The 72089-nt window shown below is 40.1% G+C and overlaps 1 protein-coding gene across 2 annotated transcripts; it reads left to right on the top strand.

Moving 5' to 3' along the window:
• Positions 1-16444: 16444 nt before the first annotated feature.
• Positions 16445-69117, top strand: LOC125462982 (uncharacterized). Of its 2 annotated transcripts, XM_048553552.2 has the most exons (6): positions 16818-16911; positions 52192-52354; positions 53371-53483; positions 56487-56580; positions 63393-65697; positions 67562-69117. In XM_048553552.2, exons 3-6 carry the CDS (start codon positions 53430-53432, stop codon positions 67662-67664), a joined length of 2556 nt encoding a protein of 851 aa, XP_048409509.1. In that variant the 5' UTR covers positions 16818-16911; positions 52192-52354; positions 53371-53429; the 3' UTR covers positions 67665-69117. The 2 variants fall into 2 exon arrangements, with proteins under 2 accessions (XP_048409508.1, XP_048409509.1); XM_048553551.2 differs by lacking the exon at positions 52192-52354 and having other exon boundaries at positions 16445-16911.
• Positions 69118-72089: the final 2972 nt, after the last annotated feature.

The following is a 72089-nucleotide window of genomic DNA, read 5'->3' as shown; positions in this document are numbered from 1 at the left end:
TAGATTTCAATAAGGCCCAGACTTACGGTGCAGCAGCATCTTCATCACTGCGGTAGGTACTTTGCTGACTTGCTCAGCTTGTTGCTGACCAACCAACCTCTGCATTGCTCAAAACATATCTAATGTGAAAAAGAATTTTAGCCAGCTCACGAGCTCACAGGAAAGGGTTAGGTTTAGTTAAGGGTGTTTTTATTTATGGCGAAGGGGAGATTTGACTGGTTCTAGTGTAGAACTGACAGGCTTGTAATCAATACAAGAAAGCATTTTTCTTTCCCATTTAGGTCAAGCAAAATAAATAGGCAAACTATGAAAATGGTATTTACTGCAGAAGAAATCAGACAGTGATAAATTCTGAAGATGGCAGTGAGTTCACAATTTCAACAGGATAGTAGTCCAAAGTACAGAGTTGAAATTCTGTCATTTATAAACAATCAGCAGTTTCAGGTGCTTCAATAACAGAGCAAATACTATGTGACCTTTGGAAGTACTTTCCTGTATGTTTTCTTTTTGTTCTGTTTTGCTTTAAATATCAAAGATCTCAATAATGCCTATATCATATCAGAGATCAAAATTCTAATGATTTAGAAAAACAAAAACAATAAAAGTCACAAAATGATTTTGAATTGCTAATGATTTAATGAAGATACACCAGTTACTAAAAGTACGCTTCAAAAAGGAAATGAGACTTAAAAATATACACAATAGTGAGGGAAGGGTAACATTTTGGTGTTAATAGATACTAAACTACGATATTTATCTGCAAATCAGAAATAACTTGCATCCTTTTACAATTTCTAATACATTGCAGGTAATGATTCAGAAAAATTAGGTAGTAAATATCCAACAGATACTTCTGTAACTGGTGCTTATTGCCACAAAGTTCAACAAGTCCAAAGTCCAGTCTGTGGTTTGAATTAATTAGTTGATCGTAGGACATTGTAAAGGTTCTCTCTAATTAGCTTTGTCTCTTTGAGTTAAGATAAAAATGTTATTATCCAAAATCCACACAATCCACACTTAATTAAGATTCGGAGATTTTTGTGGAGAGTGAGTGCAGCAGGAACCTAATATTGCCTCACATCAAGCAGGTTGGTGAAACCAACTCTCAGTAGTGTGTGAATAAATAACTCCAAGGCACATGTGCAGGAAAGAAGATAACAGGAGGACAAAACATGTGAAAAAGTGAAATTGCTTTGGGATGCTATAAAAATGTTGTTGTGGTATGTGAGATGCAATTGTAACATTGTAAAGTACTATCGTTTTCATTACAAATCTGGTGTGACAGAAGTGCTTAAACAGTCTTTCCTTTATTGGTTCATTAAGACAACATGGAGATTTGCACCTGAATGGATATTTTTAATGGAAGGCCTCAAACACTCCTACCAAGTGCATTTTCTGAGTTGTTCTTTCTATCTTCTTGTATTCGGCCACTAACGATGTGTTCTCCTCTACATTTCCACCTCAGCCACAAGAATGACCCTAAGCTTCCAATGGTCTGCCTTTCTAATTTTCTACATTGCAATCACACCAAGATCTCACTCTTTGACTTTTTGCAGTGTTCCCATGAAAATCAATGCAAACTAATTAAACTTCTTTTGATTAGTTACTTTACACCATCCTGGACTTAAACATTGAGTTCAACAATTTATAATCACATTTTCTGTCTCTCTCCCAATTTTTCTCATTTTCTTTGAGAGGGTTCAGTCTTTTTTCATTTTTACTTTCAGAGTGCAGCTGTTCATTATTCTTCAATGTACCCATTCTCTGGGGCCATCTTTATTTCTTTACGTGTCCCATTCCCACACTCTATGGTTGCTGCCACCAACATTTTTGTCACTTATTGTCTGCCATTGTCTGCCCTGTCACAAATTTTCCCTTTTATTATTAATACAGCCTCACCCATTTCACAACCTTACTGCATTTTACATCTCTAAATTTGCACACTTCTGACAAAATGTAAATTCTCCACATACTTGCTGTGTTTCTTGCATCACAACAACTTGGCCCTATTTTAGAAGCTACAGTCTCAAAAATGATGTGGGCACATCCTGATTTTGTGAAATGTGTGATAGAAATAACTACCTTTCCTTCCCTTCCTTATTTCTTCATTCTTTCTTCTCTAAAGTACATTCCTGTAAAATGCTTGCTTTCATGCTGAAATAATAGACACCTGAGTGAGTCTGCAGGCATGATGCTGAAATCATCATTGTTATGTTATACCTGTTAGGGTACATACCATTCTCTGTTTAAAGTTATGTCACAATGACCATTTCAATCGTACTGTCACCTTGCTCTGACATTGACTAAAAAACTTTCATAACAGCAGTGAGAAAACAAGATTGCATTCCAAAGTATCACTGAAACAGTGAATTGATTATAGAAGAAACTAGAGTCCTTTGTTAGTTTAGGGCTTCAGTTTGCCAGAATATGTAACAATTTGTGGCATTATGACATTTGCCAATAATATTATTCGCTCTTCTGCATCAGAAGTCTGGATGCACAACATCCAATCCAAAAGCCTAAACACATAATCCAGGTTAATACCTCAATGCATACCAAAGAACAGTTGCACTGCAGGGTGTCCAGTCTTTTCAATGATATGCCAAACCAAGGCACTGTCTATCTCACAGGTAGGTATAGAAAGTTATGTTGCAACAGCTGAAGAAAAGCAGCTGCCCCTTCCCTGGCCACTGTTTGACCATCAACCAACATTGGTAAAATAGATTATCTCGGTCTTTCTTTCAGTATCCTGAATCTCCCAAAGAGGCAATTTCTTCATTGTGGTTTCTGGATGTGAGCTTGGTCGCTGAGCTGAGCAGCTCAGCGAGCAAACTCACATCCAGAAACTCAACCTCAGCTACAAATCTTCTCAAAACTCGCTCTTCATTGTGGTATCATAAATGTTGAATATTAGTGGCTTCCATTGAGCTTAATGCGCCACCTCATCAGTCTCAGTGCTTTTTGGAATTAAAAACCTGAATGTCAAAACAAATAGCCACTGATTTCTCATTGACAGTACGGCACGATTTTTTCTTTGCCAACCTTCTTCAGTGTTCTATCGGACCTGCTGAGATTTTCCAGGAATTTATAATTTTGTTTCAGATTTCCAGCATCTGAATTCTTTCTTTTTTTAAAATCTATGGACTTTGTTTCTGTTTTGGCCCTACCAGGAGTCCAGGTATCCATATGAAATCTTCAACAAACTGCCCTTCGATTAATTGTCCTTTGCCATGCTGTTCCTTGACTGGCTCTTTGTTAACTTTATACAGTTTATCTTCTTCTGCTATTTTAAGATGATGAAGTCATGATATGCCTTCCTACTCAAGAGTGAGAATTCTGAATCATGAAGTATGAAACAGCTTTCTACTATTAAAAACCATTTTAGAAACTCTCTTGCCTTTAATCTTAGTGGTTTGTTTCTTGGACCATGCAATTACACTGCTGTTAGCTGTAGATAGTGTTATCTGAACCATGTCATGCTTTCAGGTAATATAATAATTGCCCAGCGTTTAATCTGAAATTCATAAAATGATCATTGACATAAGTTTTAGTTTGACAAAATCTTAAGGTCTGGATTATCCATTACCCCAGGAAAAACCTACAGTGTTTCCTAGGAAGATTAGATGATCCAGGCATTACTTAAGGTATTTCTTCTCTTGTAACCTATTGTAATTCAAATTAACCTCTTTGTGTGGGTTGCTATTTGATCACTTGATTTTCTAAAATTGTACGCCAGATCTGAAAATTTGCTTAAAGTGACCTATTGTATGACAGATAAAGCACCAACTTTTACAAGCCAGCTGCTGTCCATGCCTGTGACGTTTCTTGCTGCATAGTGCTGACAAGGACCATTACTGTCTGTTGCCCATCCTACTCACTGCATTGGTTTCTCTCAATTGTGAATTAAATGGACTCTTCTGATTTGCTGTGCCAAGATTGATCTTCTCCCCTTAGGACCGATCAGTTTTTATTCCATGCTCTGACTTGGCTCACCTTTTCCCTTACTTTCTCTATGGTTAGGTTTTCTTTGGATTACAATAAATCTGACAAAAGTTTGTCAATTCCTACAATAATCCAGTCTATTGTCAATTCTGACTTGGCATCACATGGTTCCATTTCTCCAGAAGTTTGCACAGACCATTAACGGAATTGGCAGTGGATTCCCTGAATTGTTCTATTAGAACTTGCTCTTTAAGAATCTTATTAGTTCTGAGATTGAAAAAAATTGAAAAGGCTTTCAGCACTTCCTTGAAAGAACTTTTTGCTTTGTTTACTTTATGGAAAGTTATAACCTCATTAACTAAATTCCCAATTCCGTATAGAAGTGAATTTACTTGTCCAGCTTCTGTTTTAGTATCTAATTCAGGAGCCATGCTGTATCTCAGAAATTGTTTTCTCCAAGTTGTCCAATTCTGTTTGACCCAACTCTGAAATTAAGGCTTCTTTGCAAAATTATTTATGATGACATGTCCTCTTATTGAGGTTATATATTTTGCTTTCATTGAAGAATTTTATTTCCCAGAAATGGTTGTTCTGCTGTTCATTCCTGCTGTACTGGAGGGTTCCCCACAATTTGGATCTAAAATATAGGTTTTCTATTTTCTTATATTGTTATAAAGTGGAGGTTGACCCTCCTCCCCAAAATACCCAAGGAGGAGCACCTCGCCTCATAATCTGTAAAAGGAGTGTGAAAAGTGTTATAAGATGCTTTTCAGCAACTTCTAGTCGTTAAATAAAGTAAATCCCTGTCACTCACATTAAAATCAACAAGTAACAATTTATTTAGCTAACTCTAACAGTGAACAAATCAAATAAACCATCAACATACCAAATAAATCCCTTGTAACAACTAACTATTCCAAAATAACACAAGTTTCTGATAGTGTGCTGTTCCAATGAATACAAGTCCGGCATATATATAATATAAACAGAATGTAGTTTCATTAAATTGCAGCCAGGTTACATCTTCCAGAACGTTCTGTGTCTTCCCCATTGATTCTTCCGTCAGGAATATTAACTAGCTATGTCATTAGTCCTGTTGTTATTTAGATGGTGCATTCTCTAAGGCATAGAGGAAAATATGAGAGCCAACGATTCTCTCTTGAGAATTGAGGACTATTAGCTCTGATGAATAGCAGTTATCTCTGTCACTTCGTCCAAATGCCCCTTTCTTTTATATCCTTGATGACATATCATTATTTCTTACAATAGGACTGGTTCTATGTTGTCAAAACCATCAGATTTAAATTTAATTGGTTTTTGGTATCTAAGTGCCTGGTCCAAATTGCTTACTAAATTCAAAAGCCTGTTGTCTTGTTAAAAACTGATGCTGGCCTGCTAACTGTATCACCTTTCAATACAAATGTTTCGATTCAGGTGCTCTCTGTGTACTTGCAAACTTTCAAGCTTCTGCTCACAGACATCTATTTTAAATCTCTAACCACAGAAAAAGCACATCATCTTTTAAAGGACCATGCAATGCTTTCTCCGCTAGCATTTTACAAACACCAAATTTTAATTTCCTGCTTCCTAATCCACAAGTACTCTACGCGACTTTACAACAATATCTTTGGTGAAATGGGGTACTTCTGTCTTTTTGTATACTGTATACTATCTTCAGTATATAAATCTAGCTGTTTCTGGCCTGTACAAGTGATTCCTGCTTCTTTAACAGCTTTACTGAATGATTTCCGCTCTCATAGTTTGAATATGTTATTTGCACCTTTATTTTGCAACTTAAGGAGGATCTCCCAAACTTTATTTCCCTATTAGACCTCATTTGTTTAGGCTTTTAATTTGTTCAATGTTATTATTTAATTACTGGCTTCACAATATTCCTGGGTCTGTAACCACAGGCTGATATTTCTTGTACGTGACTTTACTTCTATTTCTGCAGCTGCATGTGATGCTTTATCACTATGGCAGCAATGGTTAATCTGAGCTGTAAGTAATCTTTAACTTTTTGCTGGTTTACTGCAGTTTTTATGAAAATTACCCTGGCACTTGGAGCTTTACTCATGGAGCCTCTGATGTCTGTTCATTCACTATTGCAAACTGATTTTGGATTGCTCACGCATAACACCGTCTTGCAAAGCAGCATATATCAGCTTTGGAAATACTAAGATCCCTTCTCTAGGGAGTTGCTAACTCTCCAATTGCAGATCATTCCCTACCTGGTCCGAAAAGCTTTTTGCCATTAACTGCAGTATTTTTTTCTTGTTGAAGATTGCCACAGGAGTTACTTCTGTCAGGTGCCTACATTTTCAGCTCTTCCCTCCTGTCTGTGCTATATGAGCAGGTGACTCAATGGTAAGTCTGAGGATTCCAAATGATTGATCAAAGTGCTGGCTGAACAGGCAAATTAAATTTGTAAGGGAATGCCAGGCACTACGCCGTATGAGATGCTGCTCATGTTGAAGAATGTTATCATCATCACCTTTAAGTCTAGGAATCTACAGGGCCTGCTTGGTATAGCATGGAACAGGAAAACCACATATTGGTCTAACTAGAACAGTCTCTTGTAATCACCGACATATAATTTGCTGCATGTTAGCAACTAGTTACTGGTTACATTGAGATGATAAACATCATTACGTGAGGAGAGGTAGATGTCAGGTCTCATTTCTTTGAGAACCTAAGCTGTCCTGCCCACAAACCCATGTGATATATCATAGTGAGTATTTTTAACAGTAGTCCTCAATATTAACCCTTTCAAAGCCATATATAATAATGGTGATTGGTAAAGATGCACTGCTTACTTGTCTCAGAAACTACATAAATTTGGTATTGCCACCTCACGACAATGAGTCAGGTGTACAGCTAATGCTGGCTACACTATTCATTGGCTGCTGCCATTTACAGATGGTGCAAAATTCAGCTTCGCTGGTGCAACTTAATTGCAACCAGCACTTTTTAAAGGGAAGTGTACTCCAAAAGATAGAAATTTCTGCAAGACCTGCAGATCAGGCCCATGGGTTCTCTGATATCTCCCTGGAGATGCTGTCTAGGGGATAGGCAGAAGTAAAAAATTCTTGGTCTCGACAATGGGGTGGAGGCCTTCTGCCCTATGCATACTAGAGGTTCAGTTGAAATCCTGACTCCTCCTCAGGGAGTAGGCTGAGAAGTGGGGAGCTCCAGATCATTAGGTGACATTGCATGGGGCAGAATGCCCATTATCCTCAACATTGAAGACAAGGAAGGTCAATATTAGCCTTCCCACCCCAAGGCCAATTGCAGCTCTTGAATGCTGTCATGGGCCATATAACAACCACATCCCATTGCCAGGGGTGTTGGACTGGGGTCAATTGCACAGCACGTTTAGGGGCAACCAGGTCTCCCCTCTAGACTCACAGCAGGACCCCTCCAAGTCAGGCATTCTGTGCCCCTCTGACACCCCCTCCAAAAGCAAGGGCTGACCCCACTGAAAGTGATCCCCATGAACTCCACAGTGAGAACCCAGCCTCCCTTCCCTGGTCAAGAATCTGCTTGATTGTCCCAGGTCGCCAAACCTAATTTCCTTCTTTAATAACTTCCAATGCTATCTGCTGCCCCAGGTCTGCCTGCACTCTCAGAACTAGCCACTGCCCCAGTGGTACTGTTGAGACTGAAGAGCTGCCAGCCCTTTGATTAGTTGGCAGCTGCTAGTGAAGTGGATCCATTGTGGGGATCTTATATTCACCTCTATATAACAAACTGCAGCTCTTTATAACTGTCATTCTTCACACCCTGCTCCCCTTTCATAGAAAATCTCAATACTTGTATCTTTCTTCAGGTGCTGGAAAAAATGTATATTCCCAAACTCTTTTAAAGTAGCCAGCTTTTCAGAAGACATAGCACCTCTCAGTCTGGACTGAGCAAGCAGCAGCTCAGACACTGGCACTTACATACTTGAAAAAGTTGAATAGGGGAGTGGAAAACACAGAGAAATGCATAAGCTACAATCATATAGGAATGAGGGCAGGATACTAGGATGCCACTCAGCTTGGCAGAGGAAGAGATCACATCATAGTTTTGTGGCAAAGGGCCTGGTATTTGACTTTGAGAGCCCTTGATACCTAAAAGAGATTGATGAACAAACATCAGGAAATTCTGATGAAGGGTCTAGGCCCAAAACATCAGCTTTTGTGCTCCTGAGATGCTGCTTGGCCTGCTGTGTTCATCCAGCTTCACACTTTATTATCAGAAAATGCTAGCTGTTTTGGGCAATGTGTTAGTGTTCTAGGACACTGAAATTCAACTCCAACTAATGCAGCGCTTGGAGAACGTTCTGAACATTCTGAAGAAGAGCCATCCTGGACTTGAAACATTAACAATATTTCTCTCTCAACAGATGCTGCCAGGCTACTGAATTTTTCAAGCACTTCCTGTCTTATTATGGAGGATGTTCTATCTAACATGCAGCAAGTGGTCAGCTAAATGTAAATCACAATGACAACCATTATGATGGAGCCTCTATTGACATTGGGCCAACTTCCATAACAGCTTACACTGCTGCTGCAGAAGCTCAGCTGGCGATCACCTTCATTCTGATAGATATTTGCAGCTTCCAGAATGTCAGAACTCTCCAGCACCCTGTTCCCACGCTGATGATTACTGAGGCACCAGCCCCTGAGGGAAACTGTCTCTTTGTAGTAAAAAAACATGTTGTCTTGTCTCAGGATGACATTGTGCAAGGTACCTCCCTACACACTGTCCGTGTGGTTTTTAGTGCTACACCTGACCATACTGGAACGCCTCATTCTGAGCTGTTGAAATGTACAGTAAAACCTAATGCAAGAACAACTTGAGAGTTTCTGAGCAGCCTTAGGGATGCACTAAGTAAGAGCATTATGACAGGTTAGCAAACATAAAAGATAGGCATTAAGGGTACAGGGTAATTCTGAATTATTTAATTGAATTGAGTTAATTTAATTGAAGATTAAATTGAGTTCTTGCTTTAATTTTTGTTTTGAATTTGCTGCGAGTATTGCAAATGATGTGCCAGCAAGTTCAAAAAAGCTAGATTGAAGGAAGACAATGTAAAAGATAGTAAGATGAATGTTTATGTATTAAGATTAGAAATAATGGCGCACTGAAACTCTTATACGTGAGCTGCTCTAAGAATTTTGGCAGATTTGGTGGTTGATGCAGTTCTTGCCCTGCAACTTATTGTATACTCAATAAATGAGCTTTACCCAAATGAATTCCAATGCCTAGGTATTTCACCATGAGGCCAGAGTAATTTGTACTACTCAAAAATGATTTTTAGTGCAGTATCAATAAGGTATGAAAGTCATCAAGCAGACAGCCAAGGGTCTTCTCAATCCCTCCCACAATGCGGTATTAAGAATAACACTTCAAATTTTTTCAGCTATATGTCAAAAAATCATAGCATCTAATTCTTTAAAAAGTATTGTATTGTACTTTTTTGTACTAAAAGTATAAAATGCTAGTAATGATTCAAAGAGCAATAAACTCTAGGGATTGAACAGAATGACAGTGATGAATTACAATTATTAAAAAATCTGCAATTTGTAACAAGGAGTTTTCACTTTCGTTACTCATTAAACAATTATAAAGACATGGTTAGTTTTATATTGAAATAGTTGTTTCCACTTGAACAACCATCCCCAGAAGGTTTGAAAGTTTTCTTGGCAATCCAATGGAAATTTATGATTAGTCAGTGATTAGGCGATGGTAAATAAAAAAAAACAGCAATTGTCAAGATTGAACAAGGTGATAAAATGGTTCACATGGATATGAAATGCTGAGCACCTGAATCAGAGCACTTAATCAGAGCAAATTAAGTTATTAATTGCATTATATGGCATTTCAGAAATTAGGCATAAACATTTTCAATTCCACATGCAGTAGAAATGCAGGGACAACTGTACACATTGCACAATTTTCCTTTGCAGGTTTACATTTTTATCTGTCGTTGTTCATACCAGTATTTGTGTAATCATATGTCTTTCTCCACCCTGCTTTTACACAAGGAACTTCTGCATTTGTCAATGTAAGGAATGTTCTTAGGGAGGAATAGAATGCTTATTCACTTCTGGCATCAAGCTCTTGCAGTTTAGGCATTTTTTACAAGTTATGTGATGAATAGAAGTAGTTTCAAAGTCTACCCAAAAAAATCACATTGCCAACCTAATATATTTCTGCCATTGACCAAATTTGAATTGAATTCAATGCTACAATAACCATTGTTTTGCATTTCACGTTTTGCTTATATCAAATGTTAACAACTTATTGATACAGCTCCAAAATTTAGGGCATTGCTATATTTCAATTGAAATTAAGTATAACTCCAATTTTGTATCAGAGCTTGGGAATGATATTGAAATTGAAATTTATCTTGGGTCTTAAGCATGCATGTAAAGAGAACATTGATAGTCTTGAGATTTGGCAGAAATTGAGCTGGCGTATGTGTGGCATTACAAACTGCACACAGATAATACTTTCTAATAAAAGTAAAATAATAATATTATTATTTAACTCTGGCAGAGTTGATGTGAGGATTTTGAGTATGATACATTGTGAGTTCTTCCTAATATGTAATTTTGGGCTAAGTACTAATACTTTGTTCAGTTGCTCTGCTTGCATAACATTAATTAACCATAAGCTTATTTTACTACGGAAATTTCTCATATAAATCATGTAATTGTTGCCTTGTTTGTCCTGTCCAAGTGGATCACCCACATTTATCTGGACTGAACTCCATTTGCCACCATTCTATACCCTCATTTATTTACTCCTGTAATCTAGGGACATCCTCCTCACTATTTACCACCCCACCAATTTTGTACCATCCATGAACTTATTGATTGACTTGCCCACATTCAAGTCTATATCATTTATATATGCCATAAATAGCAAGGCCCACTATTAATTTCTGCAGAGCCCCACTGGACACTCCAGTCACAAAAACATCCCTCAGTCATCACCCCTTGCTTTCTGTGACTCAGTTAAGTGTGTATCCAAGTTGCCAAATTTCCGTAGACCACACAAGTGTTTGGTATCTGATCCCAAGTAAACTACATTGAATGCATTGCCTTCATCTTTATATCTGGTTACCTCTTTGAAAAATTTAATCAAGTTAGTCAGATATGATGTCTCCTTAACAAAACCATTTTGACTTTTCTTGATTAATCCCTGCCGCTTCAAGTGTAGTTTAATTTGTCCCTCAGAATAGTTAACCCACCACTAAGGTTAGAGAGACTGGCCTTTTTTTTACCTGGTTTATCTCTTGCTCCCTTCTTTTATACCACACTGGCTGTTCTATAGTCCTCTAGCGGCGCCCCTGTGGGCATGTAGAAATTGAAAATTATTGCCAACTCCACTTCTTTTTCCTCCCTTGTCTCGCTTTACGGCCTGAAATACATTTGACCCTGCAGATTTATCTACTTTTAAGCCTGCCAGACCACTCAGAACCTCCTCTCTGTCTTTGCTAACTTTAAGTATGTCACAGTCCTGCTCCTTGAATTCTGTACCTACATTATCCCTCTCACTAGTGAACATTGACACAGAGTATTGATTTAGAACCCTACCTACATTGTCTGCCTCCATGCATAAATTACCACTGTCGCCCTTAATGGGCCCCAATCTTTCCCTAGTCATCCTTTTATCCTAATGTATTTTCCTTTAACTTATTTTACGAGGGGAAGCAATAGCCTAGTGGTATCAGTCCAGAGACCCAGGTAATTTTTTAGGGACTTGGGTTTGAATCCTGCCCTGGCAGATGGTGGAATTTGAATTCAATAAAGAGTCTAATGATGACCATGAATCCAGTTGTTGAAAAAACCCATTTTGTTCACTAGTGTCCTTTAGGGAAGGAAACTATGCCATCCTTACCTGGCCCGGCCTACACATGATGCCAGAGCAATGTGGTTGCCTCATAACTGCCCTCTGGACAAGAAATGCTTGCTAGGTCAGTGACACCCTCATCCTGTGAATGAATAAAATAAAAACTTGCCTTTATTCTTTCACGCCCTTGCTTTGTTCTCCCAATTTCTTTTTTGGTTTCCTCTTGCACATTCTATACTCCTCTAGGGATTCTGCTGTTTTGACACCTCAGTATCTGCCATCAGCTGTCCTTTTTCTCTTTATCCAATCCCGTAAATCCCTAGTATCTTGGGCTAGCTGGATTCAGTGGTCCCACCCTTTGTTTTTGTTCAAACGTGTCAGCCCTATACTCTCTCTATTTCTTTCTTGAATGTATCCAACTACTCTGACACTGAATCACCTAGAAGTATCAGTTCCCAGCCCACTCTTGCCAAATCATATCCGATCTTATTAAAATCAGCCTTCCCCCAGTTTCAAACTTTGATTTCTGACTTATTCTTGTCTTTTTCCATAAAAATATTGATTCCAATGATGTCTGATAACTGTCTCCAAAATACACCCCCACTGATATTTCATCTACTTGCTTGGTTTCATTACCTAAAATTAAGTCCAGGACTGCACCCTCTCTTGTGGACCCTTCTATGTACTGGCTTTAAAAGCTCTCCTGAATTCATTTTAAGAATTTTGCTTTCATCAATTCTTTCACACTAGGACTACCTGAGTAAATGTTGGGGAAGTTGAAATCCCCATTTTCACCATGCAACACTTTTACATGCCCACTAGGAACTTTGTCTAAACACATATTATCGAGTCCAAAACGGGAAAGTATGAAAAGATTTCTGAAGAAGAGTCCTGACTCAAAATGTTAACTTTCTTGCTCCTCTGATGCTGCCTGGCCTGCTGTGTTTCTCCACCTCCATATGGTGTTCCTCTGACTGCAGCATCTACAGTTCTTGCTATCTCTCAGTACAAAAAAGATGTGCCTGCTTTTTAATTAAATGATTTAGTGGGAGCTAGCAGCTAAATAGTGGCCAAATCACTGAACTAAAATGTTGCCTGAATTCTGCTGTGTACTTAGGTCTAGAGATAAAGAACTGCATCAAAACTGCTTAGAGCTTTCAGAGGCATAGCAGGAACAATACAAATCACCCTTAAAATATACTTATAGTTATGTTGACTCCAGCATCTGCAGTTCTTGCTATCTCTGAGTGAGTTATAACCCACTGTGAAGAGTCCTCCAAGGATGCCTTCCTTGAAGAAGTTGTCCTTCTCCCTCTGGAAAGATCTCAGTGGATCTCTGTCCCACTGCAACCTCTGGTAATCTCTTCAGTCCTAAGAATCTTCAACCACGTACTCAAGCAAATCCGTTACTACAGCACATCTCCTTTCTCAGTACCTGTCTACAGAACTGGATTATCCACAATGGACTCCAAACTAAATTCAGGCCATCCCAATTTGGCCCTAACCATGACAACCTCTACCTACAAAACATCCAGAGCCTCCAAAAACGGTTTTCTCTATGGATCCTCAAGTACACACTCTCAGCAATGCGCTGGCATTTTTTGGCACTACATTCAACTTTACCCCAGCTCAGAAACTCCCTCTCCCAGACCTGCAAAGGACCTCGTCTGTTTTTTATTCTGTGCAGGATCCACAATCTCAACCAATGCCCATTTCTGAAGAAGAGTCCCGACCTGAAAATTCAACTTTCCTGCTTCTCTGATGCTGCTTGGCCTGGTGTGCTTCTCCAGCTCTACACTGTGTTATCTCTGACTGCAGCATCTACAGTTCTTGCTACCTCTCAGTACAAAAAAGATGTGCCTGCTTTTTAATTCAGTGTTTTAGTGGGAGCTAGTGGCTAAATAGTGGCCAAATCACTGAACTAAAATGTTGCCTGAATACTGCTGTGTACTTAGGTCAAGAGATAAAGAACTGCATCAAAGCTGCTAAGAGCTTTCAGAGGTATAGCAGGAACAATGTAAATCACCCTAAAATATAGTTATCCAAGGAAATATACTAAAATGTGTTAATGCCTCAATTATATAATTGCAACTTTAGAGATATCTTTTTCAATTACGCAACTAAGGTCGTAAGATATTGGAGCAGCAGTAGGTCACTTGGCCCATCAAGTTTGCTACACCTAGCCAAAGCATGAAGGGGCTCCCTCAGTTCTACTTTCAAATGCAAATGTTCAAACTATTCTGGAGTGCAACCAATTACAAAATAATATAGAAATATCAGAACAAAATAATCACTCCTTATCTGTTGAACACATCAATATAGAATTTGCATGTAAAATGTATGTCAATATGGCTGTCATACAATGAAACAATATTGCTCATCCATTACTGGCCTAAGATGATGCTTGCAATGGGGCTTCTTGAAATGCAGCAACTCTTGTGGTGATGGTGTTCTCACAATGGTATTAGAGAAGAATTCCAAGACACTAAAATTTAAGCCCAAGTCATGATGTAATATGATTTTTGGGGGTGGTCCCATCACATTTTTATTGTAATGATGGAGGTTTCAGGGTGAATAAATGCTATTATTAATAATTCTGTTGGATTGCTATACTTCTTCCTATAGACTATACAAACTGCAACCACAAATGCAAAGAATTAATATTGAATCTGATGATAATGGTGCCAATCAAACAAGCAGCTCTGAATTTTGATTTTGAATTTCATGATTTTGTTATCATCTGTCAAACTTCTGACATTTTTTCTCTCAAAGGCTTGTGAGTCGTTGGAATTCACTTCCTCAAAAGGCAGTGGATCTTTAAATATTTTAAGGCAGAGGTAAATAGATTTTTGATTATCAAGGGAATGAACTATTATCAAGGATACTCAAGAATGCAGTGTGAGCTTAAAATCAGATCAGCTCTGATCTGATTGAATGGTGGAGCAGGCTTGAAGGGCTGTGTAACTTACTCTTGTTTCTTGTTCACATAGCCTGTTAAGTATTGAATAACTTTGAGAGATCAGGTGTTGAACCATACACCACTGAACACGCAGCCTCTACCTTGCCTTCATAGACATGGTAAGAATGTGGCTGACCCAGTTAAGTTTCTGATCAGTTGTGATCTGCAAGACGTTTGTTAACAGTAGGGAACTGCCCAATTGTGATATAATCAAAGTTCAAGGAGAAATGTCTTTTTTTTCTTGTTCAAGTGCTATACTGAACAGGTTGCTCTGGGGCAAATGAGCTCTCAAGCACACTAGCCAGGCTGCATATCATGCTGTAAACAAATTAAATTGGTTAAACATCCAGAGCAGGTAGGACTTGAATCTGAGCCTCCTGGATCAGATGGCAGGACGTTACCACTATGCCACAAGAGCAAGGTCTATGGCCTTTATTCTCTACAGTACAGTTAATGTAACATAAAATTAATCAATTTCCCTGAACACTGATATTTACAAGTTTGGAAACTTCAGGAAAAGGCAGACTAAGATCATGACTTTTAGATAGAAACATTTTTGAATAATTCAACCTCTGTTTGGGGTTGATCATATTTTAATAGTCCTATTCTATATGTCTGTTTTGTAACAATTATTTACAACCATGGCATTCAGAGTCAACACTTTGTATGGAATTGGTATCACTTGTAAGACAGTCTTGGTCAATAAATTACCAGTTAATGATGCCAATCACCAGCTACAGCAGGACAAGGGTAGGTTAGTAGAATGGCCAGACAATTGGCATGTGGAATTTAATGCAGAGAATTGTGATGTATATTGTGCAAGGGATAGGAAAAGGCAACACAGACAACTGACATAGTTCCAAAATGTGTGCAGAAATTGAGCGAGGGGGGGAATGCATGTGCATTGATCTTTAAAGTTGGCTGGACACATTGAGAGAGGAGAGCAAAGTATATAGTATTTTGGGTTTTGAAAATAGAGGCATTGAATAAGAAAAGCAGCGAAGCTATGTTGAACTTTTATAATGCTCTACTATGCCCCAAATGGAGTATTGCATCCAGTTGGATCACTGCACATTAGGAAGGCTGTGGAGCTCTTTCAGAAGATGTGGAGGGAATTATCCAGAATTATTACAGGGATGGGTGTGAGGGGTCTGTTATTTATAAGGTTGGGTTGTAAAAGTTAGGATTGTTCTCCCTGGAGCAAGAACTTGAGGGAAGGTTTGACGGAAGTGCATAAGATTATGACAAGTTTGGATAAAGAAAGATTGATCTCAGTACAAGGAGGGACACGGGTTTCGGCCAAGAAATGCACGGGGAGATCTGAAGAGGAACTTATTTTCCACAGTGAGAGGTAGTAACCTACAAGTCACTGCTTCTGAGGGTAGTAGAAGCAGAAACAGTGCAACACTTCAAAGAGAAATTGGTAGACACAAGAAGGCAACAAATGCTATGGGGGGGGGTCGACTGGGGGTTACTGTGTTGCCTGCGGTGTGGGGAACTGGCATGGTCTCAATGGACCGAATGGCCTCTCCCTGTGTTGTAAATGACTCCATAACTGGGTGATATTCACATCCGACCACACAATCTCCACGGTGGGATTTTAAACCGCTGTCTCAGGGTTTGATCGACCAACACCGGAGACAATGAGCCATTGCCAGATGTAATTAAAAATCAGAGACAAAAATAGAATCGCTCGGAGACCGCAGTTGTGGGTGTTCGGAGATCCCCGTGCAATTTATCCACTCCCCCTCAACGCTGCGTTCCTGTATGGCGGGGGGAATCGTGAATAACGCAGAAAGAAAAGATGTTATGCGGACCTGAAACAGTTGTCGTAGCAGAGAGATGTGAGGCGGACTGAGGGGAAAATTCCTGTCGGAGGTGATGGCACCTGTTGGAGCTGCGCTGTGGAATGCGGATGGTGTGTGCGCTGTTGCCGTGGTGACTGCGGATTCGGTGGGGTTGGGCTGGAGAGCAAGAGACAGCGAAGCGTGCCCCATTCCGCACTGAGCGCGATGAGGAGCGAGGCAGCGCTTTGGCAATGAGGAAGTCGGGGCCCGGAGAGACCATCAGCAAACTTCTGAGAAGGAAAAGTTCTCCCTCGCTTTATGCGGTGACCCCGCCGCCAGGCCGGGCGATCGCTGGCGCCGGGGGACCGGGGCCACCGGGTGAGTGTTTGCGGGAGGCGAGAGGGAGGCAGAGAGAGAGCAGCCGCACAGTCCCGGCAGGTGAAGCAGGATTCTGCAAAGCCTCGGGATTTCCCTGCTCGGTGCTTTAAGGGTAAACTTAGCCCCGGGATCATCGGATCTGTGGGAAGGGGGAATTGGGTTTGTTCGATATCTGGTTGCTGTGAAAGTCTGAAGAAATGGGAAAGGTGGGGGAGGGAGGGAAGTTGGTGCTGGTGTGAATGCGTGATGCCTTTAAAAATAAATGGTGAAGATTGCAGTGTGTGCAGTACCGTACTTTTGTCACTGGGTTTTGAGCTCCCCCGCAGGATGAAGTGCTCCCTCACTGCAAATCCTACAGGCTGCTAAGTGCAATGCGTTGGGCCAGTCTCAAATGCCCAATCGATGTAGTCCTGTAACATGGGATTAACCAAATGTTTTGCAACTGATTAGCCGCGTGGAGCACACCAATTCTTGGTACAAGATGGATGACATCTTTGATCTTAATTTGACGTTAGGTTCACGGTATATACTGTTACACTGTAGTAGGGACCAGAGGTCCTCCAGTTTCCTTGGTTTGCAAACCACAGCCCTGTTTCGAAAAGGGAGTGGGTGCTGATGATCGTTAGTGACCTGACCAACACCTATCCTTCAAATCAACGTGACAAAAACAAACTGCTTATTAACACATTATTAATAGTGGGAGCTTGCTGTGTGCTTGCTGTTGTGTTTCCCACATGACAACAATTCAAAAATAATTCGTTGGATGTAAAACATTTTGAGGGGTCCACAGGTCATGAAAAGTACTATATGATTGCAGGTCTTATTTTCTTTTAAATGAATAATTTAACAAAAAAAGTTCTGCTTTATTTAATTCTATGTTTTTCACCAATGCAGACATGGTAGAAAATCTGTTGTTGGTGACTATTTCCTTGGCATTGTCCTGTTGAGCTGAATGGCCTGCTTATACAATGCAAATCCCACGGATATGGTTGTAATATGATAATAAAATGTGAGGCTGGATGAACACAGCAGGCCAAGCAGCATCTCAGGAGCACAAAAGCTGACGTTTCGGGCCTAGACCCTTCATCAGAGAGGGGGATGGGGGGAGGGAACTGGAATAAATAGGGAGAGAGGGGGAGGCGGACCGAAGATGGAGAGTAAAGAAGATAGGTGGAGAGGGTGTAGGTGGGGAGGTAGGGAGGGGATAGGTCAGTCCAGGGAAGACGGACAGGTCAAGGAGGTGGGATGAGGTTAGTAGGTAGCTGGGGGTGCGGCTTGGGGTGGGAGGAAGGGATGGGTGAGAGGAAGAACCGGTTAGGGAGGCAGAGACAGGTTGGACTGGTTTTGGGATGCAGTGGGTAGAGGGGAAGAGCTGGGCTGGTTGTGTGGTGCAGTGGGGGGAGGGGATGAACTGGGCTGGTTGAGGGATGCAGTGGGGGAAGGGGAGATTTTGAAACTGGTGAAGTCCACATTGATACCATATGGCTGCAGGGTTCCCAGGCGGAATATGAGTTGCTGTTCCTGCAACCTTCGGGTGGCATCATTGTGGCAGTGCAGGAGGCCCATGATGGACATGTCATCAAGAGAATGGGAGGGGGAGTGGAAATGGTTTGCGACTGGGAGGTGCAGTTGTTTGTTGCGAACTGAGCGGAGGTGTTCTGCAAAGCGGTCCCCAAGCCTCCGCTTGGTTTCCCCAATGTAGAGAAAGCCGCACCGGGTACAGTGGATGCAGTATACCACATTGGCAGATGTGCAGGTGAACCTCTGCTTAATGTGGAATGACATTCCACATTAAGCAGAGGTTCACCTGCACATCTGCCAATGTGGTATACTGCATCCACTGTACCCGGTGCGGCTTTCTCTACATTGGGGAAACCAAGCGGAGGCTTGGGGACCGCTTTGCAGAACACCTCCGCTCAGTTCGCAACAAACAACTGCACCTCCCAGTCGCAAACCATTTCCACTCCCCCTCCCATTCTCTTGATGACATGTCCATCATGGGCCTCCTGCACTGCCACAATGATGCCACCCGAAGGTTGCAGGAACAGCAACTCATATTCCGCCTGGGAACCCTGCAGCCATATGGTATCAATGTGGACTTCACCAGTTTCAAAATCTCCCCTTCCCCCACTGCATCCCTCAACCAGCCCAGTTCATCCCCTCCCCCCACTGCACCACACAACCAGCCCAGCTCTTCCCCTCTACCCACTGCATCCCAAAACCAGTCCAACCTGTCTCTGCCTCCCTAACCGGTTCTTCCTCTCACCCATCCCTTCCTCCCACCCCAAGCCGCACCCCCAGCTACCTACTAACCTCATCCCACCTCCTTGACCTGTCCGTCTTCCCTGGACTGACCTATCCCCTCCCTACCTCCCCACCTACACCCTCTCCACCTATCTTCTTTACTCTCCATCTTCGGTCCGCCTCCCCCTCTCTCCCTATTTATTCCAGTTCCCTCCCCCCATCCCCCTCTCTGATGAAGGGTCTAGGCCCGAAACGTCAGCTTTTGTGCTCCTGAGATGCTGCTTGGCCTGCTGTGTTCATCCAGCCTCACATTTTATTATCTTGGAATCTCCAGCACCTGCAGTTCCCATTATCTATGGTTGTAATATGATCGGGTATGGTTAGAAGCCATCAGTAACTATTTTAAGTGTGTGAAATTTAGCAACACCTTGCCCATTTACATGTCTTGGTGGATTTACATGGGTGGTCAGATTCAGAACATTGTTGAGTTTGATCATCTCAGTTTTCATAATTCAGCAGATTTAATGTGAAAATAGAATTTGAATGAAATTGAACTTACTTGTCAATGCAGACAAAACAAATCAGAGAGCCACTTAGTTAATGTGAATATATATAAATTTCATATTACACAATTTTTAAAAAAACATGTTTTGGGGCTAGGTAGTGAGCACAGTACACTCTGCCTGGCCTCCAGTATCAGGAGAAATTTAAAATCTCAACCACAAATGGTCTCGGATCACCTCTGTGATTGGACTTATGGAAAGGATATTCTGAATTATTTCATCAGCTCCAACTTGTAGACTCCTTGCCGACTTCCTGAAATTTGACAAGGGAATTCTGTAATTAAAATCAAAGACGGTTTAATAAAAACAAATCACTGGAGGCCAGTGAAATTACTTCATGGTTGTAGATATTCAGAGAGCCCCTCCAAGTTAATTTAGTGTGCAGTGATGTCTTGGGTTCCTGTAAACAACATTCATGTAAGCTTTATTAGAAATTGCAACAGGCCTATTCCAAAGAATGAAGGGTACAACATTTAACATAATTACCAAATTATACATGATAGGCTGTCAGTGAAAAAAATGTAGACCATGAACAAATAAAATTCTGGACTTCACAGACCAGATGGTGAATGTGTAAATGCAAAGAAAAAATGATGTTTAGATGGGTTCCCATTCTTCAAATGTACCAAATCACAACTCAAAAGTTGACAGACATGACTTTGTTCACATTTCAGCAAAGGGTAATCAACTATTGAAGCAGCAATGTACTTAAAACATGTGAAATTTAAATATATCCTCACAAGCCAAAAAGTAAATGTTGAAGTATTCAGGTGGTCATATATTTCACTAGGTCACATTGAGCATTAAAATATTTCGGGGCCAAAGACTGATTTCTGATTTTTTAAACACATTTTCTCCAGAAAGCAGCCTGTATTTTTTTTCATTCAGAACATCTATTTTATGCAATATTCATCTTGGCTTATTTCACATTTATTAATTGAGCAAACATTATATTCTGCCTATTTACCATTTAAAAAAAGAATGCTCCCTGCAAATGAAATTTCCAATGTACTGAAAACTCCACCTGGTTCACCTTTGTCAATTCCGTTCATAACTTTTTCCTAGAGAAACCAAACTTCCAGAACTCATTTCCTCAAATTCCTGACCCTCAAGATAATAAATTTGCTGACAAACAAGAGATGCTCACAAACAAGAGAAAGAGAATAGGAGTATGATGAAAAGTGGAATGCGCTACTACAAGGTAGACTTGAGGCAGGCTGCGTAAATATGTTCAAGGGGAGGCTAGAAAAGCACAAGATGGAGAAAGGAATAGAAAAAGTATTTGGATATGGCTAAATGAGGAGGGACAGAAGGAGGTGATGATGTAACAGCGATGTCATTGGAAGCATAATCCAGAACCCCCAGGCAAATGGGTTCAAATCCCACAAACACAGCTGGTAGAATTTAAATTAAATTAATACAATGCAGGATTGAGCCTCAGTATTGGTGACTGTGAAATTATCATTGCTTTTTATAAAAACCTATCTGTTGCATAACTGTCCTTTAGGGAAAGCACTCTGCCATCGTTACCTGGTCTGGCTTTTGTGAGACTCCAGATCCACAGCAATATGTTTGACTCTTAACTGCCTTTGGAAATTCCTGAGCAAATCATTCTGTTCAAGCGACAATTAGGAACAAGCAAGCAATGATGAATTTGCCAGGGAATGCCCATTTCCCAGGAGTTAAAATAAAAGGCCTTCGTGAAACAAAGACACCAACAAAGACCAATAAAATCAAATCGCCTGTTTCTAGATTTTAGATGCAATGCATTTCTTGATCATGTCTTAATTCATTAAAGGTAAATAAGATCCTTTCTATAATGTATCAGAGATAATGGGAACTGCAGATGCTGGAGAATCCAAGATAATAAAATGTGAGGCTGGATGAACACAGCAGGCCAAGCAGCATCTCAGGAGCACAAAAGCTGACGTTTCGGGCGTAGACCCTTCATCAGAGAGGGGGATGGGGTGAGGGTTCTGGAATAAATAGGGAGAGAGGGGGAGGCGGACCGAAGATGGAGAGAAAAGAAGATAGATGGGGAGGTAGGGAGGGGATAGGTCAGTCCAGGGAAGATGGACAGGTCAAGGAGGTGGGATGAGGTTAGTAGGTAGGAGATGGGGGTGCGGCTTGGGGTGGGAGGAAGGGATGGGTGGGAGGAAGAACAGGTTAGGGAGGCAGAGACATGTTGGACTGGTTTTGGGATGCAGTGGGTGGAGGGGAAGAGCTGGGCTGGTTGTGTGGTGCAATCGGGGTAGGGGACGAACTGGGCTGGTTTAGGGATGCGGTGGGGGAAGGGGAGATTTTGAAGCTCGAGAAGTCCACATTGATACCATTAGGCTGCAGGGTTCCCAAGCGGAATATGAGTTGCTGTTCCTGCAACCTTCGGGTGGCATCATTGTGGCACTGCAGGAGGCCCATGATGGACATGTCATCTAAAGAATGGGAGGGGGAGTGGAAATGGTTTGTGACTGGGAGGTGCAGTTGTTTGTTGCGAACCGAGCGGAGATGTTCTGCAAAGCAGTCTCCAAGCCTCCGCTTGGTTTCCCCAATGGAGAGGAAGCCACACCGGGTACAGTGGATGCAGTATACCACGTTGGCAGATGTGCAGGTGAACCTCTGCTTAATGTGGAATGTCATCTTGGGGCCTGGGATAGAGGTGAGGGAGGAGGTGTGGGGGCAAGTGTAGCATTTCCTGCGGTTGCAGGGGAAGGTGCCGGGTGTGGTTGGGTTGGAGGGCAGTGTGGAGCGAACAAGGGAGTCACGGCGAGAGTGGTCTCTCTGGAAAGCAGACAGGGGTGGGGATGGAAAAATGTCTTGGGTGGTGGGGTCGGATTGTAGATGGCGGAAGTGTCGGAGGATGATGCGTTGTATCCGGAGGTTGGTGGGGTGGTGTGTGAGAACGAGGGGGATCCTCTTTGGGCGGTTGTGGCGGGGGCGGGGTGTGAGGGATGTGTTGCGGGAAATACGGGAGACACGGCCAAGGGCGTTCTCGATCACTGTGGGGGGAAAGTTGCGGTCCTTGAAGAACTTGGACATCTGGGATGTGCGGGAGTGGAATGTCTTATCGTGGGAGCAGATGCGGCGGAGGCGGAGGAATTGGGAATAGGGGATGGAATTTTCGTCCCCTCTTCCCAATTCCTCCACCTCCGCCGTATCTGCTCCCACGATAAAACATTCCACTCCCGCACATCCAGATGTCCAAGTTCTTCAAGGACCGCAACTTTCCCCCCACAGTGATCGAGAACGCCCTTGACCGCGTCTCCCGCATTTCCCGCAACACATCCCTCACACTCCGCCCCCGCCACAACCGCCCAAAGAGGATCCCCCTCGTTCTCACACACCACCCCACCAGCCTCCGGATACAACGCATCATCCTCCGACACTTCCGCCATCTACAATCTGACCCCATCACCCAAGACATTTTTCCATCCCCACCCCTGTCTGCTTTCCGGAGAGACCACTATCTCCGTGACTCCCTTGTTTGCTCCACACTGCCCTCCAACCCCACCACACCCGGCACCTTACCCTGCAACCGCAAAAAATGCTACACTTGCCCCCACACCTCCTCCCTCACCCCTATCCCAGGCCCCAAGATGACATTCCACATTAAGCAGAGGTTCACCTGCACATCTGCCAATGTGGTATACTGCATCCACTGTACCCGGTGCGGCTTCCTCTACATTGGGGAAACCAAGCGGAGGATTGGGGACCGCTTTGCAGAACACCTCCGCTCGGTTCGCAACAAACTACTGCACCTCCCAGTCGCAAACCATTTCCACTCCCCCTCCCATTCTTTAGATGACATGTCCATCATGGGCCTCCTGCAGTGCCACAATGATGCCACCCGAAGGTTGCAGGAACAGCAACTCATATTCCGCTTGGGAACCCTGCAGCCTAATGGTATCTATGTGGACTTCTCGAGCTTCAAAATCTCCCCTTCCCCCACCGCATCCCTAAACCAGCCCAGTTCGTCCCCTCCCCCCACTGCACCACACAACCAGCCCAGCTCTTCCCCTCTACCCACTGCATCCCAAAACCAGTCCAACCTGTCTCTGCCTCCCTAACCTGTTCTTCCTCCCATCCATCCCTTCCTCCCACCCCAAGCCGCACCCCCATCTCCTACCTACTAACCTCATCCCACCTCCTTGACCTGTCCGTCTTCCCTGGGCTGACCTATCCCCTCCCTACCTCCCCACCTATCTTCTTTTCTCTCCATCTTCGGTCCGCCTCCCCCTCTCTTCCTATTTATTCCAGAACCCTCACCCCCTCCCCCTCTCTGATGAAGGGTCTAGGCCCGAAATGTCAGATTTTGTGCTCCTGAGATGCTGCTTGGCCTGCTGTGTTCATCCAGCCTCACATTTTATTATCCTTTCTATAATGTGTTGACTAGAACTACACCCAGTGCTCCAGATGCAGTCTGACCAATGTATTATGCAACTACATAACAGCCTCTTCATTTATACTTTATACCTCTGCCAATTCAATCTAATAATTTAGTTCCCTTTTCTTTCGTCAAATAGGTATATTACATCTGTCTTAGCTATTCTGGTTGCCTAGGAGATATACATTACAATGAACAAGCTATGCTCCAAGCCACATCTTGATTCTAAAATATTAAATATCAATTCCTGTGTTCTTAATTGTTTATATTTTGCTTCCTCAGCCATTTATGTCACAAAACAGTACATCGACTGTACATCTATGTCTGTTCATACTTTTCAAAACAAAACTGTAAAGCAGCCAAATCAGTTACTTGGCACCCACAGGGAAAAACTCCCACAGCAACTTAAAATACCTTGGTGATGCAAGAATCCAAATGTCTGTAACTTGCACTGGTGGAAAGAGAAAGCTCGGTATTTATCCTGGATTATCACCTACACAATCTGAAAACTAATTAAATTCTAATAGACCAAATCGTATATGTACTTACAGTATAAAACACTATAGTCTTATGGGGTGACTGATTCAATTCAGCAGCAGAATAGTATTTTGTGCTTTACAAGGTAGCTGGAAGTTGTAGTTTAATTGCCCAGCCATGTTGTGTGTGACTATTATTGCAGCATTACTGTTGTAAAGTGAAGAGGCGGTTGGGTCAAAGACCGTGATTATATCGTTCTGATCACTGGGGAGAAGGTGCACATGAGGTCGAAGATGCTTGTGCCCTAGTTAGATGGTGGCCTGTAATTGCTAGGTATATTCACAAAATAGAAGCAATAAATTTGAATACATTTTCATTCTTAAATTTGAATTTTTTATATTATCTTTTCCTCTGTCAGGATCAAACATGATCATTTTAATACAACAGACTGATCTCATGAAATATCAGTTACGCGAAATGTTAACTGATTTTTCTCTCTGTGAAAGCTTTCTGATAGTCAGAGCATCCTGGGCACTTTATTTTATTGTCAGATTTCCAGCATCCACTATGTTTTGCATCAGTCCTTTCTAAAGCTTTCATGATTATCCTACATGATCCACCCCTCAAAAACACTTAACCAAATAAACAGCTGCTGTAGTCGTTTATTCCCTTAAGTTCCAGTCACCAATTGGGAAGTCCACTGGCATCCCATTTTCTCCAGTGCCTTGATTTTGAAATTATTCCACTTGTTTAGAAATTTCTCTACTTTGCCCTACTCTAATTCTGCAGCTTTCTCCAGTGCTGTGCCCCCGATTTCTGTTGGTGATGTTCCATGCATATTCTCACCAGGCATCTCACTGCTCTTTCATTGTTCATATTTTCTTTCCTTGTTTGCAAAATGTCACCAGAATCAAGCCAGTCAACTATGGCTTCGAATACTTCCACTAACCTCAGTCAGTGATTAAGTTCCTCTTCGTGCCATCAATTAATTTATCGTGAAGAGGTGAAAATTATGCTTAAAAGATTATTTTTAAAAGTTTGTAGTGGAATAAATGGAGAGCTTCCATGGCAGGTGTTATTTAGGAGAATTTAATTTTCTGCTGAAATGTGATTGGGCAGACGTTTTATTTATCAGTGTGTAAGTGGGAGAAAAGATGTTGCAACAGACGGGAGATGATAAAGGAGAAACTCACCAAATGGAACGGAACAAGGTGTACTTAACTAATGAAGGTTGACTATAATAAAAATCTATATTCTTTAATTCAGCATGTTAGTTGTAATATAGCAGTGACAAGTCCTGCTTAAAGCATGTTGCTTCTTTAAGCATTTGTGTACACTATAATCTCTAAATATTGCAACTGATCTTGAGGCATTTATTTGTCCTCTTATGTCACTTCTCATTTGATACAAGGCTGCAAATTGTGAATTTGCAGAGCGCACTTGAACATTTATAAACTAGTCAGGATGGTTTTTAACACTTTAGATGTTTACAGTGCTGTGCCCAATTTGTATTCTTATTCTGATCTGTCATTAAAGCCAAGAATTGAGTGCTCCTGCTTATTGTCATGAGGGGGGAATGAAGTAGTACATACTTCCCACAAGTATGCTGTTTCTGCAATCTATCCTAACAAAGCTGGGTAAAACAATTTCCCTAATATTTAGTTCTAATGTGAACAGGTTGTATGCTATGAATGCTTTTTATTTAAAAAAAAAGGAGTACTGTATATGGTTGGAGCTCCTCTGTGTAATATTCTGAATCAATCATGTTCTGTAATAGTTTTCTATTGTCCATGATGAATGCCTAATCTTTTGTTGTTTTCATCTGATACTCGCGAATTTATAAAAAGTGGGGCAATTGCAGGAGTGAACGTCAAAAGCTAGGAAGCTGTTTATAAATCAAGTAATATGCCACAATGCCTGGCTCCATTCACTGCCAATTTTGAAAGAGCAGTAATCTTTTAACATTTAATTATGGAAACGATAATAAAGGGAAAGAGCACATAATGTGTAAATGGGATAGAAATATAAAATGGTGTGGTGACAAATTCAAAAGTCAGTAAAAATAAGCACTCTTCAGTTTAATTAACAAGTAAATGTCAGACAATTTGTAGGATACAAACATTATTCACTCTAAATTCACAATTCTTTAGTTCAACTCATTAATGAATGATTATGATGTACTTTCTACTAATATCTACCTTGTAGCCTTGTACCCCTAAATATCATTGCACATCTTTGTGAAATACTAAAAGGACTTTGAAAACAATATCAACATTGAATGTTCCTCTTCCATGCTATAATATGTATGAGGAATGGGATAAAGTGGGTAGGTTTTGAAGCAAGGAAGGAAGTTAGTTATATTAACGAAGGCTGCAGTCTTTGGATCCTGTATCATACACTAGCAAAATTGAAGGTAGGAAGGGCCGATGCATGGCTTGAGGCATGAAAGGAAATCTTCAGATCTTTAGAACATTGGCAGCAGTTCTGGGGTAAGAGGCATCTAGGCAAATGGAACAGATTATACTTCAATGGTGCTGGGACCAATTTTTTTTTAGAAATACTTTAATCTCAATTGACCTAGCATTGAGAATCTGCATATAGAAGTGGAATAAAGGAATTAAGTGAAAAAAGAAGCCTGAACATTAAATAATCCTAGAGAAGGAAGTAATGCAATATTAGATAAGGGCTAACAAAGTTGCATTATATGAATACAAACAGGTTTGAATATTATTACAGGGACACAATATCATGGATATGTAACTTAAGTGAGATCTGGGTACAGTCAGGGAGATCAAGTGTTCAGAAAAGATAGGGTAGGATAAAGGAAGATAGGATAGTGATATGATTTAGGGAGGAAGAATATCAAAGTTGCTGGAAAAAGTCAGCAGGTCTGGCAGCATCTGTGAAGAAATATCAGAGTCACTGTTTCAGGTCCACTGACTGTTCCTCAGAACCCAAAGTGTTAACTCTGATTTTTCTTCACAGATGCTGCCAGACTTGCTGAGCTCTTTCAGCAACTTCTGTTTTTGTTCCTGATTTACAACATCCGCAGTTCTTTCGGTTTTTGTTATGATTTAAGGAGATACAGTTTTGAGGGGACAAAGGTCAAATCCATTGGTTCGAGTTGAGAAGCAGAAAAGGTGTGAACTTGTGGCTGGGATTATTTTGAAACTCCAAATGTTGAGAAAGTTTCAACAGCACATATGCAGAGATTCTGAAATGTGCAAAACAATAAGATTGGTGTTTTTAGGGACTTTTAACGTTAGCGCAGTTGGAAAGGAGAGGAAGGATTTTCTGAAATGTGTTCAGGAGAACTGCCTTGACCTGTATATTCTACATCTAACTAGGAGGAAAATATTACTAGATTATCAAAAATTAGGTGTGCCGCATGTTGTGGGAGAAAACTTGAATAAGAGTAATCACCATACCGTGAAGTTTAAATTAATATGGAGCAGTGCCAGGAGCCATCTGAAGTAAACTCCTAAATTGGAAGACGGCTAACTTCAATGGCATGAGAGAGCACTAAGACAAGGTCAGATAGATCCAAAAACTGATAGAAGAAGTATTTCAGATGTAGCCTGGATAAGTTCCAACAAGAGAGAAAAAAAAGAAACAAAATCTGCTTCATTTGATATTGATGGCTGGAAAATGTGATGAAACAAAAAAATGTACGAGAAGTTTAATTTTGCAAGGCATAACTAAGCGATCGTCAATAAATGGAGCATAGAATCCTGACAGTGTGAAAGCAGGCCTTCAGCCCAACAAGTCCACACTGGCCCTCAGAGCATCCCACCCAATCTACACATCCCTAAACACTGCAGGCAATTTAGCATGGCCAGTCCACCTAACCTACACATCTTTGGACTGTGGGAGGAAATCAGAGCACAGCCATGCAGACACAGGGAGAATATGCAAATTCCACACAGACAATTGCCTGAGGATGGTTTTGAACCAGTGACCTTACTGCTGTGAGGCAGCAGTGCTAACCACTGAGCCACCGTGCCAGTCCAGAATAGAATTGAACAGGAACTGGCAAAGAGAAAATGGTTAAGAATATGAGGGTGGAATGGCTGTAAGCATAAAAGATAACCCAAAATTGTTCTACTAACATGTAAATAGCAAATAGGAAATAAGGGATGCAGCCATGCTAGTAGAGATAAAAAAGATAATTTTACTTGTTGCCAGAGAGCAAGAATACTTCATGAAAAGGATACTGTCAAACTATCAGTAAAAGAGGTCATTATCGAGGTAATGGATGGGTGAAAATTGATAAGCTGCATGCACTGAAAAGGCTTAGAGGAGCTCTGTCATTTAGTTGTGAAAGCTTTCACTCTAGGTTGCTAAGGAAAATGGGGGGTGGAGATTGCAAAAGGATTTGCCATAATCATGGTCAGATATGGGGGAGGTTCCAGAGAATTGGCGAGTTGTAAGTATGACAAGTTTGTTTCAGAAAGTTCATGAAGGAATTCTAATAACTGCAAACCAATCAGTTTAACATTAGTAGTAGTAAGGTTTTAAAAACAAAAATCAGGAGAATAGTTAATATGCACTCAGATGTTTCATAAACTTAAAGAGAACCTGGATTGGTTTACAAAAGACAGATCTGTTTGACTGTTTTGATTAAGTAACATATAGGTTGATGAGGGAATGCAAATGATGCCATCTAAAGGGATTTGGGAAAGGCTTTTGATCAAGTACCACATGAAAAGCTGGCTAACAAAGTTGAAAAACAGGAGGAGCTTGGATTTTAAAAAATTGGCTTAAGGACAGAAAACAGTTAACCATAATAAGGGATAATGGGAACTGCAGATGCTGGAGAATTCCAAGATAATAAAATGTGAGGCTGGATGAACACAGCAGGCCAAGCAGCATCTCAGGAGCACAAAAGCTGACGTTTCGGGCCTAGACCCTTCTTCATAATAAGGGTTTGTTTGTCAGACTGATAGACATTAGACAATGGTGTTCCCTTGGGTCGGTGCTAGCACTGCTTTTCTTTTAATATATATAGAATCCTTGTATATTCTACAATATAAAATTTCAGTCGTTATTACTAAAATTGGATATGTGGCTGTCAGAGAAGATGATACTAATCAAATATAACAAGACTGCAGTAGGCTAGCAAAATGGGAAGACAAGTGGCAGATGCAACTTACTGCAGAGAAGTGAGAGGGTTTTTTTTACAGAATGGATGGGAGAGGCAGAATAAACATATTTCACCATTGTAAAGGGCTCAGGAGGATTTTGGGCTTATGTGAATGACCTTTGAAGTTATCAGTGCATATTGAGAGAGGAATTGGCAAAGTTTATGGGGATTTTTTTCAGCTTCACAAATAGATGTATTTTGTACAAAAGCAAGGGAAGTTAAGTTGAGCCTTTATAAACCTCTGGTTAGGCAATAACTAGGTTATTGTGTTCAGTTGCAATGAATGTGAGAATCATTTAATGGTGGAGAGGACATACACTTGAACAGTTCTGGAGATAAACAAATTTAGTGACAAGATTAGGCTGGAGAAGTTGGCATTGTTCTCCATGAAACTAAGGTGGTGGAAAGGTGCTCTGATGGAGGTGTTCAAGGTAATGACAGGTAAATAAAAGTAAATAAAGCATTGCTATTCGTATTTTTTCCCACCTTTAGTTGATGGCTCAAAGACAAGGCATTGCAGATTTAAGGTTTTGTGAAAAAGTTATGGAGAAAGAAGTGAGAAGTCTTTACCCAGTGAATGGAACTCATTGCATATGAGGATGGTGGAAATGGACACAATAAGGAAATTAGATATTACCAGTGGGTTGTAGTGGGAGAGAGATCCACTGAGGCCTTTCCAGAGGGAAGAGGATAACTTCTTCAACATGGGCATCCTTAATAGAAGCTTCGCTGTGGAGTTATAATTCACGTTCTGAAGAAGGTTCCTGACCCGAAACGTCAACTTTCCTGCTCCTCTGATGCTGCCTAGCCTGTTGTGTTACTCCAGCTCCAGTATGATCTCTGACTCCAGCATCTGCAGTTCTTACTATCTCTAAGGAAATTAGATCATGCTTCAGAGAGATAAACTTGCAGAGTAGATGCAGGAAAATGGGACTGTCTGACTGGATTATTCTACTGAGAACTGACAAGGATCTGATGGCGTGAATGGCCTCCTTCTATACCCTAGTAACTCCCTGACCTTCAGAAAGTGGATTATTAATTATTTTAATAAGTGCCTTCTAAAATCTGGATGCAAGTTTGCTCGCTGTTTGTAAGTTTGCCTTCTAAAATTTTTATCATTCTTTTTTATAGTATTTATATGCTGTAATATAAAAATTGCATTTCCTGAACTAGGTTGAAACTTTTCCTACAGAATTTCGAGCAGACAAACCACTTGAGTAAAATTCCAGAATCCAAATAATATGTTGCTTTTGTCCCTTCTGTTAGCACTTGCACTGGAGATCTGGAAATCTGTGACACTCTCAATAAGTTTCCAATTTGGATTGAAATAAGTAACTTGATTTTACAAGATTTTCTTGAAGTTTGCTATGTTAAAGGTACCAAAAGCTGCTTGAAGGTTTTCATGGTGAGAGCAGTAACATTGAGTGAATGTCCCCATGCTTCTGCCGTTGGATTAGGGAGAGTTAACTGGTGGGGCCACTTCACTAGGGCAGAGTTGAGAAGATGGGCCCTTCATGGTGACATCAGCTCATACAGGAATTGAACTGCGCTTTCGGTGTCACTCTGCATCACAAACCAGCCATCCAGACTGTCAATTGTTGTGAAAACCCATCCGGTTCACTAATATCCTTCAGGAAAGGAAATCTATCACCTGCCATCCTCACCTGGTCTGGCCCCCTTTGATTCCAGACCACAGAAACGTGGTTAACACTTAATAATTAACTGCCCTCCATTAAGGATAGGCAATAAATGTTGACCTAGCAGTGGTGCCCACATCTCATGATTGAATTGAAAAACTTCTGTTTTTTGTTCCTATTGTTTCTGCAGATGATGGTGAGAAATGTTGAGGTAAACTCATTAAGCTAACAATGACTGTTTTCAGAGCAAATGATTTAACTGCAGCCTTATCTTATTGAATGTTACAAAAATCATTGCACCTTTTATCACCTTGTACCATTAGTAAAAGTTCCAAGAGTAAAATGTCACCAGAAGTGATATTCTATATTCATTGGCCGAGAGTAGTGCTTTAATATAGGATAGGCATCGAATCTGAGATCAATTCTCTCAACTTATTGAAATAAATTTTTGTTTTTCAAACATAGGAACAGATTATGAGCATGGTGCAGAGGCGTATATTTCCACTAGTGGTTTGATTAGATAATTGTTATTGAGGATAAGAGTTGTGAGAGTGGGGTGGTTGTGTCAATATATTATGATCTCTATATCTTAAATGCTTAATTTAAATGAATACATTTTTTCTTGCTGACGTATCAGGTTCTACTTCATTCTTGGCTGCATTTCAGATGAGTTAAATAATTCCAGTTAGACCAGACCAAAGTCTTGTTTTGAAATGTTTTAATAATGGATCCATTATCTGTAATGAAAATAGAGAATGCTCGAAATACTCCCTACCCTGTTGAACATGTCTGGGGAGAAAATGAATTAACATTTTAGGTCAATAGCCTATCATCAGAGATGAGAGTACCCACAACTTAGCGATTTTTTTGTAGTACCCTGTTTATAAAAATTTGCATAGTCTGAATAATTTAAGAAGTCACCTTTTCTGGCATAATAGACCACATGTCTATAATGTCTGTGGTAGAAGCTCACTTCATTGTGGTACTGCATAGTATTATCTTGTTAGAAATGCAAGATTTCAATTGGAATGCTGAAATGTGACTCTTTTTTGTTGATCAGGTTGATGGAAAGATCTCATTACACTATCCAAGTGAAGGTGTGGTGTTCTATAATTATTATAATCATTTTGTTCAGATTGATGATGCACCTGCAAGGCAGGTGAGTGTTAAGCCCGGTCTTCTGGGCCAGAGGCAGGGACTGTACCAGTATACCACATGACTCTCTGCAGGGTGTTCTATATCTGGCATGCATTTACCTTTCCAGTAATGGCAAAGAAGATTAACTGCTAAACTATCTAACTTCATGAATTTGGGATCTCTCTGTGCTTCCGGATTCTGGTTTACATACTAAACTAGACTATTGTGTTATGTGGAGGTGACATTGCTGTGTGTCAGAGGATGGTATTTTTGATAAATTCTATGCCATCTGAGTTTTATTTCTGTGTAACTATGTTAGAGCAACTTCCTGCTTCTTTGGCTGCTGAAACTTCTTAAACGTAATACAAAGTTTTCACCTGATGCAAATGCCAACAGTATGTTGTCCAATTTCTGAAAAGTGTACTTGGACTGAAAAAGCATTAGATGTAAATATTCAATTATTCAGTGAATTTTGCAAAAATTATTCTGATAAATTTAAAGTGCTTTTGCTTTGTAAAAGAGCTGAGGCTTACTGCTTTAAAAGTATTTTCAGTGGCTAAGTAATGCGACTCATCAAAAATTATAACTGGCCACTTGGCTGTCACAGGTAATACTTTTGTGAGCATTGTATGTTACATTTCAACATTAATTTACCATTACTTAGGGAACATACTGAAAATCTTGCCAATCCAAAATCGTTTGGTTTTGCAGCAGGAATGTAGTTAATGACTGCACCATCAACTAATATTATTGCTTGGAAGTAAGGTCTAGTTACTTTAATGGATTATGCTTTTCCAAAATTACCATTAGAAAGTTTGGATTGAAAATTTTAGTCTTGGAATATAAGTATTCTACAGAAATGTTGCTCTTTATGCTGTGCAAGATATTCAACAGTTTCAGAATTTGGTAAAACTTGATTGGTTTCTGCAACCTTAGGGAATCCTAAAGTACTTCACAGACAATTTTTGAGGATTAGTTGCCATTTTGTTGTAAGGAAATAAGGCAACTGGTTTGTAGCAAGCAGGATCCCACAAGCAGCGAAGTAGCATTGACAAGATCATCTATCCTAGTGATGTTTATTGGCTAGAAGCTAGGAGACCTCCATGTTTGAACTTTGAATTATGAATTGCAATCTTTCAACATCTATCGAGAGGGCTGCATTAAAATCTCATTTAAAAGGCAACATCTCCAAGAGAGCAGCTGTCCTTCAGTATTACACTGAAGTGTCAGCCTGGATCATAGACTTGCATCTTTGGAGTGAGGTTTGGAACCCGAACATTTACACTCGAAGGAAAGGCTATTACAAATTGGGCCAGGTTAACACCTAGTTGTTATATAGGAACAAAAAAATTAGGAGCGGGGGTAGGTCATTTGGCCTTTCGTATCTGTTCTATCTTTCAGTAAGGTTACCTGATTTTCATGTTAATTCCACATTCTTGCCCATCTCTGATAACCTTTTATCCCTTGGCTTATTAAGACTCTACTTCTGCCTTAAAACTATTTTAAAGATTCTGCCTCTGTTGCGCTTGGAGGAAGAGAATTCCCAAAGACTCCCAATCCTCTAAAAAAGAAAAAAGTGCTCCTTATCTCTCTCTTAAATGATGACCCCTTCAATGAATATGGAAAGAAGGAACAAGAGTAGGTGACTTGGTCCTTTGAGCCTGCTTTATCATTCAATAAAATTGTAGCTGACCTGAATTTAAGCTGCATAGCCCTGATTATCGTTCATACTCTTGGTAAACAAGAATCTGTCTACCTCTTTGTTAAAAAACCTTGAAATATTCTGCGTCTATCTCCTTTTGAAGAATGGAATTCTAAAGATCATCTGACAGAAAAAAAAGTTTCCTCTTAGCTGTTTTAACTGGGTGTCCCCTTAATTTTAAACTATCACTCCTAGTTCTATATTCTCACATGAGAGGAAACATCCTTTCAACATTCATCTGGTCAAGTCCACTCAGGATCTTACATTTCAATTAAGTCACTTTTGACTCTTCCAAGCTGCAGAGGATACAGGCTGAGCCTGTCAAGCCTTTCTTCAGAAGGCAACCCACTCCTTCTTCTAATGTTAGTTAGAACTATTTCCAGTGCATTCACATCAGTGACTGGTACTGTACACAGTATTCCAGATATGGTCTCACCAGTGTCACGTATAATTGAAACATAACCCCTCCTACTCTTACATTCGATTCCCCTTGCAATAAGCCTCAATATTTTATCTTCTTTCTTGACCACTTCCCGCAACTGCATACAAACCGTCAGGATTCATGCTCCAGGATATGCAGATTTCTCTGCATCTCAGAGCTTTGAAGACTTTCTCCATTTAGACAATATGCTTATTTTTATTATTTTTGTCAAAATGGACAATTTCACACTTTTCCACATTGTACTCCATTTTCAGACCTTTACCCATGCCTTAACCCATCGATAGCTCTTTGTAGGCTCCTTATGTCCACTTCACAATTCACTTTCCTACCTATCTTTGAGTCAATAACAAATTTAAGTGCTAAAACCTTGATCTTTTTATCAATATAATTTATATGAATTGTAAGAGTTGAGGCCTCGGCACTGACCCCTATGGCCCACCGGTCATGTCATCCTGCCAGCCTGAAAGAGATGCACTCCTTCCTAGTTTCTGCTTTGTGTTAGCATGTCAGTCCCCTATCCATGCCAGTATGCCACCCCCTACACCATGAGCTTTTATTTTCCTGAAATAACCTTTGATGTGACACCATATCAAATGCCTTCTCAAAATCTAAATACAGTACATGCTGTGGTTCCAGTTTATCTACAGGACAAGTTACTGCTTCAAATAACTCCATTAAATTAGTTAAATGTGATTTCCCTTTACCATAGCCATGTTGGCTGTACCTAATTAGCTTGAGCTTATCCAAGTGCCCAGTTATAATCTTTTCAACAACACCTCCTAACATTTTCCAAATGACTTGATAAGCTAACTGCTCTGTATTTTCCCACGTTCTACCCCCCTTTTTGAATAAAGAAGTTACATTCGCTAATTTCCAATCGAAAGGAACTTTCCCTGAATCTAATGAATTGTGAAAAATTAAAACCCAATGCATTAACTATTCCACTGGATACTTCTTTAAAAGCCTGCTATGAAAGCCACCAGGACCTGGGAACTTGTCAATTTGCAGTTCCAACAATTTATGCAGGACTACTTCCTTGGTAATTGTAATTTTCTTGAATCCCTCTCTCCCTTTCAATACAAATACAAAATACCCACTCAATTCATCTGTCATCCTTTGTATCTCCTTTCCTAATTCCATCAGATTCATTTTCTTTCTTTTTCAATTATGTCCAGTTTTAGGTTTCCCCGACCAGAGGAAACATCATGCCATATCCATCCTGTCAAGTTCCCTCAGGATCTTGTGTGTTTCAATCAAGTCACCTCTTACTCTTTTAAACTTCAGTGGATACAAGCCTGTTATTATGCATGTCCAACCTGTGTCAGACACATCAAAGTTTTGGATAAAGTACATTGATTAAGCAGCTGTGAGGAAGAGACTTTCATTCACTAAAATGAAATATTTATAATGAAAAATGGTCTCATAACATGTAATTCTATCCCTTTTCAATCATTTCTTTTCTCTGAAGTTAGCAAATAAGGCCATTATATTTGGATCAAATAAACAGTATCATTTATCATGACACAAACAACAAAAGATTTTTGTCCTCTTCAGATATACATATATACGTAGAGAAGCCCACACAAATGTTTAACTCTAAATTTTAACAAGCGTGTGTTTGGTTGTCTGAGATTATCTACATTCTGTGAAGTAACTGTTGATTTTTTGGTTTGTTGAGTACAGATTTTTGGCTAGATAAGTATGATGAAGATGATGTTACTGTGGTTTGGACTAAGATAACCTCACTGCTGAAATGTAGATGATCAGAAATGTATTTTAGTTAGCACCATCCAATCCCCTACTTCGTAAAACTCATAGTATGCAAATGAATGAGAATTTAATTAACTCAGCCTGACTACATGAGATTTATGGATTTTAATATAAAACCAGCATGCAGGGGACCTATCATTTTTAGTGTAAGAAAGTGAGAAGTTACTGACTTTGATCATTAGAATAGAAAAACAGCATATGTTTTAAAAGAAGAGTCTGTGTTCAAAGAGACTTGGGTGTGCTCAAAGAATGCAGAAAGGCAATGTGCAACAAGCAATTTGGATGGCAAGTGGCACATCAGACCTTATTAAACAGAGTTTGGAGGCCAGAAACAGACACAACTTATTAAAATTGTACAGGATTTTGGTGAGTCCACATCTCAAGAATTGTGTCCAGTTTTGGTAACCACGTGTGTGAAAGATGCAGTTGTGTAGGAGGTGGTACAGCAAAGGTTTACAAAATTGATAAGAGGCTGAGTAAATTAGTCTGATTAGTCAACTTCACATCCCTGCCTACACTTGACAACCTATTGTCTGGAACTTAGAAAATGAGAGGTGAACTTATTGAACGTACAAGATTCTGAAGGGGCAAGGTAACGTAAATGATGAGATATGGATTCCATGCAGAAACAAAACCCAAGGGAGTATAGACTTAGGATAAAGCACCACCATCTATAACTGAGATGAGGAGAAATTCACTCAACAGGAATTTAAATACGAAAAGGAAGAATAGAATATGAATGCCATGTAGGGAAAAACATAAAAATGGACCATAAACGTTTCTGTAAGTACTTAAATAGAAAAAGACTGACTCAGACGAATTTGGTCTTTTATAGGCAGAGTCAGGAGAATGTGTAGTAGGAAATAGGAAACTGGCAGAGAAGCTAAATGACTTTGTGTCTGTTTTCTCTGAGAAAGATACATGAAATCTCCCAAAATCCAAGTGACTACAGGCAATGAGAAGTTGAAGGAAATTGGTATTAGTAAGAAGGTTGTACCTGAGAAATTAATGGGGCTGGATGGGGCTAAGTCAATTGGATTTTGGAATGATTCCTGCAAATTTGAACAAACAAGTGTAACCCCACTATTTAAGATGGGAGCAAGACAGAAAAGATGACTTATATCAATAGGAGACATAAATGCTAGAATCTATTACAAAGAATGTGCTAAATGGACAGTTGGATAATAATGACCATAGAATCCCTACAGTGTTGAAACAGCCCCTTCAGCCCAACAAATCCACACTGACCCTTAGAGCATCCCACCCAGACCCATCCCCCTATAACCCAGCTAATGCACATCCTGAACACTATAGGTAATTTAGCATAGCCAATCCACCTTGCCTGCATGTCTTTGGACTGTGGGAGGTAACTGGAGCACCTGGAGGAAACTTACACAGACATAGGGAGAATGTGCAAACTCCACAGAGACAGTTGCCCAAGGGTGGGATCAAACCCAGGCCCCTAGTGCTGTAGTGGTGAGCCACAGTGCCACCCCTCTTTGATGTGCAGATTGATTGATTAATTGATTTCCAAATAACAGTGGTATAAAGGATTATGGTGATCATGTGGGCCAAGGCATTGAAGTGTTCAGTCAGCTATTATTGTATTAGATTATGGTGCAGTTTTAAAGCCTGAATAGTCTTCCCCTGTTCTTATGTTTGCAAGCACTGCTTTAAATAAAATAAATATTGATTCTGACTAATAATATGCTGTTAGACTGAAACTTGGAAGGAGAGAAAGAAGACAGAAAGCATCAGATAATGGGTTAGTGCTGGATAACCCTATGAAACTGGCAGAGGGACAGGGTAAATATGAGGAAGAGAGGTGGTGAGGAGGAAGAGATCCATATCATGTGGGGTAGTATATTCCATTTTATCTATTTTGTGCTCTTTGTTAATTCCTTCAAAACAAAAAAAAATTGTTTCATATTTCTACAAATGATCTGAACACTATAAGATCTCGGCTTTTATCTTTTAAGCAGAATAGTCAAGGGAGTGGTGATTTGGAAGTATAAATGTTTACCAAGGCTTTGATATAGAATCATCAAATATGTGTGAGGTTAGTTTATAATTCTGCTTCATTAAAAGACAACACCCAGCTTTTAAATAGAGAAGTTGAAAGGTTACTCATGCCTAGTTCCTGTGCCAAGTGGAGCAAAGCATATGCTGGAAAATGTAGAATATTCTGAAGTTTGATTACATTTCAATTCCCTATAAAGACTCTTCAACAATGAAGGAAGGAAGGGAGTTTCCCCAATCACAAAATGTTGATAACTTTGCTGAAGGGCCATTGACCTGAAATGTTAAGTTTTCTTATCTATCTACAGATCCTGCCTGACTTGCTGATTAATTTCAGCCCACCGTTTTTATTTCGGATTTGCAACATTCATGGCATTTTGTTGTGTTGAGGGGAAGTTGCATACCGTTGCTTTCTATGCCCTGCTAACAAAACTCAGTGATGCTTATTAAATAAAAGCCCCAGCCAGGAGCAATGAGATTAATGTGTGGTGATAGTGATTAGATTTTGCTTGTGGTCATTAACATTTCCGTCAACAATATTTAGGATATCCTCTGTTCATTATTGGACGTATGTCACTTGCTTTGAATGTATACGTTTTTATAACAGTTTTGGATGAGTTCAACATAGGCTGTCTATTTTCCTGTCTTTGATGCTCCTTGCCTGGATGGTCCAACTGACTGCCACCTTCAATTTACTGAGGGCCTGTCACTTTGCTAGGCCTCCCCCAGTTCTCTGCTTTGCATTGTCAGCCATTGGGTACTGTCAAAAAGGATGAGGAGCATTGATGAATGGCATTCTACAGGAGATATGGAAAAGTGTGGGGCTTCTTTGTATCATGTGCATGCTGACATAGAGAAGCAGCGAGTTGCCAGCAGGATCCAGGTAAATAGTCATTTGAAAATAATTGGCTGGAACTTGAAATGAGAGGCAGTCAGCAATTTAATGCAAACTGACACTTCCTACTGTGCAAAATCTGAACATTTTCAGCTTTTGTAATATAAATGAGAAGAGGATGTGGTACAGTGTCCTTTGTGAGTGGTGGCAGAGAATGTATTCCATGGGAGAAAAGTGTTTTGATTTCTGTTGACATCTGTGTCTGGAAGAAGGGTTGAATATTGGAAAGGGAAAAATCACGAGTTAGATTGTTGAAGGCAATGAGTCTGGATCCTGAGGTGTTGGCTCCAAGCCACCTGACTTTTTCTGCGCTGGAAGCCGCTTTCCACTAACTTCATGGAGGCAAGTAGAGCAGCTACATATCAATAAAGCAGAATTAAAATGGTTTCATTTCTATAGTGGAAAGAGTTTACAACTCATCTTGTTTCCTGCCTGGAGATAAAATAAGTGTCAGTTGACCTGATTTTAAGAACGCCATTCAATTTCATTGTTAAAATTGGACCCAGTGTGATTTAATGCCAACATCATCTTAGTGAAATTTGTACCTGTTTTGAGTGACAGTTAGTCTCTGATTTGGCCCTCTGTAGCAACAGGGAATTGTGAATGAGATAACACAAAATGTGAATTTTGAGTCATCTGATAATGGATGGACACTTTTTGACTAGAATTGTAATTATTTCTTCGTGCTCCACATCAAACCAGGAAAATCATTTGATTCAGATCCATCAAACAAGAACTATCTCTGCATTTCTTACTGTCAGCTCTGGCTGCTGGGTAGCTGTGATGCTTTTCAGTCAGTGGTCAGTAGTCACAATCACTGTAAGATGAAAGTCATCTGCCTTCACAAGTGCACAAAAAAGTTTAAATCCCATTTTTTCAAAAAGGAGCTGAGGTACCTTTACAATATTTAACCCTCAACCGAAATCAGAAAAGTAGATTGTCTTTTCATTAATTTAGTTGGTGTGTGCGGTCGTGTCCAGAATAAAGAGCAAGATCTCAGCCAAAAGCGAGAGTAGGCTTATGAAGTATGAGCTCTAAAGAGCAAAAGCACACCTGGAGGAAGAGTGGGGGAACACAGGGTGGGTAAGTGAGGGCAACATATGGGCAGGACATGTGTGGGCACAGAGTAGAGGGAACGCAGAGAGAGCAAAGGAGGCATATTTTGGGCGACTAGTGGCACACTTGAGGGGAGACCAGAGACACATGTGAGTGGAGAGTGGGCCATACCTAAGGGTCACAGGGTGTCCAGTCTGTGGAAGGTCTGAGAGTTCGGAACTCGTGTTCAGAAAGAACATCAAAATATAACATTACAGGGATGCAGGTCAGTGATCAGATAGTGAGAATTTCCGAGCAGTTACTTAAACTAAGGAATTGGGACAAGTGTAACTTGTTTTGAAATATTAATACTATAAGCAGAGTCAGGACTAGAAGCAGTAATTAAAATTTAATTAGTAAAGTGATTAATGAATAAATTAATTGAGAAACTATAAAGAGGCTATGCAGGCAATGTGTTACAGCTGCAGTGTGTGAGAACCACTGGACACCAGTGTGACCCAAGGCAAATACATCAGCAGTAAGTATCTGTGGCTGAAGAAAGAACAATTGTGAGTTAATAATATGGTATCTGAACTTTGGAATCTATGATGAATCAGGGAGAGGCCCATTAACTGACACTTTGTTTCACAAAGTAGTCTGAAATTAGACCAGAGTCTTCAAATTTGGATAATGGTCAGGGACATGAAAGTTTGGCTGTGAGTGAAACAGATACGAACTTCATCCTTCGCAGTTGCCAGCGGGCCTGAGGTTCTGGCAGCTTGTAATGATGAAAGTGGGGTCTGCAGGGTGGATAAACAAACTGATCATGGCATTGTAGTACATGAAGCCTTTCAAGTGTGGGGAGCAAATAATGATGTTGTGGTAATAGAGGGTATTATGGTCAGGGGATAAACACTGTTCTCTAGAACGGGGGGTGAGAGTCCATGTGGCTGTGTCGCTTTAAAGTGCCTAGATTCAGGAAATCTGCTTTGGACTGAAGGGGAGCATGCAATGGGAGGCGGAGTATCAAGTTGTCGTGGTCCTTGTGGGTACTAGTGCTGTGGATAGGCCTGGGAAAGAGGCTGTGCTTGAGGTTTATATGATCAGATGGGAGCTAAATTAGAAAGCAGAATCTTAAAGGTAATAATTTCTGGATCACTACATCATTTATGTATAGATGAGGTGGAGTTGCACAGTGGCTGAGTGGTTAACACTACTGCCTCACAATACTCGGCACCCGGGTTCATTCTCCCTGTGTCTGTGTGGGTTTCCTGTGAGTGCTCTGGTTTCCTGCCGCATTCCAAAGTTGTGAAGGTCAGGTAGATTGGCTATGCTAAATTGCCCATTGTGTCCAGGGATATGCAGGTTACGTGGATTAACCATAGAAAAGTATGGCAATAAACATTGGAGTATTTGAATTGACACATAGATTGGATAAAGATGATTGACAAAAATGGCTTGGAAGATGAGTTCATTGTACTTTTAGGATAATTTCTTAGAGCAAAATCAGTGGAGATGCAATGGCAGGCAGTTAAGAAGGTATTTCTTAACACTCAGCAAAGCTGCATTCCAGTGAGAAAGAGTGGCTCTAAGAGAATGATGCCTCATCCACACATAACTAAGGAAGTTAAACATGGTATCAAATTGAAAATAAAAATATACAATTCCGGGAAGATTACTGGCAGGTCTGAGGCTTTTTTTTTCCTAATTCACTTGTGAGATGTGGGCCCTGCTGGCTGAGTGACATTAATTGCCTATCCTTAGTTGCTTTTGAGAAAGTGGCGGAGAGCTGCCTTCTTGCGTTGTGTGGTAGGTTGTAGAGACCACAACAGTATAAAAATAAAAGGTCTATTTAAAATGGAGGTGAAGAGAAATATTTTCCGAATCATTAGTCTGTGGAATTCTTTTTTGCAGAATTCAGTGGATTCAGGGTCATTGAATATTTTTAAGGCTGTGTTTGATTCTTGATAAACAAGAAGATTAAAAGAGAAAAAGGATAAACAGGAAAGTAGAATTGAGAGGCCAAAATCAGAATAGTTATAATCGTATTTAATGACAGAGCAGGCCTAAGTAGCTAAAGGTCCAGTTTGTAATGTTCATATGTTTTACCACATCACAGCAACTGTTAGGATCTGGCTGATGATTCTCCTAGTTAAGTCAGACCCCTGAATGTACTCTGCCTTGATAAATTTTTAGTTAACATGTTCTCCAGTAACTCAAAAAGGGCTACAGACTTTCTGTAACAATGGAAAGGAGGTTTTTTATGCAAAAAATAAGTAATCTCAATGTAGAATACTTTGAAAGATCTCTGAATACTGACCAAAACAAAGTCTCAGCCTGTTTTCTAACACAATCTATTACTGCAATTCATCCAGAGCAATTACTCCTGCATACAAAATTGGGAAGTATTGTTGGTAGCGAGGAAGGTTATCAAAAATTACAGAAGGATCTTGTTCAGTTGGGAAAGTAGACTGAGGATTGGCAAATGCACTTTAGTACAGCTAAGTGTGAGGTGTTGCACTTTGGAAAGTCAAAATAAGATAGCTTGTGTATAGTAAATGGTAAGGTCCTGAGGAGTGTTGTAGAACAGGGGGACTGAGGGGTACAAGTACATAGTTCATTGAAAGTGGAGTCACAGGTAAACAGGATGGTGAAAAAGGCAGTTAGCATGCTGGTCTTCATAGGTCAAGGCACTGAGTATAGGAGTTGGCATGTTACGTTACAGTTGCATAGGTCATTGGTGAGATTGCACTTGGAGTATTGTGTACAGTTTTGGTCATTGTTTTATAGGGAAGACATAGTTAAACTGGTAAATGTGCACAGAGGATTTACGAGGATGTTGCTAGGACAAGTAGGCCTGAGTTATGGGGAGAGGTTGGCCTGGATAGGCCTTTATTCCTTGGAACGTAGGAGAATGAGGAACGACATGGACTAAATGCAGGCAATTGGAGCTAGCTGAGCGGGCACCATAATCAGCTTGGGCCAGTTTGGCCCGAAGTGCCTGTTTCCATGCTGTATTACTCCATTACTCTATTACTGTATGTCAAATTTTTAAATCTGTCTTAACTGATTTTTCCCAGTCATTTCCTATAATATATATGAATATACACAAAATGGAGAGCTTAGAATTTCTCAGCTTTTTATAACCTGCAAGTTTCTAACGAAATACTCATGGTTTGGAAGTTTCACAAACTAAACTTTACACTGAGGTAATGTGCTTTCCTTGAACTGTACTACACTCCTTTCCAGGAGAAAAATTATATTTGCTCTGACTGCAGTCAGGTGGCCTTCTAGCGGTCCTGAGCTTTTAATCTCTGGGTTTCCTAACTTAAAATCACCCCTTGAAAAACAAGTTAATAGCCTACAATCTTTACACTCCCTGCCATACATCAATGCGGTAAAAACAATTTTCCATTAACAATATAGCTGATCCCTGTCCTCTGTCACATGCTGGATTAGGTCTCTGTGTTGCAGATGGATGATCTGATTTTTTTTTAAAACCCTTCACAAAAATAAACAACCCAAATGCCACTTCATTAAAGTTAAAAATCTAAACATTATTTCAATATATATTTGATGAAGTTGGACTTTTACATCAAGGCCTGTAATTCATCAAGAAGCTTGCCGGTCAGATCTTTAACTGATTGGAGCTCTGTTTGGTGTACTTTCTCATTGGTGGGAGCAGAGAGTCAGTCACCACTGAACTCACTCACTTCAATATTTAGGCTACATGATGGAAAATCTCAACCATTATGTTGGGCCATAGCAAACAACAGGAGAAAGTGTAGACATAAGAGGTAGATAATTTATTTGGAAGAATTTAATGTCATTAGTGGTATACCACACCGCTTTGTGTTGGTTTTCACCTGTTTGCTGTGCTTATTTATGGCATAGAAACCCACACATCCAAATTTACTGCTCATGCAAAAGTAGAGGGTATTCTAAGCAGTGTAGGTGAAAGCATAAAATTACATGGAAGTATTGATCAACGTAATCCACCAACTGGTGGTAAACAGCTTTCAATATGGGCAAATGTGAAGCCCCAAAAAGGACAGACTAGGATACATACTAAATGGAGAAAAGTTAGAAGCAGGAATAGTCTAAAGGGACTTTGGTGTCTGGATAGGTAGATCATTAAAATGTCACAAACAGGTACAAAAAATAATGAAAAAAAAGCCTAAAGGACTTTTGGCTATTAGAACTACAGTACAACAAGGTTCTGTTTCAAGTATATAAAACCTTATGTAGACCACATCTGGTGCAAGATTTTTCAGTTTGGTGGAGTTTGCCCATCGCATTTCCTGAAAAGACAAAGATTAACCCTAAACCTAACCTCTGTCAGTCGTCATTACTCTGAGAAGTTTTAACTGGCTGGAGGTGAGACATCTGCCCTTGACACAGGTAGTCTCACCATACAGAGCCGCCAACTGCCAGCTGATGCTATCACTCTAAATGTCTGATCCTATTGGAACCAGCAAGATGAGGGGGTTTATGAAGGGAGAAGTGTTGGTGGGGGGGAGGGAAGTGAGTAGCGTGAACAGCAGGGTCATGATCACAAAGTCAGATGGGAAGGAGCATGGAGTGGCATGTCCTTTTTGTAAAGGAAGCCAGTAGTGGATGCATTTCCCACTCAAAACCCAAAAAGTCTTTGCCCCTTTCCCCTCCCCAATCACTCAAATGCCCCCGCTGACAGAAAACGCAATGACAGTTATTAATTAATTAATTAAGTAAATGGCCTATAATTGGCCTGTTAAGGACTTCATCTGGGACGAGGATGATACCAGGACTTTAAAGTATCAGACCTTACAACGGAGATTGCATAAGTGAGGATTGCATTCTCTGGAATTTAACAAAAAAGGTGATTTTCTTGAAATTTTGAGATATATGAAGAGGTTGAGTAGAGAGACATTATTTCTCCGAATTGGGGAGTTTAGGACTAAGAGATACTGACTAAGAATTAAAGGCAGATCTTTAAGGAGTAAAATTAGGAAGGACTTGCACGCTTGAGAGGCAAAACTTTGTAACTTCTTCCACTAGTGATGGTAGTAATAGGCTGAATTGTTTGTTAATTTTAAATGTATGCTTGATAGATTTTCTTAACCAATGCTGTTAAGGAATAAGGGAAAAGGTTGGCCCTTGGAATTAGCTCAGATCAGCTTGAATCTTATTTAATAATACAGGCTCAAGTGGCTAACTAGACGACTGCAGTCCCTTTGTTTCTTTATATAGTTACCTTTGCATTATTAGCATTACTCAAAGTACCAGACTCAGATACAAGTACATCAATACCAGGATTTATCAATAGCAAAGCTCTGTAAATAAGTTATAATAAGTTATGTACTTTATAAGTCAGTTAATCACGTTAAACATTCACTGCCTTGAATCCATGGTGAAGTCTTTTCCTTATTAAAATTGTAGTGATTGGAACCAAGTGGACCTCATTAATGACAAGATCCTTGATTGGAGTTGTTAACCTGGGCCAATCACAAAAATCCTGTCTGACCAATATAAACAGGGGATTTAGAATCCTCTTGGTTCAGGGGACTGACTCTGAGCTGGCTGGTCACTGCCAGTGCACTTTGCAGAAGTAAATAAAGGACACTGGCCTCTGTGCAGTTACTTAGAAATATGGTTTGCTCAATGCAGAATTATTTGCAGGGAACAATTTCTCCTGATCAATTCAAACAAAATCAGTTTTCAGCAGAGAACAAAAAAATACTAATTTGGATGCATTTACATGAAAACTAACTAATGACCTCTAAATATTGCTGGTCACAGATGAGAGTTAACTTTCCTACACTTTATCTCATAATGTACTAGACGTGCAATTATTATTTTCACACTTCCATATTTTGATGACATTCTGAGATATATGACACGAGTAAGGAACTGGAATATCTAAAGCAGTTATCACCCATTTTGCCTGCAGTAGCAATACTAAATGCTAACCTGTAAGCATAATATAATAGTGGCACACTAAATTGGGTTATGCCAACTAGGCAGAAACTAAGTTTATGTGCACAAGAGCTTCTAGTGCTCATACTTTGATTCTTTCTTCATATGTTTCTTATTGACCACTCTTGGTTTCTATTATTTGAGGAGTGTAGAATTTATAAATGACACCCAACCTTCTTGGCAGTTTGATGTTTCTGTTGGTCGTTCAATTTTTCAGACCTGCCCAGTCTTCAGCAGCTGCATTGAATCCCCTTTCATTTCCCTAACATCACCATCCAGGTGTCATCATTGACCAGAAACTAAACTGCACCAGCCACACCAATACCAGGGTTACCAGAACAAGTCTTGAGTCTGGGCATTTGGTGTCTGTTGACTTGCTTTGTGGCTCCTCAAAACCATTTTACTACCTGTGAGTTTTAAGAGTTCTTTTATTGCTATAGAGGTGCAGACTTGCCTCCTCCAAGTGCCCATTCAAATTCCTTTTGAAACCATTAATCATCTCTGCTACCACTACCTGTAGCAGCAAGTTACTGGTCAATTCCACTCAAAACCTGAAGTTCTTTCTCACATTCTCTACGTGCTACTAATTACTACATCTTTCATTTCTTTTTCCTTTTTATTTTAAACGTTGTTGGATCCCAGATTTAATCTTTTTGCCTCAAATATATCAATTTCTTTAAAAATACTGATGTTTGTATTTGCCCACCAGTGATCGTATCTTTAAATCAGTAGCTAAAGACATGGTCAGCTGTGGAATGATTAAAATTGACAAGACAGCAGAACTGGAAGCGTGTAGAGATCACAAAGTTCTTGATAATAAATGTATCAAAACTTAAATTAATTATGATTAGAGTAGTGAATAATGTTGAATGTTCATGTGATCTAATTCAATATACTTAGAAGAAGTTTAAACAGATTTATGATTAATGTGATGTTTCTCAATGATTGGATGAAAATGACATTCTGTAGTTATTCATTGATCACTGTCCATATCATGATGATTGAGCTTTTCTGCAAATGCCAAACAGATTTGGTTACTGTCAGTAATAGTGTGCTGTTATGTATTTGTAAAAGTTGTTTCCTGTTAGCTTACTAACTTTTGTCGCAAAGCATGAGAGAGCTGCAAAAGAAACTAGTATCTATGAGCTGTAACATAAGTTTGTATTGTGCAGTTCCAGTTAAAAGTTGGAACCAAGACTGATGCAGATAATGGCTGTAAATTATCTTTTAACTTCTTGCTTGTACTTGTTCATGTTGCTCTATTGTGACAGCTTTCCTAACTGAGTTCTAAGAATTCCCCAGCCTTTCTGGGTTATGAGGTGTTGAGTTACATTGTGCCACTTAACTCCAGTCAGACTTCATTTCCTTGAAGCCAGTCTCACTGATTTAAAAAAAACTTGTGTAGGATTATATCAGTATCGAGTTTCTTCTCCAGCAATGGCTTTCGTTTTGTAAAATATGTATTCTTTCGTGCTAGACCAGCATTTATTGCAGATTCCAAAGTGAGAAAGTGATCATGGACTGCTTTCTTGGACAGCTGTAATCCATGTTCTATAGGTAAATTCAGTTATTTAGGAAGGGAGTCACAGGACTTTGGTATTTTGTTATTTTGATTGCTCCTCCAAACATATTATTAAGGGTTTTTTAAAGGTATAAAACTCCTGTTCTCAGAAAACCCATTCAGTCCTAAATTTTATTTGCAACTGTTGCTAGGCAGTATTATGTCCTGTGACAGGATAGTGTTCTCCAATTTGTTAATGTTCTAGACAGGATACCTCAAATTGCGAAGGTCACGGGTGAGAAGGGATGAATTGGCTCCCCTTCTTTATTCATCTGCTAACTTCACCAATCACAACAAAAGTAATTCAAAAGTATCACTCCCCTCGTGGAGAGATAAAAGGGGTTGAGGATGCTGGAGAATCCGAGATAACAAGGTGTAGAGCTGGATGAACACAACAGGCCAAGCAGCATCTCAGGAGCAGGAAAGCTGATGTTTCGGGCCTAGACCCTTCATCAGAAATGGGGAAAGGGAAAAGGGTTCTGAAATAAATAGGGAGAGAGGGGGAAGCGGATCGAAGATAGATAGAGGAGAAGATAGGTGGAGAGGAGACAGACAAGTTAAAGAGGCGGGGATGGAGGCAGTAGAGTTGAATGTAGGTGGGGAGGTAGGGAGGGGATAGGTCAGTCCAGGGAGGACAGGCAGATCAAGGGGGCAGGATGAGGTTAGTAGGTAGGAAATGGGGGTGCAACTTGAGGTGGGAGGAGGGGATAGGTGAGAGGAAGAACAGGTTAGGGAGGCGGGGACAAGCTGGGCTGGTTTTGGGATGCAGTAGGGGAAGCGGAGATTTTGAAGCTTGTGAAATCCACATTGATACCATTGGGCTGCAGGGTTCCCAAGCGGAATATGAGTTGCTGTTCCTGCCAACCTTTGGGTGGCATCGTGGCACTGCAGGAGGTCCAGGATGGACATGTCATCTGAGGAATGGGAGGGGGAGTTGAAATGGTTCGCGACTGGGAGGTGCAGTTGTTTATTGCAAACTGAGCGTAGGTGTTATGCAAAGCGGTCCCCAAGCCTCCGCTTGGTTTTCCCGATGTAGAGGAGGCCACATCTGAAGCAGTGGATACAGTATACCACATTAGCAGATGTGCAGGTGAACATCTGCTTGATGTGGAAGGTCTTCTTAGGGCCTGGGATGGGGGTGAGGGAGGAAGTGTGGGGGCAGGTGTAGCACTTCCTGCGGTTGCGGGAAAAAGAGCTGGGTGTGGTGAGGCTGGAGGGGAGTGTGGAGTGGACAAGGGAATCAAGGAGAGAGTGGTCCGCCTGGAAAACAGACAAGGGTGGGAAGGGAAAAACGTCTTTAGTGGTGGGGTCGGATTATAAATGGCGGAAGTGTTGGAGGATGATGCGTTGGATCCGGCGGTTGGTGGGGTGGTACATGAGGATAAGGGGGGATTCTTTTTAGGTTGTTATTGCAGGGACTGGGTGTGAGGGATGAGTTGTGGAAAATGCGGGAGACACGGTCAATGGTGTTGTTGACCACTGCAGGGGGGATGTTGTGGTCCTTGAGAAACGAGGACACCTGAGATGTATGGGAGTGGAATGCCTCATCCTGGGAGCAGATGCAGCAGAGGCGAAGGAATTGGGAATAGGGGATGGAATTTTTGCAGGGGGTGGGTGGGAGGAGGTGTAGCTGTGGGAGTCGGTGGGCTTGAAATAGAGATCGGTTTCTAGGTGGCTCCCCGAGATGGAGACAGAGAGGTGCAGGAAGGTGAGGAAGGTCTTACAGATAGCCCAAGTGAACTTAAGGTTGGGGTGGAAGGTGTTGGTGAAGTGGATGAGCTGTTCAAGCTCCTTGTGGGAGCACGAGGTGGCACCGATACAGTCATCAATGTAACGGAGGAAGAGATGGGGTTTAGGGCCAGTATAGGTACGGAAGAGGGATTGTTCCACGTAACCTACAAAGAGACAGGCTTAGCTTGGCCCTTGTGGGTACTGTTCTTCGCAGACCAAATGAATTTGTTTTAAAGAAGCCAATTTAACCAAGTTTTCTGACTTCACCAATTTAAGTTTATTAGTTAGTAAACGCAAAAAAGAAATATGAGACTACACGCAGATTAGGTATAGGAAGTGATTTCAAAAAGTGATAAGTTTTAAAGAAGGTGTAGAGATCACTCTGAGTTGTTATAAAGACAGATAGCAAAATATAGTGGCCATTACATGGCGTAATACTAGTAGCACTGATAGTGCAATTTGAACAGCTATTGTCAGGCTACTAACATACAGAATAGTGGTTACAGTCACTTTTTAGCCCCTTCTTTTGTATATCCCTGCAATGGCACAAAGGTGTTACTTAGTTAGCATCTCATTATCCCTACCATCTTAGTTGCTCAGTTTTTTTTTACATTTAACCTATTTTTCTAAACACCCTGTTCAGAGATAAGACTACACATTTCAGGAGCAGGTGGGATTTGAACCCTGTGGGAAGTTTCTTCACCTCTGTACAGGTGTAACATTCTTTGGGTTCATACAGGACTGAGCCAGTCACTGAATTAAAATCTGGGGTCATCGTTTGGCTGTGGGAGACCTCTTTTAAAAGGCATTTGTTGTAATTAAAATTTTAATACATCCATAAGTTCTTTGGGCTTTTGATCTGTTAGGGTGACATGATTAATTATGTTGAATGTATAGAACATGGAACAGTTGATTAAGGACAAATGGTTTTCTGTGTGCTGTGAATAATGTTGATAGTCCATTACCACAAAGATGGATGATGCATTATCAGTGATGCTGCCTTTCAAATGTGATGTTAAACAGTGGTTCTGTCTGGCCAGGTAGACTTGAAAGCTCCATTTATATTTTGACAAAGAATAGTGTGTTCTTCCAGTGACCCGGCCAACATTTCTTCCTCAACCTGTACCCAAGGCATTGCCAAGACAGGCTTTTCCTATACTTTCTGCAACTTCGTATTTGGCATCACAAGTAATTTCATGGTGTCCACCTTATTCAGGACCTTTGCCAGGAATCAGTGTGCAGGAGCTGCGATGAATCTGTGATTAATTAGATTTTTCAGTCTTATTGCTTCCTTGCAACAAAGTGTGTTAGAATGATGATTGCCTGAGAATCTCAGCCAAACAGACTGGACTTGTAGCAAGGCTTTGATGCATACAATATTTAGATTAAGAACCTTTGCACTTTTTCCTCAGTCAAACTTCACAGGGATAGTGCACTGCAAAACAAGTCCTGGTATTTTTGGACTCATCACAAAACTTATTGATTTTGTGAAAATGCACAAACTTCTCCAATTTGTGTATATTTTGTACCTACATGTGAATCGGGTTTCTGCGCGCAACAAGAATTATTATTTAAAACCGAAAGAACTGCAGATGCTGTAAATCAGGATCAAAATCAAAGTTGCTGGAAAAGCTCAGCAGGTCTGTCAACACCTGTGAAGAAAAAATCAGTGTTAAAAGTTCTGAGGAAGGGTCATCAGACCTGAAGTAGTAAATCTGATTTTTTTTCTTCACAGATGCTGCCAGACCTGCTGAGTTTTTCCAGCAACTTTGTTTTTGTTCCAAGAGTTACTATTTATTAGAAATAAATAGGTTTTAGCTACAGGTTAACAGTTATCAACCATCAACATATAATTATACTAGTTAAACTCTAATGGCCCTATAAAACTCCCACTACAGAAATACTGAGACACACAAAAAAATTGATGTTATTGGTGGAGGGAAAACTAGGAGGGTAGCTCAATAGTCCTGGTCCGTTGAGTTCACTGACACAATCCTTTTTGCTTGACAGGGCTTGCTGTTAGGAGATAACACAGTGTGGAGCTGGAGGAACACGGTAAGCCAGGTAGCATCAGAGGAACAGGAAAACTGACGTTTTGGGTCGGGATCCTTCTTCAGAAAAAGCTGTAGCCTGCTGTGTTCCTCCGGCTCTACTCCAGCATCTGCAGCTCTTACTATCACCTTGCTGTTAGGAGAGTTCTCTTTTATCTTTGACCTGCCTGCAGAAGACATAGAGTAATTGGTTCACAAGTTTTAAAGTTTTTGACTTATTGATAAGCAATAGCTTACAGCAACTGATGAGAGAAAATAAGCTGGCTTTCTTCAGACTTAAGGTTTCTTTTTTAACAGCAGACACAAAGACAGCACCTTTCTTTCCAGGGATCCGAAGGTTTTTCATCATTGCATTCACAACACCAAGCTGTTCAGTTATTGGCAGGCAGGAGGTCTTTGTCATTGACAACTGGTCATCACTCCACAGACCAATCAGCCACTTGTTGATAGCGATTTTTCTTATAGAAATTGATTGGTGTCATTTCCCTGGTACCAGGAGATGCAGCCTCTGTTTGTTTGATTTCTTTTTGCTTTCAGGTTCTGTAAATAAAAGTTAATGTTCTGCATTGTTTGGAGGCTTTCCTGTCCGTGATGGCTCATCAGTCAACAATGATGAAATGCTGAACTCTAGTCGGCAGTGGGAACAGAGTACCAGTGACTTAGAGGATTATAAGATGGGATGTGGCTGTGGACCAGTGAGGTGTGTGGTCTGGTTCTTTCGCAGCGTGGGAATGTGCAGTTGTATGAGTTAGGAAGTGTTAACACTACTGGCATGCTGCTTTTATGCTGTGTGAGCTGTACTGGGTTATGGCTGCTGTGCCATTACATTGACAGTGAAGGGCAATTCTGGTCTGCCCATGCTTGATTGGGTGCATGGCTGGGGTGCAAAGATGGTGCCAGCTCCAGGCATACTGGTCAATTCCAGGGTTATCCCTCGTGGAGAGTTCTTTCGGTTTCAGCATGTGGTAGAATCCAGCTAGCAATGAGTGAGGGACACCAAAGGGGTGAGATAGTCAGTTAATGAGGCAGGTTAGGGACAATAGTGTAGGAAAACTCACTGGGTCTCACAGAGAGAAACCCTACATGAAACTCAGTGAAATAGATACTTAGTAAAATTACCATAAGATTTATCCCCACATTTAGCACATCTGTGACTACTGACTTTAATGATCTACATTAGTTTCTAGCCACCCCCAACTTAAACATACCAATAACAAATAACAAACGAACAAGTGACAAGAGTAGGCCACTCTTCCCTTTGAGTCTGCTCTGCCATTCAATAAGTTCATGGCGGTTCTGACTCTATTCACATATTGGAAGTTCTCATCCTTCTGTTTGAAGACCTCTGTGCCTAGCTCCTCCATCCTATCTGTGTAACTGTTCTGCTGTACAATCTGTCCAGTTCTCAATTTGTCTTACTGTGGGCACTCTTTAACAAAATGCATGTTCACTGCCTAGACCCCATCTTTCAAAACCCCCTAAAAACTCTCTTTCTGTGCTTTTTGCCTCCCTCATATGTTTGGAAAAATACTGCTATGTAACATCTTGGAATGTTTCACTGTAATGGCGTTATAAAATGACAAGTTATCCGCAATTTACTTTGTACTGAAATCACTATGAACGTAGAGCTGATTCCTTTTCAAATGAATTTGAATTTCAGACGTTTTTAGTTCTTGAAATTGCATTAATTGAGTTTCACATTGTGTTTGCTTCCAGATAACCTCAATGAGATCCTAGCAACTACAGTGTACAGTGAAGGAGCAATAAGTTCGATTATGGACTCTGGAACAGCAAAAGTGAAACAGCGGCCGACTGTCAAGCTTGCTATTGTAATGTTTTACTTTAGTCTATTTCTTGAAATGTTGCAGTGTCGAAACAAAACTTCATTGTCAAAAAAGAGCATCTGCATCAACTTAATACCCCGATATTCATTGAACTTGCAAAAAATTAAAGTTTGCCTTAAATGACAGCAGGTTTAAATTTCCATTACTAACATGACTTTCAATGAAAATGTAGTTATAGTGGCTATTATGACAGATGTCTGTAATGATGTCCAGCGAGACTGTTCAAATTAATAACCCCTTTTTCTTAAGTGTAAGTGAGCTGGATGTTTAGAATAAGCTGTCATCTGAATTTACGATCTAAATACAAGTATCTTTGTGGTTTTGAGGTGTTCATTCAGGCACACAGAAGAAATTCCAGCTTATTTTGGATGGCTTTCAGTGGTTGAACTGTAATCTTGGAATCTGCCTGAATTTAACCGTTTTTAATATGGGTTGCACAACTTTTAAGAAAAATTGTGACAGATTTTGTGGTAGAATTAATAGTCAAGTTAATGGTGTTCATCATTATTTATAGGGATATCAAATTGCAACTTCTGGTGATTGCATTATGTGCAGTTAAATGCAGAAATCAGGAAGTTGCTGGCCAAATTTTCTGGTCTAAGGATTGTCAGGGTTAGGAAAGGTGCATGCCAGATGCACACCAGGACCCTGTGGGAGCCTTGACATGTGGATCTATGTGGGAATTACCTGGAGAGTTGCAACTTCCAATGGGTAATTTTCCTGCCACCCCAGACCCTCAGCAAATATCTCTGACTCTTTAATTTGGAGATTTTGAATATTTCCACACCACTTACCTGCATAGGTCCCTAGGAAATGTTCCACTGATTAAAACTCAGTTCGACTATTGTGTAACTCCACAGCTGACCAATCTGCCTGCCCTAACCACCTAACCCACTTCCATCCTTCCCATTTGCTCACCCATTCACAAAATATACTGTAAACCAGTGAGTGCAATTAAAAAGCAGGCATGTCCTGTCCTCTGATTCTACTTCACTCCAACAGAGTTCCCTGACGGACTGATTATTTTTAATTCAGTTGTGAGACCTGGGCATCACTGACTGGGACAGCACTTATTGCCTGCCCTTGAGAAGGCGATGCAGAGCTGCCTTCTTGAACTGCTGCACGACATGTGCTGATCAATTCTGGGCTCAGAGGTCCTGGAAATATACACTTACACATAAGGTCCAGAGAATTTATGACAATCTGTCAGTTACTGCCACTTCTTAGAAGATTGTGGCTGCTGTCAAAAATGTACCATTCATTCGAAGGTTGCAGAGTAGTGGTACTTTGATGCCTGGCTCAGTATTCAAAAACATTTAACTGTAATGTTGCTGTACTTGACTGATAGATAAGCACTTAACCTGCACTGATGATTAACTTTATCAGTTAATTCTTTCAGACTTCAGTTATTCTTTGAGAGGTAGAAAAGATATAAATTTTTATTTTTTTTCTTTCATCTTTCCTTAATTCCATATTTTTATCTGCTTCACTTTTTGTACTAGATTTGGTATTCAGTATTCTAATTGATATGTCCTTGTTCCGACTCTGTGGTGCTCATTAATGTTCTTTTTAAAGAAATGTGTAAGCTGATCATGTTGGCAGGGTTTTAATGCTCTGTGGAGGGCACTGTGAACTCTTTGGTTCTCTGGTGTACAATACATTTCATCATAGAATCTGCACAGAAAGTCCATTGAATGAACAACTGGCCATTTTTGATTTTATCTTATTTTAATAAATGAGATTTCACAAGGTCATAGAAGGGATTTGGGTAAACAGAATTTTTTTTTAAAGAAAATGCAATGAGAGAGTTTATTTATGTTTCTTCTATATGCAATTCAAACTTATTCAAAATGAATGATGAAAGGTTACCGAATACGTAGAGATGTTCAGATTTATGAAGAATTTTGAAAGATTAAAATGGAAGAAATATTTATTAGTTGAGTTGGTGATGAGGGCATAAATTTAATGCTAATCATGAAAGGAATTAAAATGAGAATTTAGGAATATTAGTTTGCACTGAAACTGCAATGGAAATAAAATTTATGAAAGTAGAATCTAGGAAAGCAAATACATATTTGGAAAATAAAATTGATGGCAGTATGGAGAAAACATAGGTACTTATTTAATAGCTATTTGAGAACAGCAACAAAGAACCAAATGGCTACCTTCTGCTCCGACTCACCTTACTGGATTATGGAAAGAATTAACGAGTATATCTGATTAATATGCATACATTTGCTGCATGTGTAAACTCAACCAGATGGAGTATTATCAACAATTTTTAAAAATGGAAAAAATGTTCATTGCATCATTTGCTTGATTTACCAACAAGATCTGTTTTGGTAAAACAGGAAAGAATGTCTGTCATTAAATGTGGCAATGACAGAAGGAGGTTAAACTATCATTCATGTGGCCTTTTGTTAATTAAGCATCCATACTTTTGAGATTAAGCTTGTGTTCAATATTAAATGTGGGTCAGTAAAATTTCTGTTAATTTTACAATTATTCTGTATGTTCAGGACACACAGAAAAATGATACAATTGGGTGTTTGTATAATTTCTCTGAGGTTTCTGATAATCTCCCGTTGAAATTTTAACAGGAGATGGAAGAGAATATCAAATTCCTTTCCAGAAAATTAACAATACAAGTTTTCAGTTCATCTCAAATTTTTTGTTTTCAAGATTCACTCAATTTTACAGTTTTAACTAACCCATGCATCAGGAAACTGATGGGATCTCATTGTCTGGCTGATTTTAATTTATTTTGACATCATGGGCACAATTTTCTAAACTGAAGAAAAATAGAAAACAAAAGGAAATACAAATAACAGAAATAATTCCTCCTGTACTTCTTTCGAACAGTAGACTGCTGTATTGTTGAGGGACAATGTGCATTTCAGAATTTGAGCAGCTTCAAATGTGCAGTATCTATCAGAGCAATCATCCAACATATAAACAGGAAATAAATGAATTAATTTTTCTTTCCAGCCTTTTCAAGAACGTCCAAAGCTTGCTGTGCCAACTCCGAATCTGCCAGACCAGGCATTGTTTCCTAAGATTCCAAGAACATCTATAATTACAGGTATAAATTGGATTGAAATGTTTGGCATTGTTTGCATGGCACTGATTTGATTCAATAGATGATAAAAAAGCTTTGAGTTTTTAACAATGCTTTTTAAGCCTTTTTTTTTAAAGAGCCATATTGTTTCCAACTCAGATTTTCAGCAGTTGTGTACTGAAATATTATTTGATTTGGCTTAGTACAGAATTGTAACAAAACCAGAAATTGCTGGAAAATCTCAACAGGTCTGGCAGGATCTGTGAAGGGAAATCAGAGTTAATGTTGTGGCTCAAGTGAGCCGTCCTCAGAACTCTTAGGTTGTTTCAAAAGTTTCATCTATAATAAAACCATTGGCACCAAGAAGCTAATGACAACTGTTTTGGAAATATGAAAGGGTTGCTGGGGGTGAGATACAGGTCCGTACATGTAATACAATGTGATGGTTGTTTACAGGGAGGATGATGAAATTTAATACATATTCCACCCCCACCCCGACCAACCCACTGCCAGTTTATGCATTAGACAAAAACAGAAAAGGTGAAAACTGTGATAATGTATTGTTTTTCGGAAATTATCAGGACGCAAGGACATTTAATGAGTAAACCAGGACTGTCTTAGCAAAACCTGAACGTCTGGTCACCCTAAATGTAAGTGCAAATGCATTGGTAACGCCAACCCTGGATCATATTTCAGGAGCCTGAAAAAAAAGTTTCTGTAGTCTTGGACTTTAGTAAGTATCTGCTTCAGATAAGAATTCATGTGATTATTTTATTTTTGATTAATTGAATCTTTTATTCTAACAGTAGGATATGGTTCGCACTTGTGTTATTTTATATTTTGTCCATTGTTTTTCATTAGTTGTAGTTTGTCCCTTTGCAATTTCATGCTTTTAATAGAACTTCTGGAAAAGATCTCTTGGGTTTAATGATTAGCTTGGGAACAGGAGACTGGAACTCTCTCTTGCCTTACTGATCACTGTACTTATGAATTGGACTGCTTATTATTGATCGAGGCAGGAATGATTGGCCTCATTATTAATGAACCTGCAGGCAAATAGACTTCAAGCCTTGAAGATTAATAATGTAGTCACTTAGTGAGGTAGTGGAAAGCAGCTTGCAAAGGAGAATGGAGGTGAGATAATCAGTGGTAAAAGTAGACTTTCTTTCTATGCATTGTGATTTTTTTTGAGCCAGGTTCTGTAAGATCCCTGTGAAGCAGAGATATTGCGCTTGAAAACTTCATCATCCTTTTTTTGTGCTTAGGGAACCTTCAAATGACATTTGTGACTTCAGAGAAAGACTATTTTTGTTCCTGTGTTGAACTAGGTTAAACATCATAAAGTACTGTACATAAAATGGAAGCCAGGCAAGCTACTGTATTGAAGCATTTATTTTAACATGCTGTTTTGCATATGCGGAACTAACCCATGCAAATTGATTTTGGCAATAACAAATATAATTTACATACCATGATACAAACAACCTCTTGTCCATAAATACAAAGGGTATTAAAATGAAAGATCTGACAGTTGTGTACAAAATGAAACAAATGCATAATGCAAGTGTTTTTACTTAAAGGAAAATCAAATAATCTGGTTCCTCATCGAAGAAGACCAAAAACTTACCAATTATGACGATGCACTATTCTGTTGAGCGACCTTGGCACAGGAAGGTTCTGTGGTTTTTGAAGGAGAGCAGTTCAAGGAAGCCAAATTGATTCCTGGTTTTGAAAATTGAAATGAGCTGGAAAATGTTAAGATTTTAACTTGACGTCAAACTGTTTTGATTAATCGATGACAACAAGGTGTAAATCTATTCAGCTTTAATAATGAGGAGACATAATTGAAACATTTAGACATTGGAAGCAAATGAGGTTGTTTACTTGTTGCTTGACTTTGCCTTCCCCCAAAAAAATCCCTACAGACTCCATCCTGACACAAGGTAATGAAGAATGGATACGGCCTCTTTATCCTTTTGGTGTATTTTGTAGAGGGCCAGGAACATGTTCAGATCTTGTCAAAGTACACAGTGACCTCTGGTTTGACTGGGCCTTTTAATTGAGGCTGGAATAAAGCAAAGAACTGTGGAAGCTGGCGATCTGAGACCAACAAAACCAGAAATTGCAGGAGACATTCAGCGAGCCTGGCAGCATCTGTGGAAGGAAAAAAAAGTTAATATTTCGAGTCCTGTGACAGTTCTTCTGAACTCCTGAACTAGGGTCACAGGACTGAAAAAAAACACTGCTTTCTATTATTGATGCTGCCAGACCTGCTGAGTTTCTCCGGCAATTTCTGTTTTTGTTTGTTTTGAATGAGACTGGATATGGGTTTCCTGCCTCCCACCTCATTTTCTGGATTGAATGTCAACTGGTCACCTCTGCACAGACACAGCTAGCAAAGTAAAATTTGCCTTGGACCTGGTGTGAAAATCACTGTTAGATTGTTGCATTTTCATATTTACTTAAATTATTTTCACAGATTGTTTATTGAATACCTGGAACAATTTATTACAGATTTTTCTGTTTCTTCCATTTCCCATTCAGGCATTAGACAGAACTAAGGCATCTAAAACTTATTGCTATTGTCCATGGACAGATTCCTTGCCCAGTTTCATTTATACTTGTCCAAGGAGCAATAACAATGGGAGCAGGAGGTATAGAAAACTGTAGAATTGTGGAGTCCCTACAGTGCAGATAGAAACCATTCGGCCTATCAAGTCTGCACTGAAAAGCATCCCATCCAGGCCCAACCCCACCCTGTAACCTGTCATTTACCATGGCTAGCACACCTAGCCCGCACGTCTCTGGGTACTGTAGGCAATTTAGCATGGCCAGTCAACCCAACTGGCACATCTTTGGACTATGGGAGGAAACTGGAGCACTGGGCAGAAATCCATGCACAGTGAGAATGTGCAAACTCCCCACTGACAGTCACCCAAGGCTGGAATCGAACCTGGGTCACTGGCACTGTGAGGCAGCAGTGCTAACCATGGAACCACTGTGTGAAAACTGTCTAATGGTTTTGGGAACATTATGCATGTCTGCCCAGTACTTTATGGTAAGATCACAACACTTGGCTGCCGATCATTATCAGCAGCCAGCAAGTGCCCTGTTTTCTGACAAATGGCAAAAAGCTTGTTCCCCCCCCCCCCCCATCCCCGATTTTCCTGTGCTTTGTACATGCCAGAAGGAACAACCCAGGATGGGCCTGAGCTTGAATTGTCCTTGGACAAACATAAAGGAAACTGGGCAAGGAATCTGTCCATGGATAGTAGCAATACGTTTTACTCGCCTTGGTCCTGTCTAATGCCTGAATGGGAAATGGAAGAAACAGAAAAATCTGTAATAAATTGTTCCACGTATTCAATAAAGTATCTGTGAAAATAATTTAAGTAAATGTTAAAAGGAATAAAACAGTTAACCTTGGCAAGTGAAGAAAAAGGAGCAGACTAGTTTAGTGAAGACAGGGAGCTGGGCTTTAGATTGGGCATGGAAACTGCTCACCGAGCTGAACGACATTCAAACCTAATTATGTACCAAAGTAATAAAATTAAATCTGCAATTTTGTCATTAATCAGGATCAATTAATTGCAACAAAAGATTCAGTCCATAAACACTGTTTCTGTCTCCACAGATGCTGCCTGATACACTGAGCATTTCCAATATCTAGCTTTTGGATTTTTTTGGCTGAGTGCAAATTGTGTAGAATATTTTGAAGGGATACTTGCTGTGAGGCCCAGTAAGATTGCTCAATTTATCTTATCAAATATGCCTGAACAACCACCTCCCCCACCCCTATGGTGTTTCTCACATCTCGGGAAGCAGTGACTCACTGGTATTATCATTGGACTGTAAATCCAGACACCCAGGTAGTGTTCCCAGGACCCAGGTTCAAACCCTGCCATGACAGATGGTGGAATTTGAATCCAATAAAAATCTGGAAATAAGAGCCCGGTGATGATGAAACCATTTTCGATTGTCGGAAGAACCCGTCAAGTTCACTGATGTCCTTTAGAGAAGGAAACTGCCATCCTTAGCTGGTCCAGCCTACATGTGACTCCAGATCAGAGCATTGTGGCCAACTCTCAACTGCCCTCTGGGATGGGCAATAAATGCTGGTCTAGCCAGCGGTATCCTCACCCTGAGAATGAATAAAACATCAAATGCCATCCCCACCTTACTATGTACTGTCCCCAGGACACCTCACTATTCAATGAATAGCCACTGATAAAACAGCATCCCTTTTCTTGATCATTAGGAGGCTGCTGTACAACTGAATAAGTGTTGGCAATCCGGTGTTGTTCCTCACTGGCACCACAAAGCTATGTTGACCACGGCATATAGCAGGCATGGCTGACGCCCCCTTGTACAAACAACCTCATTCTGTCATGGTCACTGTTTAACCACCAAGCCAAACAGCTCAGCTGTTGTAAGCTACAACGCGTCTGAAGACTCTCTGAGTCCCCACTTCTCATTCAACTCCCAGTGGTCATCCATTATCTTGTAATTAGTAATTATGGAAACATTGCATACAGACAAATGGACAGACAACTAAAGGGAGGCAAACATGGGCTAAAGGATGCACCTACAATGTATCTTGACCTTGACAGTCCATGATGGTGCTCTGCATCCAGCTCTCTGGCACTGTCTCCACAGGTGGGAGAGGGGTGTGTGTAAACGGGCTGCTATGGTAGTGGAAGGCTAAAGGGACATGGAAGGGTTGGGGGTAGTGCCTTGAAACCAGGCAGGGCCACATATCAATCAGATCCTATCTGCCTTTAATGCCTATTGCAGCTGACCTCTGCCATCCACCTTCCTTCAACTCCAAATCCTCATCCTTTTCCTCAGACAACTGCTGTCATGCCGCAGCTCTCAGCATCTACCACATTGCTTTGTTGCCTGCTCCAGTGGTGTAGACCACCCCAAGCTGCAGAATTGGATCTTCAGCAGCAGGTATCATGTTCTACCATGACCCTGTTCACAGCATGTACACAAACTTAGCAGAAGGGAGAGTTTGCTGCACTCAGATGCTTAGTCCCATCTTAGACCCATCACAGCCATCCCACTTTCTGTTGCATTCAGTAGGTTCTTTCATCATATTTAGTTAACTTGTGATGCTGCTTTGTCCTCCTTGTCCTACAGCATTCCCGGAGTTTCTGCAAATGATGGAGACTGTTGCTTAGCATTCATAAACTTTTATGATATTGCTGTTAACTTCTGCATCACTGAGATGGCAATGGTGGCTTAACCAGCACCAGTGACGTGGTGCTTTCTGCCTTTGAGCAATATTTGATGTATAAGCACATCCATTTTGCATCATTCCGTTACCCCTTCTATGCCCATTTAACCTGCACTACCCATGTCCACACACTCCTGCCCCCTCCTGTAGAGACACACTACATTGTACTCTGCCCCCAAATCCACACATTACACTTTAATAATGCCATCCTGCTCCTCTACAAACCCCTTGCAGAGGCCACAGTGATTGTTGCTGCCAATAACAACTCATCTGATACCCGCCTCAGCCTATACACTTTGAATTTCTTTCCGTCACCATCCTTGTTTCTGCCTCCATAAGTGTCCCTGCTTTCCTCCCTGCCTTCTTGACTCACACATTCCTTCTGGCAGCATTCACCCTGCTGCCTGCCAAGGTACTCTCTTAATAATTGATGACCGATTGTAATTGTCACAGATGTAAGAACTACTTTACAAACTAAATACGACTGATCAAACCCCTAACCATTGTCCTTTGCAGCTTCCTGACTGACAATACACCATTCCTCTGCCTGTTGCTGCTGCCCTTACAGGATGGAACATTGCCCAATCCATGGACTGCAGTCAGGCAGATCGCTTGACACTGAGCATCCCAAGCTGATGACAGATTGCGGTTAGACCCCCTGGACTGTGTACTGACTGTGGCCCGATTGACGGTATCAGGACCAGCACTTCCTCTAATTTTCTTCCCAGCTGCCTGAGCCTGAGGCCCTTGTACGGTAGTGACTTCCAGAACTGGAAATCTAAACCGTGTTTGGTCCAGAACTGCGCAGCTTAAAGATAACAATGACCAGGCCCTCTAAACCAATGCAGACCCCTTGACTGAACTGAGGACTACCCCAATTATAAAGAGGTGTCATACCTGACTCAAAATGATAACTCTCTTTCTTTCCACAGATGCTGCCACTTCTGCTGAGCCTCTCCTGTGTTCTCTGTGTTTGTTTCAGATTTCCAGCATCTGCAGTATTTTGCTTTTGTTTGAGAGGAATTTACTGTCTGACAGAGACCAATGAGGTTGAAGAGCCTCTTTTAATCCTTTAATAGTAAAGGATGAGAGAAGCACGGGCAATATTGTGAACAGAAGATCCATGCCCACTGGGAATGTGGCAGGAGAAATCCAATTAGTTAGAAGGAAATAGCGATAACAAAGTGTGGAGCTGGATGAACACAACAGGCCAAGCAGCATCTTAGGAGCACAAAAGCTGACGTTTCGGGCCTAGACCCTTCATCAGAAAAGGGGAATGGGGAGAGGGTTCTGAAATAAATAGGGAGAGAGAGGGAGGCAGATCGAAGATGAATAGAGGAGAAGATAGGTGGAAAGGAGAGATTCCCCTGAGGTTTGTCCAGAGGGAGGAAGGTAACTTCTTCAGGTTAGGCATCCCTGGAAGAGGCTTCGCAGTGAGGTTTCTCCAGCATCTGCAGTTCCCAGTATCTCTGATGCAATTTTAACCTCACAGCGAAGCCTCTTCCAGGGATACTTGATAATCCCATGTTTCCGAAGCACATAATATCCTATGGCAAAAGATAAATTTGAACTAATTTATTATATTTTCATTTTGTAGGCAGTGATGTAAAAGTCAGCAACAACAGACCTAATGTTGGAAACTATGGACAGAATATCAGCAAGCTGGAAGATGACTGGATTCCACCACCTCCACCAATGGCACCTCCACCACCCCCTCCGATGGCACCCCCACCACCTCCACCACAAAATATTTATCAAAACCCACAAATGACCTATTTTCCTTATGAAGTGACTATCCCACCACCTCCTCAGATGGCCCCTCCTCCTCCACCAACACCACCACCTTCAAACATGACATCACAACAAAAACCTACCCAAAACTACCAACCTTCTGAAACAACGTTTTCTCCACCTCCTCTACCTCCAAATATGATTCCCCCACTGCCTCCAACAATGGCACTGCACCAATCTTTCCCAAAGTCTGATCAGTTCTCAAAAGCATCTTCTCCATCCGGCACGACAAGATCTCCAGCACCTCCTCCCTTACTTCCACCTGATGATTATTCTCTCATATCACCTCTGCAAAATAATGCTTCAAAATACAACCATATTAAACAGCCTAAAAAATCACCGCCAACTCCTCCACAAAGAGATTTGATGCAACATAATCATTTTTCTCTCAAACCTGAAAGAGATACGCTATCTTCTTTCAAATTCTTCCCTGCTGCTTCACAAAAATCAGTTCCCAATAGTCACTCTTTGTATATGGCAGAGTCTCCCGAAGTGATTACACAGCCTCCAGTTGCATCAACTTTCAATCCGAAAGCAACAGCAAAGCTTTTTGGATCTTCAGAACCAGTTAACAGATCAGAATATGGGTTAAATTCTGACCGGCAAAATAAAGGCAAATCCATGATAGTCATGAAAGATGCTGACCAGTATCCAATGGACCACACTGGTGAGATTAATCACACTGCTTCCATGCACATGAACACAAACGAAAGCACTGAGCATCCAAGTATGAATAAGGTTCAAATAGATCATTTTCCTCCTAAACCACAGAAGCCAGCTCGTAAGAACAATCTATTGCTACAACAAACTAAATCAGTCCAATACAAAGGAATACATTCAGGTTCCTCCATAGACAATTCCACAGCGGATGAAAAAGAAAAGAACTGGGACAACAACATGGATTTTCGACAGAGCAGTTTAAATCAAGCACATGATTCCACAAGCAATCAAAATTTGACCCATTCTCCCATTTCAAATATTGATTCTGAAATAGAATATGGGAACCACAGAGCAGGAGAGAGGACAAAATCCAGAGATTTTGAAAACCAGAGCACTTCGGAAAATGTTACATCAGACTTTCAATCCTTGAAACCAGTTGAGAAACCAATTACAAATACAGTAGAGACACCAGATTCTCCTCCAGAACAAACTTTCCCTAGTCCAGAGCAGAATATAGATCCACGTTCACCATTGGCACTTCTCATGGCTGCAAAACAGCGAGATTCTGGTAAAATCAAAAGGGTTCACAAAACAGTTGCAGAAACAGCAAGCTTATCCTTGGGAGGCACTCGGTTCATTCAGTCAACAAATTCAAATACAATCCACATTGCACCAGTAGCTAATTACAAGGATCGTTCATTGATAGCACATGCTGAAGAAGATAGTTCAGCATGGAACAAGCATGGAAGTGATCTCATCAGTCCTCTGAACAGCACCAGAAAGAGTCTTGACTGGTCAAAATCTTCACCCCACTCTGCATCACAAGAAACTGCAGAACCAGAAGACTGTCAAAAAGAGGATGACGTGTCTTTACTTCTGATCCCACCTCCGCCATGTTTTAGTGATGAAGAGAATGAAGAAGCCTCATTTGAACTTCTGCCACCTCCACTTGAGTTTTCTAACCATAACGAAAGTTATTCATCTCAACCAGAAAGAAGAGCAAATGTTGAATCTGGGATTGACAATCATCCATCTGCCAGTTCTGACAAGAAAGGGCTTCGTCTGGAGGATCCTGACCATTTTACTTTTAATCACCATAAAAACCCAAATACTAAGAACACTTATTCCATTAGCAAATTGCCATTAAATACATTGTCACCTCCTGTCAAAACAAACACTAATCAGCAAAAGCCAGTGATTGCAGAAAAGCCCACATTTATGAATAGCACTGTTGTGAATGGGGGTCCTGGAAAATATCAGAATTCAAAGCGAGTTTCAGATTCTCATTTAATGCTTAAAACATGTGGAAAAAATATACCCAAGATGGAAGAGCAGCAGGCAGAAACGATACCATCAACAAACAAACTGGTAATGAAGAATAAAGTGATTGATGAATTGCAGTCTAAAGTGCAAGCCTTAAGCGCAGACTATTCTGATGTCACAGCCAAAAGGTAAGTTCAGATCTGTGTTGGACTGAGTAAAAGTATAACCCTCTTGGGGAGCAAAGTTCTTAAATTGTTCGTAAAAACAAGTAGTTTTGAATTAACCATTTAATTCCATTCTCTTCAATATTTTACTAATTGTTCAAGTCCTACTACAGATGATGCTGCATTTCTGCAGGACCACTGTACTAAATTCCAGTTTTCAGTTCAGATGTGACACCAAGGCTTTATCTACCCTCTCAGCTGAATGTAAACGATCTCCTAGCACTATGTAAAAGAGCAGGGGAGTCCTCCCTGCATCCAGACCAGTATTTATCTTTCAACAGTGCAAAAACAGATTACTATATCATTATCACACTGATGATTGTGACAAGTTGCTGTTCATTTCACACTACAACAATGATTGGACTTTGCAAATACTTCATTGGGAGCAGAATGCTTTGGGTTTCCCTGTGGTTACAATGTGTATGGTTTAAGTGCCTACCTTCTGTTCACCTCTGTTTATGTTCTGGTGTAGGGTCACCGGATCCAAAACATTAATTCTGCTTTCTCTCCAGACATGTTTCTGCTGCCAGACATGCTAAGTTTTTCCAGTTGTTTCTGATTTTGTTTCTAATAATGTTGCTTATGGAGTAAAAAGAACGTAGCTGCAGGAAGGGCCACTTATTCTTTCAAGACTGTTCTGCATTCAGTGAGATCATGGCTAATCTGTGACTTTGTTTACCTAACTTTGCCCCAAATCCCTTAATAGCTGTGGATAATAACAATCTTAAACTTAAATTTAATGGTTGGTTCCTTAACAACTGTCATATGTGACAGTGTTGTAAACTTCTACCACCCTTTGCACGTAAGAGATGCTTCCTAATTTCATTCCCAAAATTTGTGGCACTAATCATTCAACAATGCCCCCAGTTCTAAATTCCCCAACTGGCAGAAATAGAACATAGAACATAGAACATAGAACAGTACAGCAGTAATTGCTTCCTTAATACTTGTAAATTTTCAATCAAAGTATCCCTTAACTTTCAAAATTCCAGGGACTAAAACCTTGATTTGTCTAGTCTTCTTTGTAATTTAAGCATTGATGTCCATAATTTATTTTGGGAAAACTTTCCTGGATTCTCTCCAGCCTCCTTAACTTCCCAGAGTACTCCAGCTGCAGTTTAACCAAGACATTATTTAGCCTGTATTCTAGTCCTCTAGATATAAAGACGAGCATTCCAGTAGACTTTTATCTTCTACGTACAACTATACTGTCTTTATATATTAAAACATAGAACATTTAAATTATCAGCTATCTTACACCTGCAAAGATATTCATTATCTAAAATGATCCAAAGTTTTAGAAAAGTAAATAATTTAATACAAGATGTCAATAAAACGTAATATTTACTTCAAGTTTTGTATTGCAACATTATTGATCAGTTTATAACAGTTCAATATTAAGTCAGAACCACTCAACTTCTAGCAGAATTGAATGCAGAAGGTGGGGTGAGTGTGGGTGAGATGCTTTCTGGAGGGTTGGTGCAGACTGAATGGGCTGAATGGCCCTTTTCTGCACTGTTAGTATTCTATGATTCCATGATTCCTTGGTATTGAAAAGAAATGAGGTCGGTGAGCACAAATTAGTCAGTAGTAAAACATTAGCACTAACTGGGACAAAAATAGAAACATCTGGAAAAGCTCAGCAGGTATGAGATTTTCCAGCAGTTTCTGTTTTTGTTTTTGATGTACAGCGTATGCAGCTCTTTCGGGCACCATTAAGTGGGAGTCTGATCTCGCAGTATAATTGAGTTTGCAGTTATCTTGTGGTTTTAAAATGTTACATTTATAAAGTAAAGCACCTTTTATGAATCTTCCTATTCTTTTCCAGCTCACACAATGCACAACATTCACAATCGTATGGACGGACCTTCACTATCCGGCCTGGTACAAAGCAACCAATAACTGTGGTATACCCTCCAACGACTAAATGAAAATCTGCACAATTGGAGCCAATATGATTTTCCACTGACTCCAAATATTGCAGGTATCACCTAATTAATGTCAGAAGATGAGGGGAGTCAATAGCCTAGTGGCATTATCACTGGATTGTTAATCTAGAGACCCAGGTAGTGTTCTGGGAATCTAGGTTTGAATTGCGCCATGAGATTTGAATTCAATAAATATCTGGAATTAAGAATCTGCTGGTGACCCATGAATCTATTGTCAATCGTTGGGAAAAAAACATCTGGTTAATTAATGTCCTCTTGGGACAGAAACTGCCATCCTTACCTGGTCTGACGTACATGTGACTCCAGACCCAAAGCAACGTGGTTGACTTTCAACTGCCATCTGGGCAATTAGGGCAATAAATGCTGGCCTAGCTAGTAATGCCCTCATCCCATGAATGAATAAAAATAATCCTTCACACTGACTTCAATAACATTCCCCAAGGAGGTTTTTCAAAGCATCCAAATTCCACCCTGTTTATTTAAGTATATCAGCACTTGGTGTGTACATACGCTTTGCATTTGTGACATATTCTGAAGAAGCCTTTTGCCAGCAATAGCTTGTTTATATTGTCTGTACCTCTGTGTAAAACATGGTAAAAATGCTTTTAACAGGTATGTCTTTTTGAACTATCTGTCTGAAAGACATCATTTTTCTGCATGTTGCATAATACAAAGACTCCCTCTGTAATATTGCAGCCTGGTTAACAGCACATTATCTTGTAACATGCAGATTAAACAATAAGCTTACGCTACAGTAATTGTAATCACAGGAGTATAAGGATTTTTTTAACATAACTGTGTACACATTCTATAATCTTAATCAAAAATCTTAACCAAATAAAAAGAATGCCCTGTAAAAATATTTATATTTTTAATTTTGAATTATTTTCCCATCAAATGTATGTTAACATGCATTGTACATTTCCTCCATAGAGTAAAAATTTAAACGTATTTTGTACAATTTAATGAATTACCGATATTTACGGCATTTATTAATAGTCTGTGTTATAAATTGGATGTATTAGACAGTCTATATTAGCTAAATCTGCCGATACCATCCGCATGTAATCTCTACAATTGTATAAGTTTAAAAATCGCAATGAAGACTTCTTTACCAAATCAGGGAGGAGGAGTGGGGGAAAGGATTGCCCTGTGTTTCTGTATTTTCATTTGTATAGTGACTTCGACTTGAAATGAAACTTTTTTTTAAGTGGTCTATTTTGGACAAAGGTCAAAATGTAATCTAGTGTGAATTTAAGTAAGATTGTATTGTAGGACTATCCATGTATAATATTCATTACCTCAATGCTGCATTTTCCTTCCTATAATATATAAAGCAACATCTATGATAAAGATGATTTATGTTGGTGGTTTTTCAACAGGAAAAGCTGATGTTAATACCTCAAGAAATCAATAAATGTTAATCTTGTAAAAATCAGTGTCGCCATGCTATTTTGAAAATGCACTAGATCAATGGTCCATTTCTGTTCAATGCTTGCATATGTAATGATTCAGATTTTGAGTTGGAGAGTAAATATATTAATTTTTAAAATCATTTTGAAAACATACATAAGAACGCAAGAAATAGGAAGAGTAGGCTATTCAGCCCATCAAGCCTGCCCTGCAAGTCACTTAAAGAATTATAGCTGATCTACCACTTGTGTGAACTTCTCTTTCATGCTAGCTCAGCATAGCCCTGAACTCTTCAATATTTAAAAAATCCACCCAGCTCCTCTTTACATACTTTCAGTGATCCAGCATCCTCAGTTCTCTGGGATAGAGAACTTCAAACATTCACAGCCCTCTGAAAGAAGAAATTTGTTTGCATCTGAGCTTTAAATGAGTGTCCCTTTATTCTATGGCTTGAAATTTCCCCCATTAGTGGGAACACTTCTCAACACCCTCTGAATCTTGAATGTTTCAATAAGATCACCCCTCATTCTTCTAACCTCTAATGAGAAAAAAAAGCCTAATGTGTTCAGTTGTTCTTGAGAAGTCAACCAGTCACCTGAGGAACCAGCATAGTGAATCTTTTTTGAACTGTCCCTTATGTCAATTTATCCTTTCTTAAATATCGGGTGCAAAACTCCACACAATTCTTTGGGTACAGCCTCACCAATACCCTGTACAGACTTCCCTACTTTTAAACTCAAACCCTCTAGCAATAATAGGCAAAATTTCATTAACCTTCAAAATTACATACTGCACCTGCATGCTAACTTTTTGTGTTTCTTGTGCAAGAACACCCAGACCCTCTGCACTTTTTTTTGGAGCCCCTCTTTGTTGGAACAATGGTCTAACTTTGATTTTTTTTTTCCACCAAAGTGCATGACCATTGATTCTTTACTCTAATTTACATCTCTTAAGTCCTTGTCCACTCACTCAGCCTGTCTAGATCCCCTTTCAGATTCTTTATGCCCTCAACACAACTGCTTCCCACCTATTCTTGTATCAACAAAATTTGGATACATTACACTCTGATCCATTCTTCAAGTCCATTCTATAGATAGTAAACAACTGAGACTCTAAGATCCTTGTGCAGTAGTGAATTAAAATTACAGTGAAACGCATGGATAGTCATACTCCTTTTGAACACGATCCTATAAAATAAAGATCCAATGTAAGTTTTTCTTAAGAGAAATCCTATTTCACACCAGATCCTCAGCAATTTGTATTTGAAGATTTATACTCTCCTAATGTGCAGGAGAACCAACTAGAGTACAATACTAAGAAAATTGAGTACACTAGGAATTGAAATTAAAAACAGGCAATGCTGTAAATGCTTAACATGTCAGGCAATATTTATGCTTCAGGCCAACAGAACTCATGAAAGAAACAGACATGAGAGAAAAACAGACATGGTAGGTCTTTCATTGTATCTGTTTTCCTCTCTCCATATATGCTGCCAGTCCTGTTGAGCGTTTCCAATATCTATTGCTTTCATCTTAGCGTAAGTGATAACTGATTTTTGTTAGGATGAAGACATTACCTCCTTTATTATTCTGCTTCCTGCCATTTGTACATCTGTCAGGCCCATTACATAAATGAAGGAAAACAATATGTAGCTAGATAGCTTAGTCATTTTTCATATATTTTATTCAGCTGATTCACTTTCTTATCCTGGATATTGTCCTTGAGCGTGTAGCCGATCTGTGACATTATTAACAATAAAAAAAATCATTTGATGAGTGTCTGAGGCAGCATCAAAAAAGTTTCAGGAATTTATGCAAATTGCTCTCCAAAGATATAAAAAGCACTACAATGGTATTTTATCAGTCAACTAGGAGAAGTATGCATCCTGAAGCTGTGTTCAGATTAATTCTTTGCAGTAAGGAGCAGGAGTCCCCACAAAAACAACATGGAGGAATACTTCCTAGGGATGTGTGGCCATTTCTGAGCCAGCCTATTTTGTAGCAAAGTGAGTGAGTGTGCTACATCAAAGTGATTGTTTATTCAGAGTGTAACTCCCTTAATGAGGTAATGATAACGAAATGGACTGGGCTTCCTGTTTCAGCTTTTAGTATGGGGCCTGATGAGTGCTCTGTTGAAATCAAACCTTTGCAGTTATGTGTAGCATGAAATTTTCCCTCCTTTTTTATGTGAAAATAGTTGCTAAAACTTCCCTCTTGGGTGCCTAAAGAACAGTTGAGTTGAATTTTCTCTAGATCACATCGTAGCACGTTAGTGAACTAGCTAATTGTTGAATGGCTATTATTCACACTGCTCGCTATTGTCTAGCGCTGTTTGCCCATTTTTGAACTAAAATTTGGCCATGTCCTGTAATTTCTTACATAGCGATGACACCAAATGTCCTATTGTAAAATGATATAATTTCTAGATTGGTGTTATGCTCAAATATTTAGAGTCTTCACGTGAGGTGATAGCAATTTCACAGACACATTTTGCTGTTGAAAATGGATGTAATCTCCAACAGAATGGAATTCCAAAGTCCATTGGCACACCTGTAAAACTGTAAAAGGGTCAAAAAGCTGACCAACCCCAAGTTACTTGTGCTTAGAATTAGATCGTCATTTCTTGAATTGTATCTTTGAAGCATAAAAGCTCCTGTAGTTTTTTTGTGAACAAATAAAATGTTTCTGCTAATTGTTTTCACAGCAGATGCTCTTTTGCCACATGTTATTAACTATATTTCAAACTTGTTTGTTTTGTCACTGTATTGGCAACTCTCTCTATGAAAAGATTGCAGATGTTGTAATGCTGTTTCACTTCATGCTATAGTTCAAAATGACTAAAAAAACTGCTTTTGCCCATCGAGTGAGCATTTAGCATGCCTGTGCACACTGTCTGTAATCAACATCATGTAACACGCAGCCCAATGTGCTTCTATTAATATCATGTCAATACATTTTGAATTTTATTATTCCACAGAATTCAATTGTTAATTTG

The sequence above is a fragment of the Stegostoma tigrinum genome, chromosome 21, assembly GCF_030684315.1.
Source record: "Stegostoma tigrinum isolate sSteTig4 chromosome 21, sSteTig4.hap1, whole genome shotgun sequence".
NCBI lineage: Eukaryota > Metazoa > Chordata > Chondrichthyes > Orectolobiformes > Stegostomatidae > Stegostoma > Stegostoma tigrinum.
This window is presented reverse-complemented; position numbering and strand designations above follow the sequence as displayed.

Excerpts from the sequence above, each read along its gene's own strand:
- LOC125462982 (XM_048553551.2), top strand. The coding sequence starts at position 16,785 with ATGAGGAAGTCGGGGCCCGGAGAGACCATCAGCAAACTTCTGAGAAGG. Across the intron at positions 16,912-53,370 it reads CGGGGGACCGGGGCCACCGG|ATAACCTCAATGAGATCCTA; the intron begins GTGAGTGTTTGC and ends GTTTGCTTCCAG. Across the intron at positions 56,581-63,392 it reads AAGAACATCTATAATTACAG|GCAGTGATGTAAAAGTCAGC; the intron begins GTATAAATTGGA and ends TTCATTTTGTAG.